The sequence below is a fragment of the Heloderma suspectum genome, chromosome 10, assembly GCF_057233095.1.
Source record: "Heloderma suspectum isolate Gila_16-S chromosome 10, 16-S_ref, whole genome shotgun sequence".
Classification (NCBI taxonomy): Eukaryota; Metazoa; Chordata; class Lepidosauria; order Squamata; family Helodermatidae; genus Heloderma; species Heloderma suspectum.
The window spans coordinates 4,783,311-4,844,258 of record NC_139467.1 but is presented as its reverse complement, the minus strand read 5'-3'; the positions used below and the strand labels follow the sequence as shown (position 1 = coordinate 4,844,258).

Sequence of the window (60,948 nt, the reverse complement as noted above, 5' to 3'; positions counted from 1 at the left end):
CCTCAGATGAATCCTCCTCCAGGTAGGGCATCAAACCCAAGTCCTGAGCTATTTAGGGCTTTAAATGTTAAAACCAACACCTTGAATTGACCCCAGAAAGCAAATGGCCACCAGGAGTTCACTTCCCCATGATGTAGTGTTGGCCACTAGCCTAGATGGGTCTTGGTTGTTGGGTGGCCAGGTGCCTGTTTTTTTACAGAAGACAGTTCTCTTTTGAAGGGCTGCCAGAGGACTGTCCTCTCTTTGAAAGGTGTCCTCTATTTGCAGGGTGTCCTCTATTTGCAGGGCCATCCTGGCCAATTCCGGTTTAAAAATAATGGGAGGGGAAATGCACAACAGCTGGGAAGCCACCAAGCAATCGGGGTGGAGGCATAGCCATCACGGAGGACCAGATTTGGACCAGTGGCCGAAAGCTCAACACCCCTGGTTTACGGTATGCAATAACACTTTCTTGCTTTAAAAGTCAAGCTGTGCATTCTTTAGCTAATACATATCTAGGGAAAATGCTTTAAAAAATATGAGCCTCACCCACATTTGAAACAGCAGGCAGGGCACCACATGGAGTCCGAGTGAGTGTTTACCTGTGTACATATTAGAGGCAGGGGGCTCTTTCACACGGAGCTTCGATCCTGCGATTGAGATTGCTCTTTCATAGAAGTTTGCGGGCTCTTTACATGATGTCGTTGTTGCAGAACCCAGAGTCAGAGAGACCACGGAGTGAAGGAAAAAGATTATTTAATGCGCGGGCTTAAGGCTGGAATCATTTCCAAAGAGCCAGAAGCCCCAAAATACATCAGCACATTGTTTTTATAGACATTGTGACACATATGAAACGGCTCCTCCCCCCCCTCCCGCGTGGGGTTGCAGTCCTCAACATTTCTTTTCCCAGCACCATTGTTTATAATACAAGAACTGGGTTATAGGGTAGCCATGATAAGGAGAGAACAGAAGAGAACAGCAGAGAACAAGATATACAATTGTATGACCTTTGACAAGATAAGGAATTCCTGTGTCTCGTCAGCTTACAACAATATATTCAAGGGAGAAAGAGCTCAGCAAGAACATGAAGCATGAGACTGCATGAGGCTACTTAGTCTGACCCCCGATATGGCTGCTACATTCCCCCCTTAAATGCATAATTTCATTACAATTATAGCATTTCTGATAACCATACAAAGCTTTTTGTGACATACATATTACTTAGCCTCTTGTTGGGCTATTAGAGCGTAGAGGGCAGCAGTTTTACTAGCTGAGACATAAAACAGATTGGTTAAACAGTTCATAAGACAAGGAACGCAGAGACATAACAGAACTTTTATGAACAACACTGGTAGAATTAGGATGAACAATGCTTCAAGCCAGCTAAGATCTGGAAGCCAAGGGGTTAACTAATTGAGCTAATTGTTTTGTCTTATTGTTTTGTTAGCTACTAAATTGTGCAGCTTGTTGATCTGTTCATCTACAGCATTGCCATTATCAGTTAAGTTAAAACAACAGAGCTTTTGGTGTGTCTCACAACTTAAATGATGAAGAAGGAAGAGGTAACCTATACCAGCTCTATTTTCTAGAACCGCACCTCTTAGATCACGCAACTCTTTATTTAACAATGACAATGCTCCTGAGGTGGCATTTATGCTTTTGGCTAAGCTGCAAGCTAACCGGTTGATCTCCAGACCATCAGCCAAGGCTAAACCTGGAACCCCAACCAGTGACATTGCTAAGGCCAATTTTTCTGAGTCAGAATATAACTGCATATGACTATTACAATTTTTAGTTAGTTGGAGTGCTCGAGGCTGCCGTCAACGGATTTTCTCGGGCCACAGGGGAAGAATTGGCACCAGTTCAATTGGCGGCTGAGGCAACATGGGTGGTTATTAGACAAGTTGGCAGGAATGAATGACCAAGTGCGGGAACCACATGTCTAAAACCATCCATGAGGCAAAAGTATGTGGGCATCATTAAAAGATATGTTTTGAATTTTATGACAGTGGAAGGGGGCCAGGGATAGCTTTATATTTTCTGGAAAATTTTTGACAATTAAGCATTGGTGCACACGTAGCATTTGTTTCAGCAACGATGGGGGTGCGTACAGTGAACTCTGTAGGGGGTAGGATCTTTGCAACCACGCCCCAATTAGCATTTTGGGAATAAGTTAAACTTACACCATAAACTCTTAACATGGTATCTTTTTTAATTTTCCTAGGATGTCTACAGACAGGTATTAGGCAAGAGCTAATAAGCCTGTTTACAGGTATATCTCTTGGCAAACAAAAATGTTTTACTCTCGTGATGTTAGCCAGGTGGAGCCAGTAATTATCAGCAAATCACTGGGACAAACTTCTCCTTCCAGGCGCAGACCCCCCTTTTTGCACCTTATTAAGGAAACACAATGCAACACTACTAACACTACAACACGCATGTTTGATCTTCTTTGGGATCTGACCGTACGCCGGGCAGCTATTCACCTGGCAAGCTGCAGTAGGGTCTAGTCCCCTTCTTCAATTCTCCAGTTGCAGGTCTGACCATACGCAGGGGGACAGTCTCCCGGTGTGTCCACAGTAAGGTCTAGCCTGAGTCTTCTTACTGCTTTTTCAGAATGATTTTTAAAGGATTTTCAGGATTTCTGTTTACAGTCTACTCTCCCCCTCTCGCTCTCTTGACTCGTGTCCAATGTATCCAGGGTTTAACTCCAGCTGCTTTCATAGCTGCGGGGGTGGAAAGTATGACAGTTCTCAGTCTTCTCCATTTGGGAGTCAAAGGGTTATTTTTCCCTCTTTAACTCATACTTTAACTCTTGGTTGGAAAGGATGAACTTCTGTGATGGGAATGGCTTATTTTCTAAGACAAAGCAACGCTGGGCTTGAAGAACTTTGCTCAGTGTTTGGACTTCTTGTTTAAGGCTAAGGTTTGCTTGCTCTTGATGCCGCTCCAGTGTCAATCATGAAGTCAATGTCACGGCCCCTCTCAAGCTGTCTCCCTCTTCGCCCATTCTGGCCCCTTTGGTTTTCTCCTTTGTGTATTTGATTTATTTTATTTGGGCATTCATGCCACTAATGTCTATCTTGTCCACACTGGGCACACTGGTTCTTTTTTATGAATCTTCTGCCTCTGCCGGGTCTTCTTCTTTTCTTCTTTCGTCCACGTCTTCTTGGGCCCCTGGGTTGAGGGAGGGGGGTGTACTGGCGATAGGCATCTGAAAGACGCTCCAAGTACGCTCTGGGGCCTCGGTGGCACCTTGCAGCACTTTAGACACTTTGGTCATATTAATTGACTTCTTCATACCTGCTTTCATGGCTTCTAACAGCAGGGTTTGATACTGGGTGAGGCGCTCTAGCCCCACTTGTGTTTTGGGATTCCAGTGGGGGGGGGGGTTACTTACAAGGAGACTTTATTGGGTAACTTACAGCACACAGGCGTACTTAATGGTTGGATCAGACAGCTTCTCTGAACCACGAGCTATTGGGCTAAATGGGTTTTATACCATACATGTTACCCATGAGGCAGCACAACACTAGCAAGCATTTTCAGCATAGGCTAGAAGTGTTTGGTTCTCAGGCACAGCTTCCTGTAAACAACTTCGCTTCCCAAAGTGCTTGATAACACTTTTATTCATTAGTATGGGAAGAGAATTTTTTCCTCTTTCTTTTGCTTTCTTTTTCTTTGCTGATCTGCCTGTATTGCAGATCATGTTTCAAACTTTTTACATAAAACTTTCTGCTCCATGCACCAGCCTTGTCTCTTTATTTGTCTTTTTCAAGTTAAACTCACTTACTTAAACCTTTCTGCCTTACACTAGTCCCAATGACACACATTTGGGATAAGCTCTTCTTCTCCTTCTAGTTACATTTTCTTCATCTTAAAGAACTATTACATTATTGTGGCTACTTTACCCCAGGTAATAAGCTCCAGGCACAATCAGCTGCTTTTAATTTACTCTGGGGGCAACTATGGCCACGCTTCTTTTCTACAAATGTTTTTTCTCTTTTTTTTCCTCTTGCCTCTTCTTTCTTCTTTTTTTCCCCTTCTCTATCTGTCTTCTACTTTCTCTATTCCTTCTTTTCTACTTGCTTCTGTCTTTCTCTACTTGACTTTGTCTTTTCTCCTTGTCATCCATTGGGAACCACACTTAGTATTATTTGGAGTTGCAACTAACGCTAATCTGCAAATATCACATATATTTTATGATACTTAAGAAATCATAAAATATACACAACAAACTTTTTCTGCAATTTAACACAATGAATGGAAAGCACTTTTAGCACAGTAAGGCATGATGGAGCAGATCCAGCAATCATACTGCTCTTCTGGCTGAAAGCTCAGTGCCCATCAAAATTAAGGGATGGGCATACTCACGCAAGCAAAGAGTTCTAGGTCACCATTTTTGCATCGGCAACTCTATGCTGCATAAGTTCTGGCAGAAGGAAATCTAAAAGTCATAGATCAAGCTCAGCCTGCTGTACACTGAGCTGACTACAAACACAGACACACGGTCCACAGCGATGAGAGTTCAAGTTTATCCAAAGCTTCACAGCACTGTCCATGGCAAGTCTTTGACAATTTAAAATTTTAGTCCATGTGCAGAGTGTCTCTAAAAAGCCCAGATGATGATGGAGGCAAACAGGGAAGGCTCTGGGCAATGAAGATGCGATGTTTCCAGCAAAGGCTCTCCACTTTTGCGTCAGTTTAAAAAGTGAAAGTGTGGCCCTACACCCCTCCTGACAGACAAGGGACTTTAACTTTTTAGCAAGGCCTCTGTCTAAACAGAGCGGCACAGCTCAGCTCTCTAGCCGTGACGCTTTAACCTGGGCAACTCTGTAAATTTTATTTTACTTCTGTCAGGTTCTCACAAACATTTAAAAAAAAAAATTTTTTTTCCCTCTTCTAACCTGGTACACGAAAGCACTGAAACACTGAGTGCCGAAACTCAGGACGCTGGGGGGTGATGGGCATCGCCTTATACTTGCATTTTTCAGGCAGCCATTAATCTTCGGGGAGGCGGTGGGGTGATTTGCAGGACTTCAAAGGCAAGCTTCTCAGTGTGTTTGTATTTGTAAATCCCAAGCTCAAAACAGGACAGGATGAGGTACAGGGCAGCCAAATTCTTGCTTTGGCACGGGCAACAAATAACTCGGGTCAGCTTTCTTCGCTGGGGTCTCAAACAGGAAAACAGTCTTAATTTAAAGTTGTAACATCACTGACAGCGTCAGCCAGCCAGCTACACAGATCTCATTGTTTTTTAAGACAGTTGCTCCAGTATCTTCTTTTCTTCTCAATCAGGTTGGGTCTCCCAGCTTACACAGTTTATTGCAGCTTCCAGGAGCATGGTAGTAGCGCGATTTTGGCTTGGCCAGGAACATGCTGTCTGGTTTCTCGGTCTCTTCAGCACACACACTTAGGCAGTGTAACACTGGACACTCAAATCAGTGAGATTTCTTCATTGCAGGGAATCCCACGGCAAAAGCTGAATGGTTACGCTCTTCAGAAATCATATAGCCGATGGTCAGTAGCTACAGGCTCTATGCAATTCTAACACAGTTCAAAGCTAAACACGGCTACCTTGACAGAGATCTTCATCATGGTCTCTCCGCTTCATTCTGCTTTGGGACAGTCTTATGGCACACTTTTCACTCGAAGAGGGGTCTAGCCTGTGCTCTGGGGGCTGATTCTTCACCTTTATTTTCTATTTTGCCTTCATCTTCTGGGTCTTCATTTTCAGTTTCCATTTCTTAGGGATTTCATCTCAATTAGGCGAGGTGATGATGTTGCACAACTCAGAACGTTGTGGGCAATTTTCCTGCCCCCCCCCCCCCTCTCGGCGTGCTAGGCTAACAGCTACTTCTTCGGCCTTACACTCTCACGCTCCCACGCTTTGTTAAAAGCCAGACTGTCCTGCAACATTTTTCTAATTAACAGCCTCAGATCTTGTTCTTTTTTTCCCTCTCAGCTCGACCTTGAGCTTTTTGCTGTTTTCTCTCTCTATTCTGAATCTTTAAAAAAAAAAAAAACCTTTTTCCTTCTTTGTTTGACATACATCTCAAGGGGGTGCAAGTCTTGAGCAGTAGACGAGCTCGCCTCCCCTTTTTTGTGAGAACACATCTTTTTAAGGGTCACCGCCGATTTTATTAACTCTTTGGGCCAACACTTCAATTTTTCAGTTTCTTTTATTAATGCTGATTGAGGTGTAAGAGGGGAACCTCCCGATCCCGTAGAGATGAAAGTCTCGGCAGACAATATCTGGGAGTTGAGGACCGTAGCTGAAATCGGCGAATTACTGCCGGTGGGGCTTGAAACTGATGGCGACAGTTCTAAGTCAAAGCGAGGGGCAATGCTTCTGCAGGGGGGATGGCAGGGGCTCAGGAGCCACAGGATCTGGATCTCGACGGGGCGGTCTTACAGTAACATGGGCCCGTGGTGGAAGCAGGGCATAAGCAGGTGGAAACGCCGTTAGCTCTGCCAGATCTTCACACGGGGCTTCTAACACTGGTTGTAATTTCTTTTTGGACAATTTTTCTTTTCTGAGCACCAAAACTTTTGCCTGGGATTCTAGGCATTTCTTTAGCCATGGAGGAGAAGCGCGGACTATGGAATCTCATGAGTTTATGTAGGGAAATTGGTCAGGGTGCCCAGGTCTCCCAACCACAATGGCATATACACGGCTGATTTTGCTGGGCTCTAAAGAGCCTTTAGTAGGCCATCCTACACCAAAAGACGGCCACTCTATTTCACACAAAGTCTGCAACCGTTGAGGATTCATGGGGGGGTCCCCATAATCTCCACTAAAACCTTTCTTAAAATTTGCTAGCATACATCCCAAGGGGGTGCAAGGTTTGCTTCCCCCACCACCCATAGCCTCCCTCCTAAATTGAAGACAGACACAATTAGGGAATGGGAATTGGTCAGTGAGTAAGGGGTCTCACTGGCCGACACAAGAGGATTTTACACACCTCGCACTTTGCTACTGGCCTGGGCACCAGGACGGTCAACGGTATGTGTCAGAAACTGCAGTAGCCACTCGCACAATCATCAATCTCTCCACTGCATCCATATGTCCCTGCCACCCACTTTTCCCACTTTTTACCAGAGCGGAAAGCGGCTTCCCCAGCTTCCTACTGAGTACTGGCGTGCTGGGTACTGGCGCCCACTCGGGGGTGTGATCAGGCCCCCCTTCTACCCGCAAGGAGTAGGTTCTTTTGTATACGTATACCACCAACACTGACCTTCATAAGGCGGGGCCCTCTTTTTTTCTGCCCAGTGGCCTTTCTCCCTAAAGGCGGGGCCCTCTTTTTCCCATATACTTGCCTTTCTCCTGAAGGCTTCCAATGTGGGTTTCAACTCAATTGCAGCTGCGATACAGGCAGGGCTCAAGTTCCTTCCTCCGCTTCCCAAGGTTCTCTTGCTGCTCGCTGCCGTTTGGGCGGTCCCGGTGCAGGCTTTCTCCCATTCACTCGACAAAAAGGTCGGTGGCGCCAAGAAAGGGAGGCATGCGCCGAGCTCGTCTTCCCGGTGCGGCGATCAAGAGCAGGCAAATGCCACCTGTCTGGCTCAGAGCCTGCCACATCCGAGTCACGGCACCATTTATGTTGCAGAACCCAGAGTCAGAGAGACCACGGAGTGAAGGAAAAAGAGATTCTTTATTTAACGCGCGGGCTTAAGGCTGGAATCATTTCCAAAGAGCCAGAAGCCCCAAAATACATCAGCACATTGTTTTTATAGACATTGTGACACATATGAAATGGCTCCTCCTCCCCCACCCGCGTGGGGTTGCAGTCCTCAACATTTCTTTTCCCCCCACCATTGTTTATAATACAAGAACTGGGTTATAGGGTAGCCATGATAAGGAGAGAACAGAAGAGAACAAGATATACAATTGTATGACCTTTGACAAGATAAGGAATTCCTGTGTCTCGTCAGCTTACAACAATATATTCAAGGGAGAAAGAGCTCAGCAAGAACATGAAGCATGAGACTGCATGAGGCTACTTAGTCTGACCCCCGATATGGCTGCTACAGAAGCCCCGAAATACATTAGCACATTGTTTTTATAGACATTGTGACACATATGAAACTGCTCCTCCTCCCCCTCCTGCGTGGGGTTGCAGTCCTCAACATTTCTTCTCCTAGCACCATTGTTTATAATACAAGAACTGGGTTATAGGGTAGCCATGATAAGGAGAGAACAGAAGAGAACAGCAGAGAACAAGATATACAATTGTATGACTTTTGACAAGATAAGGAATTCCTGTGTCTCGTCAGCTTACAACAATATATTCAAGGGAGAAAGAGCTCAGCAAGAACATGAAGCATGAGACTGCATGAGGCTACTTAGTCTGACCCCCGAGTATGGCTGCTACATTCCCCCCTTAAATGCATAATTTCATTACAATTATAGCATTTCTGATAACCATACAAAGCTTTTTGTGACATACATATTACTTAGCCTCTTGTTGGGCTATTAGAGCGTAGAGGGCAGCAGTTTTACAATCTCCTGCAGTAAATGCCCTTTGTTCTATTTTTAAATAGATCGCAGATAATGAGCTATCAAATTGCCCTGTTGTGTTCTGCTTCAGTTTCTTCCATGAAAAGAGTAAAAGTGGCAAGAAGAGGAGCAAGATCAATAAAAGATAATGGAAGACTGAGACACGGGGGGAAGGGAGCAGGTGAAAAAGGAAGTTGTGATCCTGCATTTAAAGTGGAAGCAGAAAGCCCCATTTTAAATGCTGGATCTTAGGCTGGTGTAGAGATGCCCAGGATACACATGGAAATGCACACACATAAAGGCCCCTGTGTAGCGCACACCCTGACATAGCGCGGGTTGGAACCTGGCAGTCCTCTCATTTCCTCCTCAGCATCTCTGGATCTTCACTCTCCGGATGCAGACCATATTCTAACACCCTTGAAGATTTAAATTCCAGAGATGCTGGGGAGAGATATGCAGAAGTTTTATCAACCTACTGTCCCCCAGATGTGTCCATCTGGCCATGACTGTGCTGGCTGGGCATGCCAGCTGTGCTGGCTAGCAATGATGGGTTTGTAGTCCAACATTTGGAGGAAGCCAGATTGGGGAAGGCTGCTTTAATTTCAGACTGATAAAATTGTAACAAAGCATTCCTCAGAGAACAAAGATAGTGACAACATCAGTTCCAGAAAATACAAATTGTCCCTGATAAATAGGCCCTCCTTGGCCCCTTTTATTAGCTATGTAATTAGATGGAATTCACATCTGTGCTTCATGTTATAGCTTAAATGTTAAAGTCATGGAAGAATGTTGGGGTGGTTGTTTCCACTGAGAAAGAGAATGTTTTTTTTGGTTATATGACTAATGCTCCAATCAGTCCTTTTAATCACAGCCCTATGAAATAAGGGCTATGAAAGACAGAAGGCTACTAATGAAAGGAACACACCGCACCCACCGTTGAAGTTCTCAGACTGACATGCCATTATCAAGTCAAACTATTATTTGCTTTTTGTCTGAAGTAAAGGAATGAGAGAGAGACAGAAAGAGTGAGAGAGAACGGAAACAGTCAACGAAGTATCGCTCTGCCAATTCGTATCTTTCTTTCTTTTTAAAACTCTGATAACATTCTGATATCAGATTTGCATCCATACATTCTTTTGCAGAAAGATTGACCTGTTTGTCCTATGTAGAATGCAGTAGGGTATTGCTGACCCAGGACACTCTGTTAGTGACCATAAGGTGGCCATTCTTGAACAAAGGAACTTCTAAGACAGATTTCAGCATGAAACAGCAGAGCAACAATTCATCAAGTGGTTCAACTCTCCTTCCTGTGGCTTAAATTGGGACAAAGGCTGTTTTTTTAAAATCATACTATTACCTTGTTCACACATAATGGCAACCCAGAGTACGGCTTGAGTATGGGTTGTTGTTGAATCATGGGTTGTTGTTGAATTGTGGGTTGTTGTGACGTGTGAACCATGAACTATGGTTTAACTATAGGTTGTTAACCACGAACAACCAAGAGTTCCCAGCCCAACAACAAACCATGGGTTCTCTTCCTGGGTTGTTCATGGTTAACAACCCATAGTTAAACCATAGTGTAGGGTTCGCACATAATGACAATGCACAATTCAACAACAACCCATACTCAATTCATACTCTGGGTTTTTGTTACATGCGAACCAGGCACTTGTGTTAATTAGCTCACTAATACAAAGACTGTGTTATTACCCAACAACTTGTGAACTATTAATAAGGTAATTATTACTGTCTGTACTTTCTGCATTTCATCTCTAATTGCACTGCTTGAAATTCCCTCCCCTCCCAACACAGATACACCATGGCCTGAGAGTTCACATGCTGACAGCTGCACTGCACTGCCTTCAATATAATATCTGGTAGGACTATGCAAAAAATCCGTCTTCCTTGGAACTCACTTTCTTGGCTTGGATAGCAAGTTGCCTCAGTTCAGACTGGCAACGTGCTTTGGCCCATTTGTACTTCCTGAGTTGTATGCACAAACATCCTGAGATTAGTAAACTAATTGAAACATGTTGTATCATCACAATTCATAATCCTGATTCAAGCTGCAGTTGATCAAATTTGCCTTCCTGATGTATAGTTGCTTACCAATGCCAGAATGGGGGTGACATCACTAACAACTATTTTGTGAATAGCCACCATTAGTAATTGTCATTGTCTGTGCTTTCTGCATTTCAGTTCCCTCTGACCTCAATGTTTATAACTGTCCTCCCCACACACCCTCTCAAACTATCTGTGTGTATACACACTTGTAATTCAGAATAACAGTTCGTGCATCTGATGAAGTGGACTGAAGTCTGCAAAAGCCTATGCTATAATAAATGTACCGCAAGCCTCTTTGTTGGTCTTGCTGCAACAGGCAGCAAAAACAACTGTAACATGGCTATCCCTCTGGAAATAGGTTACAGAGCAACTCTATGGACCATTTCCTGCTGATGACATTTTTAGTTATTTCAAAAAATGTCTATAGCGCTTTTTGTTTTGTTTTTAATCCCAAAGTGGTTTACAATATCAAATACAATAAATAATAAAATACAATAAAACAATGATAAAATCAATAAAATCTCAACATGCAACCAACACAAGTCTTCCCTGTGCAGATAAGATGTGGAAGAATGGTACTTAAACAATCTAATCAGAGTTTTATCACCTCTCAAAGGGCTTTCCTACATGAGGCTTTTAACCCGCCGCTTTACTGAGGCTTCTGTTTCTGGATTCTTTGTGGGATTAAGATCGACTCCTTTACATGTATTTTTTCCATGGTTTTTCTTTCTCTGCCTTTCTGTATGTTCCATTACACAACCACTAGGTGGTGCTGTGGTATAGCAGAATTGCAGAAAGACAAGGAGGGTTTCATGCTGCTATTCAGGATATACCAGACTTTCCTAGTTAGAAAAAAAAACACCCCACTAAAATGGTTGCGAAGCACAGGAGAGGCCCTGGAGGATGATACCATGTAAAGCAGCGGTTCCCAACCTTTTTGGCGCCAGGGACCGGTCCAATTTTTCCGCAGACCGGGGGGGGTTTTTCCCGCTGGCAGACTTCCAGCCGCTGGAACGCAAATTTTCCCTATTCTTTGCAGTAATTGGCTACGTAAAGATTTACGTAGCCTATTACTTGTAGAACAGGGACGCAAATGGCGTCCACGTAGTGGACACCATTTGTGTCCCAGTGGCCGGAAGTCCGCCAGCAGCCGGAGCTGGCTGGCAGCTCCGCGTACTTGCCGCGGAACGGAGCCGACCAGGATTCCGGGGGGGGGGGGGGAGGGACGGATCGCCTCCCCCCCCCCCCCGCAGACCCAAGGTGAGGGGGTTTCACACACCCCTGCGGCCCAGTTGCTGACAGCCCACGGACCGGTACTGGTCCGTGGCCCAGGGGTTGGGGACCCCTGATGTAAAGGACCCGGAAACTACCGTAAGTGAGGAATCACAAGCGCACAAGAAATGCCTCATGTGGAAAGGCTCATAGACTATTTGTAATCTACCAATGAACTGGTGTATATTCAGTTTCTCCTGTAAGCTAAGCTTACAGTATTTCTGTTTATTATATGAATAAAAGAACTTGATCGATTGTAAGGCAGCTTGTCTCCAGTCCATTATTTTAATTACAGTATCAGGTCAATAGCAAAACCTCTTTTGCTGGAACAAAACCCAAAATGGTAACAAGAAAAATGTAGAAGACACATGTTCCCATTTATAACAGGGAAACATCAGCCAGTCCTTGCCCGATCATTCAGAGTATGAAGACTAGGATCCACCCCTAGTCCCATTTACAGCAGAGAAACACTAAGGCTGGAGGACAATGTGCAGTATGCAGACTTTGGAGTTTCATAGGATGCTTCATCAGGAGGCATGGAAATGCGGCAAAATGTCTTGAATGTTCCGAGGTAAGCTGGGTTACAACCTGACAAAATTATAGCCCGTTATCCACAACACAAGCCCGGTTTTGTGCTGCTCGGACTGAAGACACAATCTGTTTTTCCTAGGGATTTGTAGAGCCTGGGGATCTAATAAACCATCACTTCCACTCAACTGGTCTGGCTAAAGCTGCTGAGCAGGTATGGCTGGTTCTTGCGACAGCTCAGGAAATGGTGGCGCACCTGTTGCAAAAGCACCCACTGCCTGAGCCCATCCACATTTGAAGGGGCTGGTCAGCAGTGTGTCAGTGAAAAGGGGCGGCGCATGCCCCGATGGGTGGGCATCTTGTGGCCCTCCGGATATTTTGGCCTACAACTCCTATCAGCCCAAGACAGCACAGCGAGTGGTGAGGGTTCATGGGAGTGGTAGGCTAAAACATCTGGAGGGCCACAAGTTGCCCACCCTGAACACTTAGGGAACCCTTAATGGGCTGTGGCAGCCCTGTGCATGTGAATGGCATGTTTAAGAAAACATATTTGCTCTTTACACCATGCGTGTTTACCATGAGAAATGCTGATCTCTTCCATTTCACTTGCAATGCCCCTAACCTTGCAATAAGGCAGTCTTTCCCCATCCTGGTCCCCTCCAGATGTGCTGGCTGGGGATGATAGGAGTTGTAGTCCACATTCATTCATTCCATTTCTGGAGGGCACCAGGTTGGGAGAAGCTGTTACTGTCTGAACCCTGCCTCCCTCCCTTCATTTATATCTTGCTGAAGGGTACTGCCTTTTGTCTGGCGTATATTTGTTAGCTTGTCCCACACTTTTAAAAAAGTGAATTTGCTGCTGATTTTCTTACTGTTTGTGCTTTCTTATGGTTTTTCTTATGGCTTTGATATTTTTCATCAATTCTGTACTGATTTTACTGTTTATTTTCAGTTATATAAATTTTGTATACATACAAAAATGGGGAAGAATCAATAAGACAATAATAAAGAAATTCACACTTTAATTCTGCCTTACAATGACAAGCAAGGTTCATAATGGTCCAATAGGAAAATAAGAGCCTAGAATAGAAGCAGCCTCTTACAATGCAAGCCTATACATGCCTACTTAGAAGTAATCTTATTGAGTTCAATGGGGCTTATTCCCAGGTAGGTGGATATAGGACTGCAGCCTTAGAGGGCCCACCACTACAACTCTGTCACCATCAAGCATTTGAGAATGACATCAAAACCACAAGATATTCCTTGTAACCATTTGTTTCAGCATTATTGTTAACTTTTAATTTGATTCTGTTAGCTGCTTTGCATGTCATTAATGAGAGAAAGGCAGAATGTAAGCCTTTTAAGTATAAGTAAAGGCACAACCCCATGCTGGCTGGGGAATGCTGGGAGTTGTGGTCCAACACATCTGGAGGGCATCAGGTTGGGTACTACAAGATAGTAGTAACCTTAGGTTCCTGCATTGAGCAGGGGCTTGGCCTCGATGGTCTTATAGGCCCCTTCCAACCCTACTATTCTATGATTCTAGGATGTGGCAGAAGCCATCACAACCATGCAACATGAGATAGGTCTCCTCCTCCAGGGGTAGTATCCAACATTAATCCAAACAGAGTAGACCCATTTAAATAAATGGGACTTAGGTTAGCTATGACTAACCTAAGTCCCATTAATTTCAATTGGTCTACTCTATGTAGGACTAAAATTGGATACTATCCCAGGTCACCCCTTCATGGATGACTGCCTTGTTGTGGCAAAGGGGCTTGTGTAACTCAGTGAAGCCATAAGCTATGTCGTGCAGGGCCACCCAAGACGGACAGGTCATGGCAGAGAGTTCGGACAAAATGTGGTCCACTGGAGAAGGAAATGGCAACCCACTCCAGTATTCTTGCCAAGAAAACCCCATGGAACGTATCACAAGGCTAAAAGAGGTGACGCCAGAAGATGAGCCCCTCAGGTCAGAAGGTGTCCAATATACTACTGGGGAAGAGCAGAGGGAATTTCCAAGTAGCGCCAGAAAGAGTGAAGCGGCTGGGCCAAAGCCGAAAGGACACTCAGCTGTGGACGTGTCTGGTGGTGAAAAGAAAGTCCGATGCTGTAAAGAACAATATTGTTTAGGAACCTGGAATGTCAGATCAATGAATCCAGGTAAGCTGGAGGTGGTCAAACATGAGATGGCAAGATTGAACATTGACATCTTGGGAATCAGCAAACTAAAATGGACAAGCATGGGCGAATTTAATTCAGGTGACCATTATATATACTACTGTGGGCAAGAATTCCTTAGAAGAAATGGAGTAGCACTCATAGTCAACAAAAGGGTGGGAAAAGCAGTACTGGGGTACAATCTCAAAAACGATAGAATGATCTCAGTACGAATCCAAGGCAAACCATTCAAAATCACAGTAATTCAAGTCTATGCCCCAACCACTGATGCTGAAGAAGCTGAGGTTGATCGGTTCTATGAAGACCTACAACACCTTCTAGAACTAACACCAAAAAAAGATGTCCACTTCATCATAGGGGATTGGAATGCCAAAGTAGGAAGTCAAGAAATCACTGGGATAACAGGCAAGCATGGCCTTGGTGTACAAAATGAAGCAGGACAAAGGCTAATAGAGTTTTGCCAAGAGAACACGCTGATCATAGCAAACGCTCTTTTCCAACAGCACAAGAGGCGACTCTACACATGGACATAACCAGATGGTCAATATCGAAACCAGATTGATTATGTCCTTTGCAGCCAAAGATGGAGAAGTTCTATACAGTCCGTCAAAACAAGACCTGGAGCTGACTGTGGCTCAGATCAAGAGCTGCTTCTTGCAAAGTTTCAGCTTAAATTGAAGAACATAGGGAAAACCACTAAACCATTCAGGTATGACCTCAATCATATCCCTTATGAATATACAGTGGAGGTGAGGAATAGATTTAAGGGATTAGACCTGACAGACAGAGTGCCTGAGGAACTATGGATGGAGGTCCGTCACATTGTTCAGGAGGCAGCAACTCAATCCATCCCAAAGAAAAAGAAATGCAAGAAAGCCAAGTGGCTGTCTGATGAGGCTTTACAAGTAGCTGAGGAAAGAAGGGAAGCGAAAAGCAAGGGAGAAAGGGGAAGATATACCCAACTGAACACAGATTTCCAGAGAATAGCAAGGAGAGACAAGAAGACCTTCTTAAATGAACAATGCAGAGAAATGGAGGAAAACAACAGAATGGGAAAGACTAGAGATCTCTTCAAGAAAATCAGAGATCTCAAGGGAGCGTTTTGTGCAAAGACGGGCATGATAAAGGACAAAGAAGGCAGGGACCTAACAGAAGCAGATGAGATTAAGAAGAGGTGGAAAGAATACACAGAAGAACTGTACAGGAAATATCTGAATGTCCCTGATAGCCATGATAGTGCGGTCACTGAACTTGAGCCGGACATCCTAGAGAGTGAAGTCAAGTGCGCCTTAGGAAGCATTACTAACAACAAAGCTAGTGGAGGTGACAGTCTTCCAGCTGAGCTATTTAAAATCCTAAAAGATGATGCTGTTAAAGTGCTGCACTCAATATGTCAACAAATTTGGAACACTCAGCAGTGGCCACAAGACTGGAAAAGGTCAGTTTACATTCCAGTTCCAAATAAGGGCAACACCAAAGAGTGTTCAAACGACCGTACAATTGCGTTCATTTCACATGCCAGCAAGGTGATGCTCAAAATCCTACAAGCTAGGCTTCAGCAGTATGCGAACCGAGAACTACCGGAAGTACAAGCTGGGTTTCAAAGAGGCAGAGGAACTAGAGATCAAATCGCCAACATTCGCTGCATCATGGAGAAAGCAAGAGAATTCCAGAAAAACGTCTATTTCTGCTTCATTGACTACGCCAAAGCCTTGGATTGTGTGGATCACAACAAACTCTGGCAAATTCTGAAAGAGATGGGAGTCCCAGACCACCTTACCTGTCTCCTGAGAAAACTGTACGGGGGTCAAGAAGCAACAGTAAGAACCAGACATGGAACAACTGATTGGTTCCAAACTGGGAAAGGAGTACAACAAGGCTGCATATTGTCACCCTGCTTATTTAACTTATATCCAGAGTACATCATGAGAAACGCCGGGTTGGATGAATCACAGGCCGGAATTAAGATTGCCGGGAGAATTACCAACAACCTCCGATATGCAGATGATACCACCCTAATGGTAGAAAGCGAAGAAGATCTAAAGAGCCTCTTGTTGAGGGTGAAAGAGGAGAGTGCAAAAGCTGGTTTGAAACTCAACATTAAAAAAACGAAGATCGTGGCATCTGGCCCCATCACTTCCTGGCATATAGAAGGGGAAGAAATGGAAGCAGTGACAGATTTTTTTTTTCTTGGGCTCCAAGATCACAGCAGACGGTGACTGTAGCCATGAGGAGAAGGGGACGGCAGAGGATGAGATGGCTAGATAGCATCAGCGATGCAATGAATATGAACTTGAGCACGCTCCGGGAGAGAGCGCAGGGCAAGAAGGCCTGGCGTGCTCTGGTCCATGGGGCACGAAGAGTCGGACACGACTGAACGGCTGAACAACCACCACCCCAGGTGAAGGGGGAAAAAATCACCTGCTGAACAAGCCAAACACTATTTCCATGAGGACTAGCGGCTTGCAGCCATTGTTAAAGATACAAGGTCCCTAAAGCGTGTCAACGCCAAATCGCAACAAAAGCTGCAAAGGACTAATACAAAATAAACCGAAATACAAGGCATGACGCGCCCAGTGATGACGTCACGGGAGGCTCCTGGGGCAATGATGTCATAGTCATAACAATACTGGCCTCGTGACGTCATCAATCCGTTTCTGTGGCGGCAAGTGACCTGAAGAAGGGGCCACACGTCATCGCCCCCATTAATCTCCCCCTGCCGCCGCCTCACCCAGCGGCAGGAGGCGAGAATGGAGTTTTGCGGGAGTCCCGGGGCGGCCGCATTCGGATCTATCATGGCGCCCGACGGCTTCCGTAGCGGAGGCGATGAGGGAACCAGAGACGCCAGCATGCGCCTCCACGCTTGCGCCTGCGCACTCTGAGACCGCGAAGCCAAGCCTGAGACCGGAAAGCGCACCGCCCGGTTCGCGCTTGCGCACTTCTGCCGCGGGTGGTTGCCATGGAGTCGGAAGGGGCCTACGAGCCGGGCTTCGTGGGGATCCGCTTCTGCCAAGAATGGTGGGGAAGCGGGCGAGGCCGGGAGGGCGGCGGGCAGCGGGGCGACAGCGGGGCGCACTCGCCGCTCTCCCTCCGTCGCCCAGCGGCCCTTGCCTCTAGCCTTCCCCAGCCGGGCGCGCCGAGAGGGGTTGGGTTACAACCCCCATCATCCCCAGCCGCCGAGGGGGTTGTAGTTCAACCTCTCGGCGGCGCCCGACTGGGGAAGGCCACGCGAGCTATAAACGCATGATATTCAACAAGGGCGTTTGTTCTATGAGGGGAAAGTCAGGACTGTCGGGGGATCCGAGCCGTTGTACTTGCTGAACTCGTGTCTTCTGTCCACACGACTCCGTTGCACGTGTGTCATCTTTGGATGCCTTCAGACGACCTTGAAGTGCAATCCTACGCATTGCCTACCCTGAAGTAAGTTCCAGTGAGTTCAGTGGGATTTACTCCCGGGCAAGCGCATCTTTAGGAGGCAGGGTTGTATCCAGCGTTAGGCTTAGTTATAGCGGAGGCATTGAAATGAATGGGACTTAAGTTAGACTCACATTGGATACAAGCGCCTGTCTTTGAATTCTCCATGGTGTCATCGCATCCCTTCTCGTACAGCCAGCCTTGCATTTATGCACTGAGAATAAATATTGGAAAAGCAATATGCAGCTTCGCAGTAGAGGAAGACATTTCTTTTGCTTATTGCCTGTTTGCAAAATAGTATCCTAAGGCCCGATGCCCTAAATCCACCCCCTTTCCTGGTCTCTGTGTCTGCATTGGGAAAGCCACGTGCATCAAAAGCCAGCCGCTGCTACAGGAGAAATATAATAACTTGGGGCACAGTCCTATGTATGTTTAGACAGAAAAAGCAAAGCCCTACACCTCCCAGCATTCCCCAGCCAGCAACCCCTGCAAAAGGCGGGGGAGAAGCCTTCGTTCCTAAGATTTTACAAGTGCCTTATTGCTTGTGTCATACCCCTGAAATGTGGAAAACTCACACCTTATTTCTTGGTCTCTTTTTAACAGCAACAACATGTTGTACCCCAAGGAAGACAAAGAGAACAGGATCCTTCTCTACGCAGTGAGTATATAGGAGTTGAGATCCCAGTGTGTCTAGGGCTGCTTCCAGACAAGGCCTTTATTGTGCAGTCTCCCAACCTCATTCATGGAACTTTTTGGGGACTCCAGACAACATCTGCCATTTAAACTCCTCCCGTGCCTTCCCACTGTTTCTTCTGTCTTTTTTTTTTTATCGGAGAAAGTACATTAAAGAAGGAAAGGCAGAATACCTGCATGCTGGGGCTGTTCGCATGTAACTAAGCCATCGTGGGTTAATTTCCTTGCAAGGCTTAGCAGAGTGCATCGGCCACCATTTTGAATATCCAAGCAGTGGTGCTCTTGTAGTTCGCTACGTCATGTGAACCCAGCATTATCGGTTGTTTGAGGGGGTAGACAACCCTCAAATAACCCATAGCTTATTTTAGGATTACTTGAGGGTTGTCTACCCCCTCATTAAAACCATGATGCCAGGTTCAAACAGCACAGCAAACCACAGAAAGCAGGGACACCCAGCACAACAGCCCCCATGGCTAAATTAAGCCATGGTGGGTTGTCATGCTGTGCCAACCAGGTAAGTGTCATTTGATTGGTATCTGTGGAAACACCCTAGCTCAGCCTGTCATGTGGTGCCAACCAGGTAAATGTCTTGATTGGTATCTCCAGAAACATTCTAGCTCAGCCTGTCTGCCACCGTGGCCACCCCACAAGCCAGGGAGCCTCTCAAGCAAAGGTACATGGTGACCTCCATTTCTTGCTAATACTCATCTCAGGTAAACTCCCTGGATGAGGAGCTTCACTTCAGGCTGTTACAGTTCATAGCCATAGATGGACCTCTGTCTCTCCCATCTATTCCTTTTAAAAGCAATATTAGCAACACAGATAATTATATGATGATGAATCTCATGGGTATGATCAGTGGAGGATGAAGGTTTTGCAGTAGTTGGTGTATGATTCTTGGGACTGCTCTTGCAAAATAATACATTTTAAAAACAGGAGCAAAGTATTGATAGTGATGCCCAACGGAGCATTCCACTGAAGCAAGGAGAAAGCAGTTTTCTGCATTGTGATAAAAAGCAGAGACAAGATCCATACCCTGCTTGACTGGTTCAGACCAAGATACACATAACGCTGGAGTAGATGGACCCTTTGTCTGAACCAGCAGGGCTCTTCTTATGTCTTGTGCCTGCCCCCCGCCCCCACCAGGATGTAATAATGGGTTGCCTTTTAAACTAGCAGCCACCTGCCTATTGTGGCAGTTCTCCAGGGTCACAAGCAGAGGTCTTTCCCAAGTCTCTGAGATGCCTTCCCTAGAAATTGAAGCAGGCACATGCGACATTCAGAAGATGAGCGCCATCATTTTGCTACGGTGTTTGCGAGTTTGGAGCTGTGGAGGCCGTGGGAGGCAGGCAGATTGCTGGGCATGGATAACTGACGTTCAGGCAGATTCCCCATCCTGACAGCAGTCTTCGCATATTATGTTGGTCTACCCTTCATAGAAGTTTGAATGTGCAGTTATTTATTTTCTTTATCTTCTCTCCCCCACCCCAAGTGCCGGAACTGTGACTACCAGCAGGAAGCTGACAACAGCTGCATCTATGTCAATAAGATCACACACGAAGTTGAGTAGGTATTGACAGTTGTCTCAAGTAGCACAGGAGGCACTGCCATGCTCTAGCAAAATCCCACGGAAACTTAGGTTTTCTTAATACTAAGATGCGGTTGGGAATTAAAACAAGGAAATGGAAGTGCCAGGTCAAGAGAGGGAAAATGTTTACTAAGCACGCAGTCTTATGCATGTTTAGACAGAAAAAGTCCTACGGTTCGCAGCATTCCCCAGCTAGCTTTTTTCTGTCTAAACATGCATAAGATTGCGCCCTAAGAAGAGCAAGAGGTGCTTAAGGGTCTCTTTGGAAAGCCTGTAAAAAAGCAGCCAGTTAGATATTGGCTGGGGGGAAGAGGCCAGTGTCGAAGGAGGATAAGTACAAGCGAACAGAGAGGAAGCGAAGGCTGGCTTTTGATGGCAAGGGGTTTGCATGATCAGATAATGATGTGTAAAGCTGGGCCATTGCATGTGTGCTGCAAGGTGCCCCAGTCTTTAGGGGGTGAGCAGGCGAAACGTTGAAAGAATAAATACAGAAACAACTTTTTGATTTTAGTGAATTAACCCAGATCATCGCCGACGTTTCTCAAGATCCAACTCTGCCCCGAACAGAGGACCATCCCTGTCAGAAGTGAGTACTAAGCCCTTGCCGCTTTAGTTTTAAAACTTTGACAAATACACTTAGCATAGAATAGCCTTGGGCAAAATGCTGAAGGTTTTAACCATCGGTGCAAACCACTTCCTGACTCCTCCCAGGACCTGTCTTGGCCCTGTGGTAATCAGGCCTTTTCACTCTGCCTTCCAGGTGTGGCCACAAGGAAGCCGTGTTTTTCCAGTCTCACAGCGCAAGGGCTGAGGTGAGGTGATGTGTTTCTTGCTTGAAGGAACTGGCAGTTTGTAATTACTAGGGAGGTCCCACTTGAAATACCGTGAGAGGTAACATCCCATCCCCTTTAACCTATGCATGTAGGTGTACCTATATCAACTGTTTAGAAGTGGAGTTTCAGTAGCAACATCTCAGCCAGTTCAGCTCCTTTGTCTCTCAGCTAGTTTGCATGCCTTTTGTCCATTGGCTTCAGCATTCACCATCCAAATGTCTCAGCTCAAGATCACTTAACACCAGGAAAGCAAGTGACATTCAGTTTGGGATCAAAATCCTAGGTGCCTTTCCACTGTGAGCCTAACAAATTCTTTAAAGGAAGATGGTCAAGCTAACTAAAACCAAAATCCTTTCAGGATTCCTCTCTCAAAGGAAGAATATTATGCAAGGCCTAGTATTCTCAGGGCCAAAATGGTGTGGTTCTGTGTCAATGAAAGCGCAAACATCACAGCAGTAAATATGCTGCAAACAAAATAGAGATCTCGCCAGACCTCTCAAATGTATGGATTAAAGCAGGGGTGTTGAATCTCCTTCAGCCTGAGGGCCAAATGCCATTTTGGAAAACTCTCGGGGACTGCATTCTGGTGGCGGGTGGGGGAAAAGAGATGGGGCCAAAAAAAGAAAAAGACCAGCATATTTTAGTTTAAGGCTTTTACTGCCAGACACTAAGCCTTAGGGGAGGCATTTCAATCCTTTAGAATGGGGAAAAGATAGGAAACCACCAAACGATTGGTGGTGAGGGGGAAAGGGGGTGGGCCAGATTTGGCCCCTAGGTCTGAGGTTCTGCACCCCTGGATTAGGTTCTGGAGATGGGGAGGGTCCCTGGTTCTATTGGGTTCCAGGTCTTCCCATTTCTTGAATGTCTTCTGTGGCTACCAGGGCAAGAAGCATTCTCTGGAAATACACATAGCATATCAACCTCATCCCCTCCCCCCTTTGTCTTCTAGGATGCCATGAGGCTGTATTATGTCTGCACAGCCCCACACTGTGGTCACCGGTGGACGGAGTGAAGCGCTTTGAGATACTGGCTCCCACCCACCCCATCATCGGCTGTCTTCAGTGCTTATCCCTGTTCTCGGGAACTGCCAGATAATTTATCTGCTGCTTTTCTCTGGGTAACCACCCTGTTTGAATTGGGCTTTGTTTTTTGCTCTGTTAATAAATTTTTTTTATTTTTTACAGAAGTCTCCATCTTGTGCTTCCCCAGACCTTCAGCATGGGGTGAGGCTTGGCCTACTTCTACAGAAGTAACCTAGCTGAGCTATAGACTTTCCAGGCTGCTCAGATTTTTATTAATTTAATACAGTTGCATTCTTCTTCTCCACCAACATCCCCCCTCCCCCCTGAGGTGGCTTACAACAAATAGATAATGCAATAATGATGATGAAAAACTAGACACAGCAATCTGCCAAAACCCCAGCAGATCAATTATTAACTAAACAAAACGTCAGAAATTAAATGCTGCCAAAAGACTGGGCAAATTAAAAAGGGGTTCCTTGATGCATAGAAGATAGTAACGTAGGCCCAATGTGCCTAGGAAGAGTGTTCCATAGCTTGGATGCCACCACAAAAGTGCTCATCCGTGGTGGTCACCCATCTTGGCTCTGAAGCTGAGGGCCTTTGGAGTGGGACTTCAAGAGAAGGTCTTGACACAAGGGCAAGTTCATGTGAGAGCAAGCGCTGGACCCCAGACCTTGGATGATGAAGGTGTATGGGTGTGAAATTTCAATATCCTGAGAATCTGCTTTAATTTTTAAAAATATATTTCTAGCCTGAAGGCTGCCAAAATGATTTCAACAACAGGTAAGTTACCTGAGGAAATCTTGGCGGAAGATGAAACGGGAGTTCCTGCCCCTGGAAGCAGCGCAGGTTCAGTGTTACTAGTTGCCAGCAGAATAACCTGTGCCAAAAAAGTCTGCGTAGAAGTGCTTGTTTGCATGATCTAGCCAGTTTCTAGGCTCTGGTTTTCTTACACGGGATTTGGATCTTGGTGTTTTAAGCAGAGGGCTTACTCAGCCCTGCTCCTGGGCCCCGATCTCAATATGCTGAAGGGTAGAGAATGTTGAACCTGGTGTGAAAGCCAGCGGGCGCCAGCTTCGGAAAGCCCTTCCCGAGGAGGCCATTGGTGGGGTGGAGCTGGTGCACGTGGCCGTGGTACTCGTCACTGCCGCTGCAGGTGAAGCCACAGTCCTCGCACACGAAGAGCTTGGAGCGGCGCTCACGGTGGGCATAGTGCTGCTGGATGCTGTGGATCTTCTTGAGGTGGGATTCCAGGGAGCAGCGCTGGGTGAAGGCTTTGTCACAGACACAGCAGCGATAAGGGCGGATGCCTGCAGAGGAACCGAGAAGGCAGGGTTTCTTTCATTCAGGGCAGAAGGAACGTGAAGTTACCTGGCCCTGGTAACTGGCATCCACTGGCTGGCTGAGCATAAGCGCAAGAGCCCTGCTGGGCCAGACTAAAAGTCCCTGTAGTCAGGCATTCTGCTGCCCAAACTGGCCAACCAGATGCCTCCCAGAAGTCCCCAGGCAGGGCCTGAAGGCAACTGCTCTCATGCCTGCCTCTTCCCTCCCCCTGCCTGCCCCCTCCCCCCCAGCATCCAGTAGGGACTACAGTTCAATAGCAGAGCACCTGCAAAGACCCAGATCCAGTTAAAAGGCCCGGATAGCAGATGATGGGAAAGTCCCCAACTGAGACCCCGCTCCATCTGATTATACATGTGACTCAAATGAAACAACAGTGTGGATGGCTGCATCCAAAGTTGCACTGGAACGGCGGAAAGAAATATGTCTGATCTGAAATTGGCAGCTTAGAAGGCCTTACTGATAAACATACAGACAAGTAAGCTGAAGACTGCATCAGAAAGTTAGAAAACAACACTTATTAGCCATGATAAAACACAGAAGGAAGGATCTGGAAGAGCAACAAAAGGAACTGGATAAAATTTGCTAATTTAAATTTTGCAAGGTGATGACTTGAAAGACAAAGCCAGGAGAAAGCATTTGACAGTGATCTGGTTCTCATGGCCTTGTAGGCCCCTCCCAACCCTACTGTTCTATGGTTCATGACGCAACAAGCCACGGTGGGTTGGCAGCCTTGTTTGCTTCAGGCTGGCTTGTCGTGACATCCAAATCCAGCATGGTTTCCTCAGCGTGGTTTGTTAACCATGCACAAGCCACCCTGAGAACCCAAGGCTTCTTGTTGGGTTGTTTGGGGTGGCTTGTTTTCAGAGAGGCTTGTTGCGACATGCGAACTCAGCATGATGGCTTGTGGGTGGCTTGTTGGGAAGGGCTATAGAGCCGCCTAGCAAGAGTGGCAAAAAGTCAGATTGCTCCTTGTGAGCTAGCTAATGATATCCCCTCGCTATTTCCTCTTGAGAAGAGACTGGCCACTTCACTCCTCCACTTGTCACCTCCCTAGACAGCAGCACCAGAAACACGGAGAGCAAGACTGCAGGTTCAAGCCCTCCTCCTCCTGATCCTGCCCAGGGGTAGATGTGTTGTGCTTGCACAGATGGGCACTCTAGGGCTTGAAAGTGAGCGTGGTGCAGTGGTTAGCGTACTGGCCAGTGGCCAGGAAGTGCCGGGTTCAAATCTTCACTCAACCAGGGAGCTCACTAAGGTCAGGAAGTGCCTCATCTATTTCACTGGGTTGTTGTGATGATCAAAGTGGAGGACAGAACCTTGCGTGTTGCCCTTGGCTCCTTGGAGAAAAGACATGATAAAAATATTACAAATACTCGTACGTTTCCCTCCCTGAGTTGAGAAGAAAGTCAAGGCCTTTTAGGGGCCAGGCCCACCTGTGTGCGTCCTCAGGTGCCTCTTGAGGTCGAAGGTGTCATTGAAGCCCTTGGCGCAGTACTTGCAGATGTGCTTCTTGACGGAGCTGTGGCACTTGAGATGCCGGTTCAACATGCGCTGCAGCAGGAAGCGCTTGCTGCACACGTTGCACTGGAACTCTGCCTGCTCTGGAGGACTCCTGCCCTGGGTGAAGCAGAAAGAACAGGGATGTGGAGTATGCTTTATATCAGGCACGTGGAACCTCTGGCTCACCAAGTTTCCACATCTTGCCCACAGAGCCTCCTTGGGTTCCTCCAGCGGGCAGGGCTTGGCCAGCAGGGGACCTGGAGATAAGGGCAGGGATGAGGGCTGTGGGGGACTTGGAGATAAGAGCAGGGAATACGGGCTGTTGGGGATAAGAGCAGGGATGCGGGCCACTGGGGACTTGGAAATAAGAGCCAGGATGAGGGCTGTTGGGGACTTGGAGATAAGAGTGGGGATGCGGGCCGCTGGGGACTTGGAGATAAGAGCCGGGGTGCAGGCCGCTGGGGACTTGGCTGGCGCTGGGAGGAGTGGCTGCTCTTCCCAGAGCTGGCTGAGTGGATTTGGGCCTTGTGAAGCAAGGGACTCAGACAGCACTGGGGGAGCAGCCACTTCCCCAGAGCTGGCAGAGCCCTTTCGTGTAGCATGTGCCGCACCGAGTCAGGGACTCGGCCAGCACTGAGAAGTCCGGCTGCTCCTCCCAGGCCGCCATGAGGCACGGCACCCCATGCCTCCCTCTCAGCACGGAGAACGGCAAAGCGGGCAGACAGGCGCAAGTGTGGAGGTGGGGGTGGCCACGCCCACTGACATCATCCGGCCCACGCAGGGCCAAGCGAGGGGCAGTTCTGCCCCTCACCCAGTTACGATTGGGACCCCCGGTTCATACAACACTAAGGGTGAGCCGGGGGGAGGTTCACAACAGCTGTTCCCAACCTGGTGGCCTCCAGACAGGTTGACCCCAACTCCCACGTTCCCAGTCAGCATGGGCCAATGGCCACGCTCCATGAGGGATGATGGGAGTTGTTAGAAATGGGCAGCAGTGCTTGCTAATTGGCTGGGCCAGTGGGAGGTGATAGTTACAATTATTCTGTCCTTGCTGACTAATCCTCTCTGGTAAAAAGGGGGCTAAGGGCGCCATCCTCTGCATGTTTAGTCAGGGAAAAGGCCCACAACTCTCAGCATTCCTCTCTGGCTGGGGAATGCCGAGAGATGTGGGGCTTTTCTCTGCCTAAACACGCAGAGGATGGCGCCCTAACTTGCTTAAGCTGTCTTTCATTGCCCTTTTCCCACTCCCACCATTCCCCTTCTCATCTCCCCACCTCCCTTTTTTCTCCTCCGTCTGCAGTGAGCTGCTGTTCTATTTTCTGGCAGCCGAGGTGATTATGTTTGTTCCTTTCTTTACCTTGAATAAAGTTTTTTTTTTATCCTTTCTCACCTTGACTATAAGTCTTAACAGACTGTTTATTGCAACAGCTATCTGCAAACTTGCCAAACTGCTTCCCAGGATTCCCACAGTAGTTTACTCGATTACTCACAACACTGGCCTGGCAGGGAACCCAGCGGGTCCTAAACGTTCCTGTATTCCAACCAGACACCCAGCCTGGCTTACCTTGTTGCTCTGAGGATATGCTCCCGCGGTCCTTGGCGGAGAACGAAATGGGCTTTGGATGAGGCCTCTGCGGTCTCCTCGGTGCGTCCTTCCCCACAGGCTCATGCTGCAGCCTCCAAGAGGCCTGGCCTCTGCCGGGGCTTGGGCGACGCTGCCGTCTGAAAGATCAAAACCACCACCTCACCGGCATCGTGCCTGCGCGGCACTGCTCGTACAACAGCTCCCGGGCCGGGTGTGATCAGGGAAAGGGTGTGTGTGTGTTAAGCCACGTTTTGTGGCAGGGGCAGCCTGATCAGTGGGCAGCCGCCGGACTCTGAAGCCCCATTCCGCTGCTGCAGCAGCTCTTTGCAGCCCTGTGATTTGGGGAAAGGGGCAGGGGAGGGAGAGGAGCGTTTTCAGGAGAAAAGCTTTGGTGTGCTGGATCTATATAGTTTCTTTGTGCTTTATGCGCTCCAGACACGGTTGCCCAGGGAAAACCACATCCTGTCAAATACTTCTTTGTTTACTGAAATGTTCCCAGAGCGGCCTATGTAAGATCGGTAAGAACAAGACAGTGCCTGCCTGCACCGGGACAGTCTAATATACACGACACAGAAAGAAAAGGGCATGAGGCAGTCAGAGGAAAAATGAGCTGCCACGGAAACAGAGTCTTAAAGTCACAAAGTAGCTGTTATCATGGAAAGAGTAGAGCAGGGACTGGGAACCTTTTTCAGTCAGCAGGGCAAATGCCACTCCTGGAAAGACTGGAAGGCTGCGTTCTGCCTGTGGCTGGGCAAAAGGCAAGGTAGCTGTGGCCAAAGGGTGGAGCCACGTGGGATACTTACCTATTTTAAGCCTGCTCATAAGTAAGCAGGATAAGCCCCCGTGTCTACTCATAAGTAAGCAGGATCAAATCAGCAGTGCTTTCAAATAGCATCCCACATACCAAGCCTCTGCTCAGACACATGCACGAGTATGTCTACTCGCAAGTAAGCAGAGCAAGCCTCAGACATAACCAAGACTGACGCACTCAGCAGCTTCCTCCCCGGGGCCTGCCCTCTGTCACCTGCAGGGAGAAGCTCTTCTCTCCAGGCAGCAGCTGGTTGGGGATCAGGGCTTTTCTCTGCTGAGTAATGAGAAAGGGTGTCCCTTGCAGTGCTCAGCACATAAAAGTTCTTATCTTAGATCAGCTGCTGATCAGAAATAAGAACCTCTTTCTGCAGTGGAGGGGTGGAAGGAGCAGGAGCCTTGGGAAGAAGGCTAGGGATTCCTCAAATCTGCAGGAGAGCGACAGGAGGCACCCGATGGAGCTGGTCTTTTAGCAGTGCCAATGGAGTGGGCCTGCTGCCCTGCATGCACTCCCTCTGCTGCAGCCTGATGGCTGCTGCCAGGTGCAAGAGGGCATGAGGCCAGCCGGCCCTCCCTCCCTCATATGGCTCATGTTAGAGCCATTTTCCCACCCGTCCTGGGCCAAAGATGAAATGCAGAGTAGTCTGCATATATCTTGACAAAATAAAATGCTTGCTCTGTGCTTCACCTGTTTTAAATCAGTATCTTGCAATTCCGAAGGAAGTGTGGGGGCAGCCTGGATTTGTCTGTAGTAAATCTCCATTTCACAGAAGCCTCCTCAGTCATTGCTCTAACACCCCCCCAAATATGCCCGACACCTCATTTATGTCGCTTGCGAAGTGCCTAAGTAAATGTAGAAATACCTATTTCCAGTCAGTCAGTTTAGGGTAGCCTTTCCCAATCTGGGGCCCTCCAGATCTGTTGTGCTACAACTCCCATCAGCACAGGCCACGCTGTCTGGGGATGATGGGAGTTGTAGTCCAACCTGTCTGGAGAGCACCAGGTCAGGGAAAGCTGATTGAGGGTCATGAGAATAAATCTAATCCTGGTTAAAGACAGTGCAAAAACAAAACAAAGCAGTGTTGGGTAAGTATGCCTACCTGGGATGTACAAGTCCCCTCGGAGCTGGTCAGAGATCTCTCCCCAGTTTGGGGATCTTGAGCTGCGTCGTTTCACCAGGAAAGATTTAGGCATGGCTGATGTGATGGCACACTTGGGATTCCCTGGACCTAACTCCACTTTGACATGTCAGTTTGAGCAAAGACATCAAGGCCAAAGAGAAGGGAACATTTCTTATTAAACTGATTTGGAATCTAGGAATCCCAGTTCCTAACCCTTGCCACTAATGTACAGACTTAGCAGAATCTAGGAAGTCCATAACCCCCCTAGACCAACCACCCTATTAGATTCTACACCCTGGTTCCACACAGACCTCATTGTCAACTCAGGGTATGGCCATGTGCTGTAAGACGGAGCCAATCTGACTTTTAACCTTCCTGATAGAAGGCAAAAGGACGTTTTAAACAGCAACGTGGAGCGAAGTGCCTAAGATATTTTTAAGAACCACCCACCCCACCCCAGTTTTCCAGATCAGAAGCTACAATCCCAGTTCCTCCCTCTAACACCCATCCACCCACCTTCCAGCAAAAGCAGGAAGAACACTCAAAAAGTTCTGACAACTTCTGGTCTGCCACCGAGCAAAATCCGAAATCTCCGCAGACGTCCAATAAACAGGAATTATTCTGGGGAAGAGCACGAGACGGTATATGCCATTTAAAATAGCAACACTGGGTGTCCTAGCAATTTGAATGAGCAGTGTGTGTGTTTTGAATGAGAGACCTCCACCTCCTTTGCATATGCTGTGCTCCTAACTGCAAAGACAACAAAAGCTCTCCCTCCGCTCTATGCAAATCCCACACTTGACTATGGAGAGAAGAGACAAGGACGGTTACCCTCTCGGTCTCTTTGGCGGGACAGCTGCAGGAACTGGAAAATTCACCTGGTCTTCAACAAACCGGGATATGAAATCAAAATCAGTTGCTGTAGCAAGAACATGCCAACCCCACCACCACCACCACCACCACCACCACACATCGCCAGGTAGCCTAGAAGTGGAATAAACAGGTTATGAGGCATGTTTTGCAGAAATCACATTTGTGAGCTAACACAACATTCCACTGTTAGATTTCACTGGCTCTCAATTTGTTTTCTGGTTTAATTCAATGTGCTGGTTTGGGCCTTTGAAGGCCTAAATGGCCAGCACCCCAGGGCAGTGGAAGGCCTGTGTTCTCTTCCCATGAATTGTTCATCCATTAAGATCTTCAGAAGTCCTCTTCTGAATGCCCCTGCCCTTCATTGGGTGACTAACAGAGAGAGCACCTTTTTTCTCATGGCACTCAAAATGATGGAGCGGCCAGAGATGTTTGCCCGCTACCAGCTGCATTACCCTTAGGCTCCTGGGGGGAAAAACCCGTTCATCAGCTTTTAGATGTTTATCTTTTTAGCTGTTGTATTGTCTTTTTGGTTGAATTATATCTACATATTTTGTATTCCTGTAAACTGTTCTGAGGCTGATTTGTGGCAAAAGGTGAGGTAGACATTTTAGAGATTAAAAAAACCCCACACATTCCTAAGAGCTTCGGCTATTGGGCGGTATAGAAATGAAATGAAATTAACTAACTAACTAACTAACTTGTGCCAGTTTCTACTGGACCAACTTCCCAGCTGTAAGAATATGCAAGGTTCCAAGTAAAACAGCACTCCTTGATAGGTACAGGGTGAACTGAGTAGCCTTTGGCAGCTCAGGTAGAACGTGGGGTTTGGTTTACAGTTTTAGGTGTTTCGCAATGCCTCATTGAGGCGCATGATGTGGGCATATCCTGTAGCGGCTCTTTTTTGGTTGGAAGTCACGGCTTGTATATGTTTTGTTCTTGAAAAATCTGTGAACAGTGGATATCCGCACACTTTTAAATTACATCCCTGTGATGCAGAGATTAACAGATGGACAGCAAAAGGGGACACTGAGAGCCCTTACAGTTGCAAAAAGATTTATACTTCGAGCTTGGAAGGGTCAGCACCCACTCCCACTCATTCAGTGGACTGGAGGCCTTACTGCTCTTGCTATGTACCTCCTTCAGCCATCAATTTCATATGGATGCTTATTTAGATGTATGGTCTGCTTATATGATTGTGTATATTTGAAATGGAAATATTACATCCCCCCTTTCTATTTTCTTTTTCTATATCACGGGCGACGTAAATGGTTACTGTGTATAGATATGTTTTGTGTTATGGTCTGTCTTACTTTCACTCTTTCTCTTTCTTTCTTTCTTTCTTTCTTTCTTTCTTTCTTTCTTTCTCACTCTCTCTCTCTTCCTTCCTTCCCCCCACATTTTTTGTTGCTTTTTTTGTTGCTGCTGTGATTGTGGTTATTGCTGTATTTGCAAATAAAAGATATTTTAAAAAATCAGTTGGTGTTTTTATGTATTTTAAATAGCTTTGCTACATGCAACATAGGAAAGGGGGATGTAAAATTGTGAATATTGCCCCCTTACGGCTGCGATAGCCATAGCAATGCTTCTGCCTCGTGTCCCAAGAATTCATACTTTGGGAGGGCTTCTGCCCTGAAAGGTGGCCAAGAATTTTGTTTAAATAAATAAAATTAATCCAGGTGCTGTGCCCTCTTTTCGCAACAGAGAAAAAGCTTCTCCTGCTGCAGCAGGCCCTTCTTTCCCACCACCCAAGAGCCGCAGAAGGCAGCAGCTTCCAAACAGCAGTAAGCCATCTTAGGTCAGAACCGTGCCCGTGGGGCTACCCTTGGGAGAGGAAAGCCAAAGGGAGGCTCTGCCATCGCTTCCACTCTGGGCAGCAAGACCAGCTGCGCAGGAAGGCAGATGCAAGGAGATCTACACAAGACGTAAAGGGACGAGAATTTCAGCAGGCCTATCCCCCTTCCCTGCTGTCTGACTAGCTCAGCCTTGTCCCACCTGGTGGCCTCCCCATGTGTTGGACTACGACCCCCAGCATCAACACTGGCTGGGGGATTTTGGGAGTTGTAGTCATGAGATCAGAAGAGCCCTGCCAGATCAGACCAAAGGTCCATCTAGTCCAGCATTCTGTTCACACAGTGCCCAACCAGCTGCCCACAGGAAACCCAGAAAAAGGGCATGAGTGCAAAAGCACCCCCCCCATGTTCCACAGCAACGTCTGGAGGGCACCAGGTTGGGGAAAGACTGGACCAGCTGCACCTACTCACACCCCTCTTCTGCATAACCATTAACACTGCCTTCCCCAATCTGGTACCCTCCAGGTGTGTTGAACTGCAACTCCCATCATTCTCAGCCAGCATCGCCATGCTGGCTGGAAATGATGGGAGTTGCAGTCCAGCACATCTGGAGGGCACCTGGCTAGGGAAGACTGTATTAAAGGGGACAAGAGGCGTAGTTCACAGCCTCCTATGCAGCTGTTTGGTGCAGCCATCATAGCAAAATAAGACCATCAACTCCGTTCACAAGCCCAGTGTCGGGGCTGTTGCTCCGGCAGACTTGGCTCTGCCATTTTTCCTGGTGCTCGGCCCAGACGCTCGTCATAGCTGTGGCGCCTAAAAGCAAACAAATCTCTCCTTCCAAACAAAAGCCGCCGCATTTCCATGCCTTTCTTGGTGCTCAGATTTGAATAGACCTGTTTCCATGGACAGCTTTCTGAGCAGTTTGATTTTATGCAGGTGCTTTGCTCTCTTGCAGTTGTTTTGATTAACAAAGCATGCCGGAGAGTTCAGCCAAGGTTGACCTTACTGTCTCTCAACTGGAGCCTGCAAGAAAATGTTGTGGCGTGGCGTGCTCCTGTTCAGGGTTCCAGCCAGCCCTGCCCTCTCACAGGATAACGTGCTCCTTTCCCCCTAAAAACAGCCCTGCCCTGTTTCTCCCCTCGCCCCCACCTCTGAACTGTCATTCAACATCCCATGGCCACCAAGCACACTCAGTCGTAAGACCGTAAGAGCAGCCCTGCTGGAAGAGACCAAAGGACTATATCCAGTCCAGCTTCCTGTTTCGCAGAGACACCAACCACACGTGGTCTTCGAGAACACACAGAGTCAACCTTTTCATCAAGCTTTCTAACACAACACCGAGATCCCTTTCTTGGTCAGTCACTACCAGCTCAGTCCCCTTCAGTGTAATATGTGAAGTTAGGAAAAAATGTTTTGTCCCAATGTGCATCACATACACTTGCTTACACCAAACCGTTATCACGCATTTTGGAGAAAAGCTTTCAGAGCTCTTCACAATCCGTTTTTGGTATTATTTATTTAAAACATTTGTATCCTGCCCTATATCATTAAGATCTCAGGGCAGTGTACAGATAAAATCAATTTAATCAGTATAAAACAATAAATAATTTAAACAGCTAAACCATATTAAACCATTAAACAAGCTACATGCCAATTAAAATCCAAAACAATAAAACAGTTAAACAGTGTGCTACTTTAGGGAATGCGTTTAGCCCTCAAAGGCTTTGCTCAAAAGCCATGTTTTACCACCCAAAATAATTTGGGCAGGTTTTCTGCCTCACCCCCGGCCCCTTAATATTATTTTTCTCAAGTTTTCTGTACTTCTGCAAACCTCAGCTTGGGGTTGCCCTAATCTGCCGATACCTCCCTCTTGTGTGTGAATGGCGCTATTTTGGCAACATAAGGAGAGGTACTGTAAGGATGAATTTTCTGTTTTTATGTATGATGACAGAAAAGCCTAAGAAGCTGTCAAGCTTAGACTTAAGTCTATTGTCCTATTTCCAACCCCGGCCAGTGACCGGATGGAGAATCACATCAGCAGTGTAGAGGCTGCTGGACTGGTTCAAGTGGACTAGAATCCTTCAGCTCCACAAAGAGAGCGTGACTGATGCACTACAGAATGTTGGCCTGGCCTGAACTTAAACTGTGTTGTTGTTGTTGCTCAGTCGTGTCCGACTCTTCGTGCCCCATGGACCAGAGCACGCCAGGCCTTCCTGTCCTCCGCTCTCTCCTGGAGCGTGCTCAAGTCCATATTCATTGCATCGGTGATGCTATCTAACCATCTCATCCTCTGCCGTCCCCTTCTCCTTTTGCCTTCAGTCTTTCCCAGCATCAGGGTCTTTTCCAGAGAGTTTTCTCTTTGCATTAGGTGGCCAAAATATTTGAGCTTCAGCTTCAGTATCTGTCCTTCCAATGAGCAGTCAGGGTTGATTTCCTTTAGGAGAACTTAAACTGTAGTTGTGTGCTAATTTTTAAACATTTCGCTAAAAACAAACCCAGCAAAATATTTCTGTTTTAGTGGCCTCAGACAAATGACTGCTCTCACTGCTTCAGCCATCTACCTTTCCCTCCCCTAAAGTGCAATATAGGAATAATACTGCCTACCTTTCAGGGCCGCTGTAAGAATTATATAATGTATGTAAAGTGCCATAAACTCTTAAAATGTGTCAAACACATGACAAATTTATTATTAGATACCCATGATTATACCACTCTTCTCTCACAAACCCCAGGTTTTGAGAGGAGGAGTATGAATGTCCACTCCCTTTGAGAGCAAATGCTTTTCCATGGAATAAGATAACCCTTTTATCTGGAACCAGGGTTGGGGTAGGAGGAAGAAGACAATCTAAGTAGCAATTTTAGTCCTTTATGAAATAGTGTAAGAACATACCGTGCAACTATTGCTAGGCTGTGCCATTTCAGCCTACAGGTCAAGTTAGACTAGTTAGAATCTTTCTCACTGCTGTCTAATTCGGTTTGTATAGGGATCCTTCAAACAATCCACACATCTAAGTTTTATCATAACCAGAAGGGCTAGAAACTCTGGCTTCGTGTGGTGGTTGTAGAAACATGGAATATGTGTAGTTCTGCTTCAAACTGAGATGAAACACCTTTAAAATATAACAAAGACTGTGCACCTTAAAGACAAAAGAAATTATAGCATAGGCTTTAAGTGGACTAGAGTTTATGTCATAATAATTTCATTAATTTTTAAGGTGGTACAAGACTCTGGTCCCTCTGCTGAAACCAACTCACACAGCTAGCCCTCTGGAAGTTCTTAAAACATTACTCCGTCCTCTATAACTGAGGTTCCTATGCAGTAAAAATACAGATATGCACAGACCCCTTTTAAAGTTCAATGACCAAATTTTATTGTTTTCAGAACCTAGAAAAAACAGTAAACATTTAAAAACAACGGTCATAAAGCAGTGTGTTTCCAACACAAACACAAAAAAGCACCATGGGAAAATTTCTGAACACCTATATGGCTTTCATCTGCTCCTCTCCCTTAACTCATTCTTATAAAGAATGCTTTTCATAAGAGGCTACTTGAAAATGCCAAAAAACAAACCCCGAACTTGTCAGTATTTGTGTGTAAAATTTCGAACTTTCCCCCTGGAAGCAAAAAAAAAATGCTACAGGTAAAACACTAATCTATTATTTCTAAGAACAGCCAACTCCTCAGGAGTTACACAGAAATTAATGTCCATGTTTTCTCACGTGCAGCAGTGCAATAAAATTTGGGCGGGGGAGGGGGTGACGAGACAGTCACGGCCCAAGGCAGTTCAGGCAATGTCCACTTTGTTAGTTTCCTCCAGCTTCTTTTGGACCATATTCAGCAGCGAGTCGGAGTAATGTTTCAGGAGAGAGCAGGTCTCACTGTCCTGAAGATGCTTGAGCCAGGGGGATGGACCGTCTGTGCTTGTAGCCACATCCATGTTATTCTTTATGCCTCTGGAATCGAGTTCATTTTTCATCCAACAGAAAGTACTAACCAGCTTGTTCTTTATATGGAGGCGCTCCTCCTCAGTTGAGTAACTGCAGGATGTCACCTGTGTAGCAAAGTATGAACCCTTTCATAACCACAAATCTATGGAAATGCTAGTACTCATGACCACCACTGTGCTGTGCAGGGCAGCCAAGGATCACCCTCACTCCAGGAGAACCAAGAAGGAAAAAGCATTTGCACAGCCATGGGGACAGCAGCATCCAACAACCCAACATTAAAGCTCCTCCTGGAGACATGGCAGGCCAATCACAGCAACAACAACAACAAAAAGGATCGAGGATGTATTTGGATTGAAAAACCCAGACTTAGTCTTTTTCCCCCATTTAGTAATTATATGTTGCTGCTTGCCTTACATCTTACCTTGTCGTAAAGTTGCAAAGTCTCTTGAAATTTGGTGCACAAAGGTTGCAGGTTCATTTCAAAGTTTTTGACAAGAACCTGTGCTTCTGAGAACAGAAAGGGGAAAAAAGATGTCCACATTTGGAGTCTTACCAGAGGTGGAGAAAGGAGACAAAGCAAACAAAGCAGAAATGCAAACTACTGCATTATTTCAGACTCAAAAGGGCACTGAAAGAGTTACAACTTGCATTTCTGTTACTGGGATGATTAGAAAGTCAAATCCATCCCTTGCAGCACTAGATTTTTATCCGAATAAAAGAATTGGATAGCAGCCACAAATCCAACATTCTAATCAAGTTTCTTACCTGACACACTGCATGTTTTAGCATCAAGCTTTTCCTTCAAATCTGAGTGAGCTTCTGCTGAGGGTTTCTACAAGCAGTTATTTTACAGACAGTTAGAAATCAAATTGCAGGCTTTCTAAGTGTTCGTTTTAAATGTACTGAAGGTGTCAAAGAACACTCTCTCAGTCCCTTTCAGGTTCACAAAATGCATATCCCACCACTGGATGTGTACTAGTTCCCTGAGTTGGGTATTCAGGCATTTCAGCAGGGAGATGTAATACAAGATGTCTCAGGACTTTAAAAAAAAAAAGGTAACTCCCACAGATTTTGGGGGAAAGCCATGAGAGTTAAACTGGTATGAAATAATTTAAAAAGGAACATTGGATATTTATCATGATACGTTCATTTTCTGCAGTAGATGGAGGATACCCTTCATCCACTGTAGGAAAACTGGTAATGCAGAGGCGTCTCTCCCACCCTGAAATGTTATGGGAGCGCCGCACTAACAACTCTGAGATGACATCTGCATACAAAGCTGCCTCACACCAAGTCAGATCATTCGTCTACCCAGCCCAGTTTTGTCTATTCTGATTTACAGTTGCTCGCCAGGGTCTCAGGCTGAGAGGTGTCACTCACTGCCAGTGCTGCTGCTGTCAGAGATCCTTCATTGCAGACTCCAGGAAATGACCCTGGGGCCTTCTGCATGTGAAGCACGTGCTCTGCCACTGAGTTATGGCCCCAGCCTATCTTTGCAGAATGAGTTCCAGGCTTGGAGTTAAAACACTTAACTTCCAGGATGCAAAATAAAACAGCTGAACCCAAGAGCTCATTCGCGACTCAGTAGGGTCAACTTGCCTCTGGTTTCTTGGGCTCGCTGGATAACAGACTCTCCTCCTTGCCCTGCTCAGCTGCAGCAGTAGCCTGTGCAGCCTGACAGACCCTTGGAAGAAAGGCGGCAGCAAACCTGTGCAAAAGGAGCATAACCTCAGTGCAGGTTTTCAGATTACATTTCTTTATTCATGGATGGAAAGTTATTTTTATAAATCTTGCCCAACCTGCTGTTTTTTTGGCAGCGAGAGAGAAATCTAGCAGAAATGCTCAGGCGAGGGTGCAGGAACAATGTGCCCTCTTCATCCTCATCTTCTGGTGGCTTCAGGTCCTTTATGCAACTATCAAACTTTTCTGCATTCAAAAAGGGGGGGGAGAGGGAGAAGGAGAGAGCACTTTGCTGAGTTCTCAGCAGCTTTGTTCTTGAAAAGGCTCAGCCAGGCGTGGAGAAACTGGAACAGTGATCTTGACATGGGCAGGGCGCATGTTGCCCTTTCATTCGTAGGTGAGTTGAGGCCTATTCACAATGGCAAACTACCAGGCGGCAGTAGCTGGAAAGTGAATGCCGTCCCCTCCAGGGCAAATGACATCGAATCAGCCACTCGAGTAGCAATGGCCTTAGCAGGAGTCCAAACGCAATGAATAAAAAGAGCCACTGGACAGCTCCTTCACAAATTGCCACTATTTGCCTTGTGATGTGCTCATGTGTTACCTTCAGCATGGGCACTGGCCAGTGTCTCAAAGTGATGCTTGAGGTATTTCTCTTGCTCAGGGGTCTGGGGCAAAGAGTTGCTTTGCTGGAAGTTCTCATTTAGGTCAGTCATTTCTGCTTCTGCCTCTGAAAGAAGAAACGCTTGGTCTAACGGCAGATTGCACAAAGCCGGGGGGCGGGGCGGGGGGGAGAGAGTCTCAGAGGTCAACTCAGGCTATAGACTACAAACTAATTTTGGGTGCTGGGCCAGCTTCTGAGTTCTGTTCCCACCGCTCTTACCCAACCTCCCAAATGACAGGTTCTAAATGTCTTGCCTTCTGCCTTCCTTTCCTTCTGGCCACTGCGTGCCTGTTCTGTCAAAACTGGCTGGGCAAACTGCCACATCCCAGTCCTGTAAAAATCCATTCTTCACCTTCATCCTTCAGGGTCATCATTAGAATTAAACTAAGACAATTCTGCCAACAGACTCCCTTCCTCCTGCCCCCCACCCCACTGCCCAGTTTGGGGCTTGAGGAAAGGGAGGGGCCAAGAGAGACAAGCTGCAGCCAGCACGCACATCATCCTCTCTCTGGTGCAGAAGGCCAGTCGCCCTCGCGCACACGCTGCAGGGGATCAGGGGTCAGGTCTGACCCTTATGCTTCACTGACCACTGATGAAACCTGCAGGAATCCTCGGGGAAATGGCCAACGGAGGGGTGCAAGCTTTTCTGCAGCTTCAGCACCAAAGAAACCAAAGGGCCCTGGGTACATGCGAGAGGGACTGGGGGGATTAGCGAGACATCTTTCAGAAGCTTACCTTCCTGCTGGTGACCAAAAGCAGAAGCCTCAGAACCCAGGGAAGTCACAGAGTATATTTTATCTGGCGACTTCTCTCTTGTATTATCGGCGTCCTTCTGAAAAACTGGCTGAAGGGGCAACTCCTTCATGTAGTTCCTTTAAAAACAGATGAAAGTGCTTCTTGAAAAAGTGTTTGTTCATCAGTTCAGCCTTATTTCAAATGTTGAGGTGTGAGGATTCAGCTGGTCAAGACAATTAAGAGGTTCACCCTTAGGACTGCTACAGTCAAATCTAAACCAGATCAATCGCAACAAGCAACAAGGCTTCTATAGAACAGCTCCTCTGTGGTCTGGGCCCACCAGTCACTCTTGCAGCTCAACCCTAAACATGTTTACTCAGCATTAAGTCCACAGAGTTCAGCGGAACATCCTTCCAGGCAAATATGTGCCGGGCTGCAGCCCTGAGCATTCAGCAGGGACTAACCTCTCTCCCACAGATGGGCTGTGGCCAGTCTGCGTGTCCTGCAGGCTGCTACCGCTGGCTTCGAGCTCTTGAGCCGCCTCATCTTCAGAAAACAAATCTGGCTGTCTGAAGTCTTCAAGGATGTTGCCAGGGGAGCTCTCAGACTGCAAGAGAAACAAAAGATCCAACTACTTTCTTCACAAAATGAAATTCATTCTCATTTTTTGCCCTCAGATATTAAGGCAACTGAAGGAGAGACTGCAAAAAAGATGGAAAGTACAGATACCCCAGAGCCAGAACTCAAGGGATACAAAATAGGTTCCAGAACAGATTGACAGATTGTAACTGGCACGTCACAAGCTCTGATCTTTTTTATTTTGCCAGCATTTCGGTCCTTCAGTTCTATTGCTTTAAATCTGGTATTGCATTTTAAATCTCTGCATTGCTGCTGGGTTTTATTTTGGTTTGTACTTTTAAACTGTAGTTTTAACCTTTACATTTTATATTGTATTTTATGAGTATTTTCTGGTTTGAATTGTTGTGAACTGCCCAGAGACCTTCAGCTATTGGGCAGTATAGAAATGGAGTAAATAAATGAATAAAAATAAAATAATCCAAGGGCACAGAACTATAGTCAGGTAGGAGCCAAACTGCCCCCCTGCCGGCCCTCTGCAGGCCAGATGACTTCAGTGGGCATGGCCGCGCCCAATGATGCCACACACACCCCACTTGCCTTTCTCGGTGCTGAGAGAGGGAAGGAGTGCCAGCTGAGTCCGTGGCCTAGGGTGCTGCACGCTGCGCAAAGTCATTCAGCTTGCGCAGGGACAAGTGGCTGCCCCCGCCCCCAGCATCAGCCAAGTCCCCCGCATCCCTGCTGCTACCTCAGATTGGAGATAACGAGGGTGGGTGGTGTCCCCCCAGTGGGCAGGTCTCGGCGGCTGAGCCCTGCTCCCTTGGGGTACCCAAGGAGGTCCCACATGCCTGACACAAACTGCACCCGCCTTCTCTGCACCAAGCACTGCGTAAAAGGACTCGGCCAGCACTGGGAGGAGTGCCCCTCCCCCCGGCATGGGCTCAATCCTCGGCTGGGGCGAACATGCGCTGCGCAAAGACTTGTTACGCGCCGGGAAGAGGGGCTGCTTCTCCCAGCACCGGCCAACGCCCCTGCTGCCCGCATCCCCACCATTACCCCCGATTTGAGATCAAAGATAGCAGCAGGGATGTGGGCAGCAGGGGAGGCCAAGCCTTCCCACCAGAGGAATCCAGGGAAGCTCCTGCATCCCTGCTCCCATCAGTTCATCTCTCCAGTGCGAATCGTACGCTTGGAAATCGTGCCAGCTGCCTGGGGAACTGTCTCGCCACCTTGAGGAAAACCAGGCAACCAGTTCCTCACATGCCAAAGTCTCCGAGGTCAGGCAGGGCGGCTTCCTCGGTGGCCCGGTTTGGGTGCTATTAGAAGCTGCGGAGTGGAAGAGAGGCCGTTCTGCTCCAGCGGGCCACCAGAAGGCCTTCCTGTGTAAGCCCCGCTGAAATGAACCAGAGCCCCACAAGCTGATCTGGAAGTCCCACCCTCCACAACCAAAAAGGAACTCTATATGTGCTCAAAGACACCAGTTCATATGCTCCAGAGATAAATCCCACCACTAAAAACGAGTCCTTAGGCGATTCCCTGAGCTTCTGTCCCTGGCCAGAGAACATGAGGTCTGTTTCTTGGGGGGGGGGGGGGGGCGGGGAGCGGGGAGCAGCGATTGCTCTCTGCAATGGAGTTAGCAGCTTCGCTTAAGCCCCTTGTAGCAAGCAAGCATTTCTCACCTCCAGCAGCAGTTGTTCCAGATTCTGCGGCTCCAACTCAACATCATTCACGCTGCTGTTTTTCATTGGGGTGAAGTAATTAAGGTCTGCATCCAATATGGTTTTGATTGGCTCTTTGTCAGCACGTTCTGCCCATCGTCCTTGTGGCTGATAACTCACCCTTGAGTTAAAGGCAGCACTGTCTGAATTATCTGCCTCTCCAAGCTAATTGGGGGGGGGGGGGGAGAGAAAAATTTAGTGGACATTTATTTTTCATACCACTCATGTGTAGGGGTTAAAAAACACCAGTAAAGAGAAATAATCATGAAGCGTTGATTGTGGGTCAGTTTTCTGGAAAGCAACCAGCCAAGACTTCCGCTACATTTGTATGGCTTCTGCATAGATTGACATTCAAATATACTCACATACACTTGGAACACAGACCACAGTTGTAGGCATCCAGTGGTATTATTATGGATAGCCTAAGGAGGAAAACTTGCCTTTCTTCAGGACCAGGTGTATCAGCTCTCACTCCCACCTGTGCAGACCTACACTTTGTCGTCCCCAATATCCATGCACCCATACTCTAGGGACTGGCGCACCCATAATGCACTTAACTGTTAACTGTGGGATTAGCGCTCCTTCCCTCATCCTCTTGCTTTTGGGGCGCCAATTCCTGCCCCCTGCCTGAACTGTGGTAAAACACCAAAGTTAACTACAGTTAACACTGACTGGAATTCAGAGGGAACCCTTAATCTTAGCCGTGGTTTAAGTTGATGCCAATGTGATACTTGATTTCAATTACGGTCAACAGAGGACAGAGTGCGCGTGCACAGGGGTGGCTTCACTTCCCGGGACTTTGCACCTCAGCCATATATTTGAGAACTCTGTTATAACATATTACTCACCAGTCTCTTTGCCCACATTGGTAGTTTGCCATTGGTGAGGACACAAGCAGGAGCTGGATAACAGCAGGAGAAACACACATACACACACACACACACACACACACACACTAAAATGAGCAGCTGATAGCACATGGTTAAACATTTCATACAGGAAGGTAACAAAAACAAGAAATCCCCCCTTTAACACATTTAATAATTAAAGCAGCAGAGAAATAGTTTTAAGCAGAATTGGGTCATGGAAGCTTTGCCTACTAAGTTCCAGAAACCACAACAGAGAGCTTGGGCTATTTTGCAGTACAGAAATGTAATAAATAAATAAATAATGACTAGAAAGGAGATCTTTTTAAAAAAGTAAAGCAAAGGAGAGATTCTGGGCATTTCTGATTCATATGATGCAACTACTTTTCTTTCAACAAAATTTTAGAAGGAATGTTATGGGTGCGAGGGGGCAAGAGTAAAAAGACCTTTACAAAAACGTAAGATAGATGCTATAGCAGGGGCAGGCAATGTGGTTCCAGTGGGCACCAATGCACTGCTGAACACCTTTCCTGGTGCCCACCGAGGTGCCCTTCCCCTCTCACTTAATTTTTTTTTAAAAACACTAATAGGTTTCTCTTGGTGCTGAAAACTGTGGGCTCAGAGGAGTTGTTTAGTGTGTTGGGGCTCAGACCCCACCTCTGCCTTGTACGTCGTCCTTTGCGCAGGTTACTTGTCCTTTGCAACGCCTCCCATGGCAGCCATTTTGTGCTGGTGCTCAGGACAGTTTCTCAAACTTCCAAATGTGCCCACAACCCAAAAAGGTTGCCTAACCATGTGCTACAGAGGCCACACCTACGAGCATTTAAGCAGGGTGGAGATTTGGGATGTTCCAGATTCGTTGTGGTTTCTGTCCAAACCACGCTCACCTCCAGCCCTGGTCCCACTCCCTCCATGTTTACAGTTCCTTGGGAAGTGCGGAGTGTCTCCATACCTATATCGAGGTCATCTTTAGTGGGTGTCTGAAGAGAGGTTTCTTCCTCTTCTCTCTCCTCTTCCTCCTCCTCCTCTGTGTCATAACCAGGCAGGGGTTCAGAATCACAGGGGGGCTTTCCGCTTGGCACAGCAATGTAGGTCTGCCGCCTGAAGAAGATTATAGTTAGAGGGGTCCTTTTTCCAGCAGGAGTGAAAAATATCATTCCAAGACCACGAGGCTAAGATTGTTTCAGTACCTGACCTGATGAGACCAAGTGCATTCCCTGGCTTTCTTCTGCTCTTGGACCTGATCAAGTTCCCTCACGTGCTGTTTCATGCAGGTGGTAATTTCAGGGCTAAGATGCCATATAAAGATACAACTGAAGAGAGGGAAGGGTGCCATTAAAATGCAGTCCTTGCCATGTCTCTGGTGTGTTTGCTGCTCTTACCTGCCTGTTGCTGAAAATGCCACACATGCTTGGAAGTCCTATCAGAACGCCCTTCCCTTAAGGTGGCTGACTGCCATATGGACAACAAATTATCTCATTTTCGTGCCATTTTGTAAGGGGTTGACATCTCAGAAATTTTGAAGTTACATAAGCATCTTTTACAGTTCAAGTTGCTCACCTGTCTCCCGAGACAGTGATCAAGTGTTTGCAGTCAAAGGTGAATTTCATTCCTGTAACAACTTCTGCAATAAGAAGATGAATCGGTCGTTGCGTTGCTCTGCTTGATTAGTTTTAATCAATTACTATTTTGTATTAGTTTTATTACTCCTATTTATATAATGGATCTTTGCACAGGCTCAAAGTATCTTTCCTTCAGTGCCAACTGAAACCAGCCTGCACATGTCTCTCTCATTCTAGAGAAGGGATGGGCAACTTCTGAAGGTCCAGGGGCCAATTTACAACCCCAGGAACTAACCGAGGGTCATGCTCTGCCGCCACTGAAATTGCCACTGCCTAAATTGGCAGCAGCAAGATGTCTTTTTCCCCCTTTAAATCAGGTGCACAGGGAACATACATCATGTTTTAATGTATAACTGCGCTCCTGGAAGTCACTGGGGAGTTTGAATGTGCAGTAAAACAAGGCGCGCGATTTCTGTGCACTTTTTAAAAAGTGAAAATGTGCCTTTTTTTCTTGCCACCAAAATTCAGCAGCAATTCGGAGGTGGCAGCTTGGGGGGCTGCAGAGAAGGCCCAAGGGTCCTGCGTTACCCTACCCCCTATCCTAGGGCTTTTATTAGATACTAGCACTTGGGATCATCCAGTGAAATCAATTCCTAGTACGTTCACGGCAGAGAAAAGTCCTTCACACAATGTTACTGAATTTGCTGCCACAAGGTGTAGTGATGGCTGCTAACATGGATGGCTTTAAAAAGCGATTAGACAAATTCATGGAAGAGGAGGACTATCAGATGGCTATTAGCCATAAAGGCTAAATGGAACCTCCCTTTTCAGAAGCAGCAGGCTGCAATAATTCGGTAACCTAAGTATTTAAACTCTGACCACCACTTCAAATTAAAATCTAAACATTTAAGAAGTGCCTACTCACAAGAAGGCACACTCACACTCGTGGTCAGCAGCTGCAAAGCGGTTTCAACCTCACTCATCTGCTGGGGAACAGAAGCAGGCCGAAGTGTTCCCTCATTAAAGCACATGGGAGGAAAATGGACGTTGCTGGCCTTCTTGTCAAGACCGACAGGAGAAGGGGTGAGGGGAATCTAAACGTGAGGAAGATTCCTGCTATAAGCCAACCATAGCATGACAAAATAAAGGTGTTAGGAAGAAACTGGTAGAAGGGGGAAAAAACAGAAATTGAGATTAAAAAGCTCTCAGGTTTTGGATGGTGAACAAGCTCCTGCCAGAGGCTGGATAAGTCTGAACTGTGGGTAAGCAAGTCCTTCCCTTGGATACTCAGAGGCTCTGATCCGATCGTGCCTCCCATCCCAAGTAGGTGAAACAACTCAGCAGCAGAGACTAATGACTGCAGTAGGAAGGGGAAAGCCAAGATCCCAACAGCCTGATAGTCTAGTTCCCTCAGCAGCCGCCCACAAGCGCGCTACGTGACAAGGGGGCAGAGACTTCCATGCACCTGTTTGTGGCAGTAGAACCGCCCAGCTGAACCAGCACAACTAGATGCCAGTAGGGTGACTCTCTTCCAGCCTTAACTGTCCACTAATAAGAACACTGAGCCCTGCTGGATCCGACCGAGGATCCATCTCGTCCAGCGTTCTCTTCACACAGTGGCCCATCAGTTGTCAATGGGAAACCCACAGCGGGACAGGAGTGCATCAGCACCCTCTTGCCCATGTTCCCCAGCCACTGGTGTACATAGGCAGACTGCCTCTGATACTGGAGGTAGCACAGAGGCATCAGGACTAGTAGCCCTAGATAGCCTCTTCTTCCATGGATTTGTCTAGTCCTTTTTTACAGCCTTCCAAATTGGTGGACATTGCTACATCTTGTGGTAGCAAATTCATAGTTCGACTCTGCGCTGTGTGAAGGACTTCCTTTTATCTGTCCTGAATCTCCCGCCAATCAGCTTCATGGGAGGACCCCAATGGCTTCTAGTATTATGAGGGAGAAAAATGTCTCCCTGTCCACTTTCTCCACACTATACATAATTTTGTATACCTCTATCATGTGTTAGAGACCGAGAGCTGCAAAACGTTGCACCTCAGAACCAAAATGTCAATGAGTCACATACATGACATGGCCACATAAACTTACTAGACATTCTTTGCACACGAAGCCAATCTCACGGGGAGATGAATGGGCCTTCCAGAATTTTGGCCTTTTTCTTGCTCTTCAAGGAAATATTTCCTGGAATTTGCCTCATAATTAGCATGCAAGTTTATAGTGAGAGTAAGTGAGAGGAGGCAAAGGGAGACAAGAGATATGCTCTTGGAGATTAACTGAACTGAAAGATAGCAACACTGCCAAACAAACCTGAATGTCCAAACATTTTGGCAACACACTCTCCAGAGTGGAAGTCAATAATGGAAATGCTCTTGTCAGAGCAACTGGTGGCCAGGAATGTTCCAGAAGGATCCAACTGGACCTATTAGAGATTAGGGATTAGAGACAGGAGGCGTCACTCCCTCAAACATACTTTGCGTTTGGTTAAACAATGGTTCTCAGAGAAATGAAAGAGGCGCTTGGCATTTCCCCCAAGCCATTTTGTAGGAACCAAAAGCTCTTCCAGACATGAAGCCATGCTCCAGGGCACGTGTGTCCAATCCTGGGCAGCAACCAATCACTGGTTTCGCACGGGGAAAGCCATGTTTCCACATGCAGTTTTTCAATGTTACTCGTTTACCTTCAGGAGAGATCCATCTTCACCTTGTGAGCCTTTGTAGCACCACTTCTGCTTCCCAGTGACAGTGTTGTATACCCTGGAGGAAGGTCGTGAAGTTACGTTTCATGTGTGCAATGGCTTGTTAGCTGAAGAGGAGCCCTTTGGTACTGGGCTTTTACGGTGTGCATACAAGTCTTTGAGCTGTGGAAAGCAGTTTCATTGTGCAAGCAGCAGAGCTATATTTGCTCTGGGAAATATATGCACTTTAAATGCACAGTGCTCGTGCCATGTGCTTAATTTGCATAAATGTGTTAAATCTGTGGGCACAATCTCTGAGGAGGCCTTCTACATAAGCATCATCCTATTGTCAATTTACACCAGCAACAGGATTTGTGGAAGCCCCACTACATGGGTGGAACATAGCATACGCTGCCGCCGTGATAGATATGCTGGTGCAATGGCTAAAACGGGGCGGAATTTTAATGGCGCAGGGGGCAGCACAAGGACTAATGTCATGTGCTACATTCCTCCAGACTGTGTCCACTCCCCTACTAACAGAACAGCTTTACACCATCCCTGGAGCTAGGGCAAGAAACTCCCCTCCCATCATTGCAGATAAGCAATGGAAGAGGGAAACCATGATACAAAACAGAACTGCAGCTGTCTCCCGTCTCTCTCCCCGCCCCGCCCCCCGCCATCCCCTTTGCCGTATGCGAGCACTGTTTCTTGTCTGAACTGTATTGCTTCAACACTCTTCCTTGCCCCTGCCCCCAACAGCAGGAAGAGGTCTCCCCAAACACAGGGGAAGCACTTGCCCCCACATGCAGGTAAATTTTGCTGGTGAAGGCCAGGCGCTCTGCTCCAACCATTGCCACTGGTGGCCAAATACTCATGAGCACCTTTGCCTGGCAGGGTCACAGCCTGGATGCATGACAGGGAACACACTGTCGCCACATGTACAGGATCGCACAATGCCCCACAAGAAAAGATGAGGAGAGAATATGCACAATCAGTGCAATTCCCCCAACCCCTCCCCAGGACGAGATGGGGCGGGGGGTTACACCCAGGTGGCACTGCTCCCTCTTCTCTCAAACACCCACAGTGCATCCAGGTTGAGAGACCATGTCCTCCAACTGCTCATTACTCCGGGCCTCTCCTCTCACTCTCCCCAGGCCACTCTCTCCCAGGAGAAGGATCCATCCCCCTCTCACTTCTATGCAAGCCAAGGGGGAAGCCCACCCCAGGACCAGCAGCAGTGAATAAGATGCCCTCAGCTGTTCCTTTGTAGGGTTGACAACCTACTTATGTCAGGCAGGACCCTGCACCCTCGCATGGCCCAGACAGTGACCAGGCAGCTGGATGTGTTCCTACCACAGACGTGTGTCATAAGGCACACTGGACCTGCTACCCTGCTATCTGTCAACCCACTGTCCAAGGCAGGGGAGCCCTGCTGGGGTGATGGCTGGCAACCACACATGCCTGTCTCTTTCAGGGGAGTCAAATGCCCCTGTATGTATCAGATTCCTCCCTGCTGCTGTGGCTGAGGGGTTAGGGAACTGCTCTGGCTGTTCGTAGCCTGGGCTCAAGTCCCCGAAGCTCCCCCCTTTTCCCTAATGTGGTTTCTAGGGGACCAGGCCTGTTCTCCCCTCTCCCCCTTGTGGGGCTCAAACTCCCACCTGCTGCTTCCTGACCCCATGCCCTATGCACTGAGCCTCCGGAGGTTGATGCATTCAGTGCGAGCCTGGGAGCCCCTCTATTGCCTGTCCTGGACCCTCCCTTCCCTCAGATGCTCAGTGCAAGCGTCTTCCCTGCCGTGGGTGGGCCTTGAACCCTTGTCCTGCAAGGGCTACACATGCTCCCTGCAGGCATCCTGACCAGAGAGCTATGTGAGTGCTGGAGGAGTAGGCTCCCCTTCCTTCTCTTGGCATGTTGTGCTCCAAGCCAGTGATTGTGAGGAGCAGAAGGGGATCCGAACTCCTGACTGTAGGGAGGCCTGGGGACCAGCAATAGCTGGTTATGCTGCTGGGGCTGAGGGCCTGGGGGCGGGCTCTGGGGCTGGAGCGCAGGGATGTGTGCTGGGGATGTGTCCCTGACGCCGTGAGTCCACTGGCTTCCTTTGCATGGGGGGGACATGCGGGCATCCCTGCCAGCACCGTTCGTGATGGGTGGACCTTGATGGCGTCGCCAGAGGTGCTGGGAGCACGTCTGCCATGGTGTAGACAGGCTGGGGGCACAGCTACACCATTTTCGTATTTTCCGTGTAGGATACAGAGGCAGTGCTTCTCTCCACTCTGGCATAATTGGTGTACAGGATTGCTTGGTGCATCTGATTACTGAGAAAATAGGATTGACATGTAGATCCTGCAGAACAGCACTGATGTGGATTAAGCCAGAAAGAATGAAGGTTGTGGGGAGGAATATGTCAGGCAAAGGGCTGTTCTTTTCTTTCAATTCTCAAGATGTGGAAAACCTAGAATTCTGCACTTCCAAGGTGCAAACTGGGTACTTGCAAATGCTGTGCACTGTCAGGAAATTATAGAATGGTTTACCTGACATTTCTGTCCTGACAGGCCACAGCGACATACTTCTGGGTTATATCAATGTCCATGTCGTACAAGGTTGTTTTCTCAGCGACATGGTGCGTTCTGATGAAGTTAATTCCGTCTGCAACCTGGAGGGGGAACCAATCCAACAAGGCTCTGAAATGGTGGGGGAATTTTGTCCCCGCAGCATTTAAGCCAGCTGCAGCAAGTTCCTACAGCATATGGGTAGATGAATGTGTAAAGCGCTATCATCTGGATACAAAAGGGGAAGGGACCCTTGTGTCGGTTAGCAAAACAGACCTTTGGATGGAGGAAGACAAGCTCTTCAAGTTTCCCTAAGAACACGCAAGCTGTCCTGCAGGATCAGATCAGCAGAGCATGAAGATAACAGCACCCCCACCCCCACCTCACCCCCAGCAATTGGCATTCCATAGCCTGAACATGGAGGTTAGGTCTCATTATAACGGCTAATAGCTGTTTGACAGAACTATCCTCCCTGAATTCGTCCAATCCCCTTTTAAAATCAGCCTAATGCTAGTGGCCATCACCACATCCTGTGATGGAAAATTCTGCAAACTGATTATAAGAACCTTTTGCGCGCTGCGAAAATAGATGCTTTTGTCAGCTCCACAGCTAATCATCTGAATGTCTCCATTTCCTGCAGAAAAGAATGACAGTGGGGAAATGAAGTCTGATAGAAGAACACTGTAATATTTATCTTTTATTTATTATTTAGATTTATACCCTGCCCTTCAAATATATTATCCAAGTGGCTCCCAATAAAATATTAAGAACACCATAAAGAAAAATCCCCGTGGAAACCAACTGAAACAACTGGAGTTATGCAGAAGCACAGAAACGGAACACAAATTTTAATTCTCCAACTGAAGCAGGCAAGACTTTAAAGGGGCTCAAAATAATGTCTGACACTATTTCTGTTAAGCATCATCAATCATTCAACTGCATTCACAATCTAAGGAGAGAAACTGTCTTCCCCAACAGCCAAGACTTTTAAAATGGCGGGATGTTTCCCAGAAATATGAATAGTTAATGCAGACTTACCGGTGAACTTCACAGCTGTTATGGCCGAGGAATGGTCATCCAATGTCTGCTCTAGTTTATAATTTTGCCCCACATTTAGCACGTGAATCAGCCTGTCGCGGCTTGCTGAAGCTAGCAGAGCCACCCCTACAGACAGCAGAAAGGACACTGAACTGTGAATTGGTTTCAAAGGGGTTTACAGCGATTCAACTACAGAACAGTCCTCAATATCCCCCCTCAATACTTAAGAGATGGGATTGTGAGAGAGGGTGTATAAGTATATGTGTATAATTACATAGACACACACCCTGGCGTATAATGTCAACTATAAAATCTTCAGATTATTTGAAAATTTACCAGTTTCTGGCTTAGAATATTCTAAGCAGAGAACTTCTGCATCATGGGCTTCAACTTTCATCACCTCGTCCATAAACTTTAGCTCATGTATCCTGTAAGAGAAAAACACATTTTTATAACTTTCTGCTCTAGAAGACATACGCTTGCAAAGGTTGGTAAGCAAGCTAGCAGATTACAGGCCCAATGCCTGTGATGCTACAAATCCATAGCTACGCTAGCGAGAGTTTAACAGCATTCCCAAATGTTGAGCTGCTTCTGGGATGGGTTGTTGCATTGATCAGCTGTGGGTATTGAACACACACACAGCCTTTGCTAAATTGATGCTATGATGATACAAAAATGTACAATCTGGTACTGGGTACAGAATTTAGCATCCTGACAAACAAGTGGGACTTACAACTAAGGTTGCAATGTATCCCCTACTCCCAAAAGGCAATGCTCCTGTTCAGAGCTCCAGCCAGCCTGGAACAGAAGCCTTGTTCAGGCCTCACCAGGGCAGGAGAAGAGGTAGGACACTTTTCTTTCTCAACCTTTTGAGGCTTTCCCCTGCTATCCTATACAGCAGCAGAGAATTCAGGTTTGGGGCTGGAAATGGGGGAAAAGGTGTCCTTTTTTGTTTTCCTTCCCCTTGCAACATCTCTACATAGTGCAATGAGAAGAGCTTAACCTTATGGCACTAATCCCTCCATAACCCTCCAGGATGTTTATTAAAAGCTGTCAAGGTTTTGAGCAAACTAATACCCATTTCTTCTCCCCTCCAGTTTTTTTCTCTCTCCACTTCTCAATGGACACCCCAACATTCGTTCTGTAAACTGCCCAGAGAGCTTTGGCTATGGGACAGTAGAGAAATGTAATAAATAAATAAACTCCATACGTGCTGGAAGCTTGCAGGCTGTTTTTTATTCTCTCTCTTAATTTACAAACTTAATATATTTCTGCATAGCTAGTGGGCTGTTTGTACAACATGACAGCCCCACCATGGGTTATTTAATCCACAGTGAGGCTGTGGTGCATGTAGCCACCATTTTGAACCCTCACATAACCCATGATCTATTTTAGGGTTATGTGAGAGTTGATTAACCCTTGCATAACCCACACTCGCCAGGTTCGCATGATACGACAATCCCCGAGCCAGGGCTGCATATGCAAAGTGACACCCATGCGTGCTGCAGCTCATCTAAACCCAGTCAGTGAGTTCCCAGAGTATATAGAATCCACTACCATGTTTTTGGGTGGCCCTATTTCCCTAACAAATGGATAGTCACTCGACCACTTGAATTCATGATTTTAAAGAATTCTGAATACAATTGCTACATTATTTCATCCTGCCCTTCATCCAAGGACAGCACACACACACACACCACCCCCAGAACGCAGAATGAAGGTCAAAGGGAGGCTCTTTTCCCAGTCCATGTGTTGAAAGAGACATCTGAATCACAAACAAAGGCAGAATTGCATCTGAAGATCTCCTTCCTCCTTACTAAAATGTTTGGGAATAAGCAGGGGAGAGACTGTTCTCAAACTACCAGAGTGAATTATTTATTTATGCCCAATGCATTTCAGAATAAAATTCCTTCTTCAGGGACAATGTTCTTACCAGCAGCCTGCAAAGAAGAGCTCTCATGGCTTTTTTTGATTCAATAAAGGAGAAAGCCACAACAGGTAACATTTCCAGGTTGCTGTGAGAACCATAAATTGTCCCCAAAGAAGGAATTTTGTTTCGAAATGCATTCGGCATAAATAAATTTAAGAACAGTTTCTCCCCTGCTTGTACGTGCGTCAGTGACTCTCCCCTTTTTAGTTTTGAAATGTTTGGGAGCCACTTGAAGAAGGCGGAATTAGATCGACCGCTGACTGAAACACCATGGAAGTAGAGGGACATGCCCAAGACCCACCTCAAATTTCCAGCTCTGTCACCAGAGGCCAAATGCTGCCCGTCAGGGCTAACTTGCATCACACGGACACCAGATTTCACATCAAGGTAACTGGCATTTTCAACTCTATCTGGCAAATTGGCTGAATCTTGCAAATGCTGGGTGTTTTTTTCCACATACACAACCTTCAGCAAGTTCTTTAAAGAGTAAGGAAAAATATACGTGCATTATACTAAAAGAAAACCCATAAAATGGATAATAATGGGGCCAATTTGTAACGGATCAGGAGGGAATTGCTTCAGCAAAGGCTTCCGGACCTTGAAGTAGACTCAACATACCCCCCACCCCACCCCCACAGGTGTAAATCAACTGTGGGGGCTAATCTGGCATCATAACATAAAGCCTTGAAGCTTACATCACTGTAGACATTCTTCTGAAAATCCACTTGCATGCTATCTTCCAAGTTCCAGAAACGTATAGTGTTGTCCGATGAACACGTTAGAAATGATCCTGGAGGCAAACAGCCTTGATTGTCTTCGAACTCAGGATAAACCTAAGACATATATACACAGAACAGGAGAGGAAATAGAAAAAAAATCAAGACACATAATCCAAAGAGGTATGACAGACCTAGTTTCTTTTGTCCCCATGCTGGGGGTGTTCCACTCTCTTGACAACACAATCAAAAGGAACCTCAAGGCATCAGCTTTCAAGAGCAAGGGGCAACTAATACCAGGAACGGGGAACTCCAAGACAGAGCCTTGCTGGTGAAAGACACCCAGGTCCAGGCCAGTCCATTTATAGAAAAGCAGGTTGAGCTTTCACGCCATTTCCAAACAGAGGCATCTCCTCACCTCGACATTCCACACAAACGAGCTGTGGAAGAGGTCAGACCACACTTTCCAAGCTTGGCCGGTGTTCTTTACATCCCAGATGTACATACTGTGGTCCTTGTATACGCAGGAGAGCCAGTGATGGCAGGGATCAAAAGCCAAGGCAATTGTGTCTGGGTAGGGGGCATCTGGCCGCCTTGAAAACACCAAAGGGGAAAAAGAAGTATTCTTCTGGTTACCCAGCCCCAAAAGCCAAAACACTGAGCTTCTTTTTACAAGCCTATGCTAAAAAAAACTGCAGAGGACTCAAGTAAGTACTTAAGATGCAAATACAAAAACAAAATAAAGAGCCACATACAGATATATTTGTTATGGAATGATGACCAAAGTGTCTACCTGTCCCCAAGCATCGCAGCTGGCCCTGCCCCTGTCACCTTGCCACACAGCCCTGATTCATGAGCTGGTCTGCATGTAGCTGTGACAGTCGGTACTCCAGCCATGAAGCCCCCCAATCTTGCTGCAGGAGGCAGAGCAACAGCCTGCTTACAAGTGATGCCTTCCAACAACATTAAGCGGGCAACCCTATACATGTCTAAACAGAAAAAAGCCTAGGGAATGTCTTTTTCTAGACAGAAAAAAGCCTAGGGAATCACTCTGGGGAATGATCAGAGTTGTAGGACTTTTTTCTGTCTAAACATGCTTAGGATTGCACTGTTATTGCTTGTTTTAGCAAACACACACATGCTCCAAAGCCCAGGGTCACCCCAAACGTGAGAGAAGAGCACAGGAAAAATTAAACGCCACAGGAACGTAGCCTTGTGCTGAAACTGTTCTTCAAGGACCACCCATTCCAGCACAGCTGGTAACCAATGGCCTAAACAGAACGATGTTTCCTTTTTGCAGAGTTTATTGGTTTGATTTATACCCTTCCTTTCTATCAAGGGAATAGTGCTCAAGCTGGTTAAGAATAAAATCCAACGTTTAAAATAAAAACTTAATTAAAACAACCAGTAAAACATAATTATTAAAAACACAACCATAAACAGCACCCAACCCAACAGACCAGCTTTCATGCCAAAGGTTCACAGGCAGGCTAGGAAAACTGGACATTCCCATGCGCCAGCACCAAAGCATTAGGCTCTGCCCAACAGGGTGCCTGGGCATTTTCTAGCCAAACTCCCCAGCCTGTTGTCTCTCAGAGCTTTGTACCTCAGCATTTCTTCACCAGCAATGTCGATGCCCAAGTAGTGAGGCTTTGGCAAGTCTGTGAGGTAATGCAAGTTATGTGTGTTGAAGATCCGCACAGTTCCATTAGCACAACCACAGAAAATAAATTCTTCACTGACGCAAATGCAGTTGGCAAGAGATACCTAAAGGGAAGAGCATGTGTATGTGTCCAGTTAGATCTCAAAGAAGCAGGAGTCACTTCTTCAGCAGCTCTACCAGGAACAAAAGCGGCTCATGGAGAGGCACTCTTACCTTCAGGTCAATCCATTTTTCCAGCACTCGCCTCTCATTAAATTGGCAGAGGAGCCCAGAATAAGAAATGCAGAAGGTGCTGCCTGACATTTTGCCCCGCCCACAGGCTACCCCACAGAAGATATTGTTGTGAAGCTCTCCAAGGAGTCCAGAGCGACCGACCAGAGGAACTGTCTCTTTAATCTGTAATGAGCATACGATCTAGGTTTAAGACGGCCTCTGTTTTGCATGAAAAAATAGTGCAGGCTAACAACGATTTCTCTTGAGGACTTCAGAAAATGCAAAGAAACTGCTCAATATCCTCAGGATTCTTGTTTTACTTTTTCCAACAGAAGGAAAACCTGATGGGATGATGCATTTACTTCTTAAAGTCTTACAATAGTCCGTGAGACAACTGTGGCCATAGTCACAATAGCGAGGGTGCAAAGAGATGTTTAAATATGGAATCTGAGAGCTTTGTTTGAACTCTGAGAATATTAGGCCGGGAGGCGTTGGGTTGGTCTGTACAGTTGCGTAAAAAAAAACAAAACCTTTAATGGGCTGAGAAGGGCTTCTGGTAGATAAAAGAAAAATTAATGACTAAGGAAAAGGACAAGAATCACCATGGAGCCAGTTCACTTAATATACCCCGGAAGCTACTTTGAAAAGTTCCTTTTCTTTTGTCCTCTCTGACCCGAATTACTGAGATTTACCTTTACTTCCCTCGATACATCCAAGAACCAGAACTTTACATGGCGGTGGCCAACGGTAACAAAGTAGCTGTCCTCTGAAAAGGAGATGGTCATGACCTTGCAAGACACTTTGTTGGATGCAATTAGTGTGTCCTTCTGCAAGACCGAAAATAAACACTCACCAATTATTATCATTTATTATTATTTATTACATTTCTATACCGCCCCATAGCTGAAGCTCTCTGGGTGGTTTACAAAAGTTAAAACATTAAAATACAATATACAAAGTTAAAAAACCATTCAAATAAAAGCATACAGACAGTATATACAAACAACATATAACTAAAAACAACTTTGAACTAAAAACATTTTTTTTAAAATCCAACAATAAAACAACGCAGTTTAAAAACAGTATGCAAGAGTCAGCAAAGGAACAAGAGTTCTCAGCAGGGAGGGCCTGCTGGACTAATAGTTTTTAATGGCTGCTTAAAAACCTTCAAGGTCAGCAGGCGCCTTTCAACTGGCAGGTCATCCCGCCACTGAGGGGCGGCAAAGGAAAAGGTCCTCTGGCGTGCAGCTGCCAGTCTCACATTAGGCAGCCGCAGCAGAGAGCCCCCCAAGGACCTTAGGTGGCGGACTAGGATGCAGGGGAGAAGGCGCTCCCTAATTTTACAAAATAATTTTTGTAAAGTGTACAAAGGGCATGAGTAATCTTGAACAGAACCCATAAAAATGTCTCATTTCAATCTTCTCCTGTTGGAATAGCATAAATATAAGCACACACAGCTGTGAAAGTCATCCTGTGCTTCATATTTGGAGATGAAAGTCTCCCACTGCAGAGTTTGTACTTTCCGGGTCCTTGCACATCTCCTGCCAGTAAGACATGTTCCAGACAACACTTCTGCCCTCAGATGTGGCAGTAGTTATTTGCCTATGGAACCTGCAGTGCACTTTCTTACCTTCCAGTCCCATACGTTAACAACCATGTCATGAGGATACCCCACTGAAACAAGGTACTTCATATTGGGAGAGAATGCCACGCAGGCCACACCATGGTTGTGGCCATGGAGCTCCGACACTTGTGCCTTCTCTTCGACATCCCAGACTCGAACTGCTGGCCTGTGCCCGTTCTGTAGGAGGAAAACCCAGAACGGTGCTTGGTGCAGGGTTTTGTCTGAGCCACAGTAACCAGTGCTGAGCTAACAGCAGCCTTAAAGGGTGGGCAAACCACTTTTCGCTCACTATAGCTAGCAATGCGGGGAGAGAACTTTCAGATCAGAGGGCATGACTTCCAGGCCAGCTTAAGCGTTGGCACTCTTTTTAAAAGCTGAGACTGGAAATCAACCACGCCTCAAATCTTTTGCATTTAATCCATGCCTCTTTACAGTGGACTCTGAGAAGAGGAGATAAACCATTGGGAACATGAAAGGAGGCACACTGGAAATACTCAGCACAAGGATAACAGGGTTTTTTTTTCAAAACATAAAACAGAGTAAGACTATGAATCTACATCTTAAACTGGTGTCCCATTACTAATCTTTTATTTCAATGGTTTGTGACAGTATGTGGCTGCCAGGTTTAGGACCACATGGCCACCTTCTTACGTGGCTTTTGCTGCAATCTGAAAGAAGTTACTGGCTGGTGGTCCGAACTGATATGGTTGTGATGTAGATCCTCTCACTAAAGGGTTATTAGGCATTGCAATAAGCTACAAGTGATAAACATAGACTTGAAAAATGTATTAGAATATTGCATCTTTAGACTAGTAAAATTTACATTTTTTGTACTGTTTGCATGATTTATAACAAAACCTGTAAGAACTCACCTCACCAGTTACAATATATTTCCCATCAGGGGAGAATGACAAAGCACTCAGTGTTTTCCTAAAAGAAAAAAAGGAGTTTCTCTCTCCATAAAAATGAATTCAAGAGGAATAGCCGTGCTAGTCTGCTGTAGCAAAACCACGCGAGTGACACCTTAATTACTAACAGGTTTAAGGCGCAATCCTATGCAGTGCTGGCTGGGGAATGCTGAGGTGTAGGACTTTTTTTCTGTCTGAACACGCACATCATTGCGCCCTTATTGTGGCAAAATCTGGTGTAGACCAGAGCCCACTTCTTCCAATGCATAAAGCAATATCGCTTCACACCTCTGACAAAGCGGGCAAGAAAGTGTTGGCCACAATTAAGTTGTTAGCCTTTACAGAAAGGAAACTACAAAGAGTCCTCTTGTGGCACTTAAAAGTCATTTCCCACCACATGCACTTGCTTATGTTATTTTTCCAATTAAGACTTAATTTCTTTAAACCACTAAACTGAGTGATTACACACTACATACAACGTGCTGCTGTCTGAAAAATCATTCTCAATGCGCCACACACATACTTTGTCAAGAACCTACATCCAAGTAGCAACATTACGAATAAAAAACCCTCAAACTATCAAAAGTGATAAGGACATTAAAATATACATTACCTAGAAGTATTAAAGATATGCCTTTGTTTATTCTTCTGAGGATTGAAAATCACAACCACACACCTGGAAAGAAAGATCAAGATATTTACAGGAGGAAGATTCCCCCTGACTGAAAAGGTGGGGAGGGGAGAGAGGTTAACATTTAGAGCCTGAAAAAAGGTTGGCAGATGAGGGGAATATTCATATATGAAAAGCTGTTCAACGTTGCTGCTCTGCTTGTCCTATGATGGCTGTGTTCGAACACAACACTAAACTATAGTTTAGCACTACTACATAAATGAGACTGAATGAGCATCCAGCATGGTCACAAGGAGGAGATTAGAAGCATTTGCTTCTTGTTTTAAAATAACTGTGGTTTGTGGTGGCTGAACCAGGACAAACTGTGGTTAGTTTTAACAATGGTTTGTCCAAACAAGCCAATTTCAAATTGGTTGACAATCCTGTCTTGTTCAAATAAAATCATAGTGAACATGAACCACAGTACCTGGCTTAGACAACAAGAAACTGATAAATTGAAATAAAGCGACAAATTGAAAATGGGAGCAAATCGTTCCAAATGCAGCTTGCAGCTGTACCAGAATAAGAAAGGGGAGGGGGAAGAGGCAAGCCTGAGGCCCGCCCAAGCTTGCTTCTGTGGCACTGAACTATGGTATGATGTTAAGTCCAAACAAGGCCAATATGAACAGGCCACAAGGTCCTCTGCTCTGAGACAACACAACTGGAAATGGGATACTGGATGGCTAGGCATGCCGATAGTGGTGACTGCTGTGATGCGTGTTAAGAACTTCTGCTTAAAGGTCTAATTAGCTGCCGTATTTTTGCTTTATTTATTTATTTATTTATTTATTTAATGTGTTGCTTCCCACTGCAAAAAACAGTCTCAAAGAGACTTTCACACAAAATACAGAAATCCACGATTAATAAAACAGGAGGGGAATCTTTATAGACCATAATCAGCACAATAATACAAATACAAATATAATCTAAAAACAATACAATATGAAAAGTGCTCATCCACAAATACACAAGATCTACCCCCGCTCACAGCCTAGAATGAACATCACAAAGGCAGCCCACAACAACTGGGCCATAACTAATGCCTGGGAAAATAATACATCTGTGCCTGGTGCCGAAAAGATGACAGTGAGAGTGTTGCATAAACATGGGGTTATCACAGAAAAGGCCCATTCCTGAACTGACACCCCCCAAAGTTCTCTTGTGGGGGGAGGGGCACAGAGAAGAGGGTCTCTGAAGGTGACCTCAGGAACTGGGTAGGTTCATACGGGTTGAAGCGGTGCTGAAGGTATTGGGGTCCCAAGCCATGTAGGACTTTATAGTTCAAAACTAGCATTTTGAATTGGTCTGGAAGCAAATTGGCAACAACAGCAGGTGACCGAGAACTGGCCTTATATCTTCACATCACCTAGTCACAGTCAACAACTGCTGAATTCTGCACTAGTTGCAGTTTCCGAACCGTCTTCAAGGGCAGTCCAACGTTCATCATATTGCAGTAGTCTAACCTAGAGGATACCAGAGCATAGACCACTGATGCTTGGCTGTCCCCATCTAGGTAGGGTCACAACTGAGCTGCCAACCGAGGCTGGTAGAAAGCACTCCATGCCACAGAGACCACCTGAACTTCCAGTGACAATGATGTACCCAGGAGTACCCCCAAGCTGTATACCTGCTCCTTCAGGGGGAGTGTGACCCCATCCAGAGCTGGTTGCACTTCTCCCACCTGGCCAGAGGAACCACCCACCAGCAGAGTCTCAGTCTTGTCTGGACTGAGCCCCAGTTTATTAGCTCTCATCTAGTCCATTACTGAAGCCAGATAATGATTCAGCAAATCCACTGCCACATCTGCCTGAGATCAAAAGAAGCAGAGCTGCGCGTCATCAGCAGACCAATGACAACACACCCCAAAACTCTGGATAGCCCCACACAGTGGTTTCATGTAGATGTTAAACAAGAGAGGATTGAATTGTCCCCTGCAGAACACCACACCGGAGGATCCGTGGAGCCGAGCAATACCCCCCAAGCACCACCCTCTGGAAATGACCATCCAGGTAGGAGCATAACCACTGCAAAGCAGTGCCCCCAACTTGGAAAGCCACTCTAGAATGATACCATTATCGATGGTTTGGAACACTGCTGAAAGATCAAGGATTATCAACAGGGACACACTCCCCGTCTCTCTCCTGACACAGGTCATCATACAGGGCAACCAAGGCAATCTCAGTACCAAAACTGGGCCTGAACCCTGATTGAGATGAATCTAGAAAATCAGTCTTATCCAAGCGTGCTTGGATCTGGTCAGCAAGGATCTTCCCCAGAAAAGGGATCTGTGCAACCAGCCTGTAATTTTTCAGATCTTCTGGATCCAAGGAGGGCTCCTGAAGGAGCGGTCTCACCGCCAGCTCTATTTAAGACCACAAAGCCATTCCCCCCGTCCCAAGATTGGCAAACATCCATATTTCTTCTCCTTCTGCATTTCCCTTGTAACGAATGGCACAACTCCTTTGCTTGAATCATCTGTTTTACTGAGCATGGTTTCACTGGTTTTCTAACCATGCCCACTACAGCAAAGCACTTACCCTGTTGGATATGCTATCCGCCCCGTGTTTGGGTCACAAGCTAAGCCACTGCTGGTCTGAGCAGTTATTCCCAACACTTTCTCAAGCATAACCTGCCCAGATAGGAAAAAAGGAGAAAGATCTGTTAGTATATATAAACCAGGTTTTCTCAGTGTAATGTGGACTTTCAAAGAGAGATCTCAAGTAGTTACCAAGCATGAAATCAGCTTTCACTTGACTGCTGGCCCAGTCAGCATTCTGACTGGGCCAGCAGGCAGATCACCAAAGGACATTGCCCTCAACATGGTATCCAAATACACTCACCACGAGAGCAAGAGAAGTGGTAGTGTCTGCATCCCACCCAGTGGTCAATGGAGCATCTCTCTCTCTCTCGCTCCTCTAGTATGTTGCCAATTATTTTTCATGCCCGCATCTTTAACAGCTACATAACAAGCAGAAATTCCGCCTGAAGCTTTCCCTGGTATTCAAGCATAGATGCCATTAGCCATGATGGCTATCTGCAACCTCCATGTTCAAAATCAGTATACCACCAGTTACTGGAGAACATTTGCAGGGCTATTCTTATGTCATCTTGGGACTGTGGAGCTGAAAGGAAGAGTTCTTTGGTCTCTTCCATGGGCCAGTAGACCAAGGGCCTGGTGAAAGCCTTTGCACCCCCTGCCTCCCAGGAAGAACAGCATGGCAATTAGCCAAAGACAGACCTGCTGAAAAGATCTTGCTTATCCCTTCTCTACCAGGAAGAAAACTCTACTCCAACTGTTGGATGCCTAGGAATCATAGCTCAGTGGTAGAGCACCTGCTTTGCATGCCAAAGGCCCCAAGTTCAATCCCCAGCATCTCCGGGTAGGACTTGGAAGGAATCTTGCCTGAAGCCCTGGAGAGCCACTGCCAGTCAGTGTTGACAGTACTGAGCTCGGAACATAAGAGCTATGCTGGATCAGACCAAGGGCCCATCCAATCCAGCATTCTGTTCACACAGTGGCTGACTAGCCACCTGTAGGAAACCCACAAATATTACACGGGTGCAATTTATTTGTACCCCGCCTCTCTACCAAAAATGGCAAAGTGTGAGCTAGCGCCCCCCTGCTCGTGTTCCCCAGCAAATGGTGCACATAGGCATACCGCCTCTGATGGACCAACGGTCTGATTCGGTATAATTCCTATGTCCCAAAGCTGAAGGGGGGCATGCTCTGGCCCCATGCACTGGCCAGGGGGCTAAGGGCTACTGAGTTATGGGGGGGTGGATACGTGCGGATGTGCATTGCTATAAATCTACTGCAGGTCGCTTTGAAGATAATACGACTGGAAGGCAGGGTATTCCTCTGACTGAAGGCGGGCCTCCCGAACCTCCGCTTACCACGCCGCTGCTAAAAGAGCGCAACGCACGCGCCCGCGCACTGAAGCAGGGCGCCAGCCCCGGGAATTCTTTTAACCACGCCCCCTTACTCGCTCTCCCTTCCTCCGCATTCTGACCACGCCCCCGGCGCCCTATCGCCTCGCCCACCTTCGTGACGCGCCCCTCCCGCTGGCTGGCCACGCCCCTCACCGCCTCCTCCGGCCCCTGGTGC

General features: G+C 46.7%; 3 protein-coding genes across 7 annotated transcripts in view; 1 reads left to right on the top strand and 2 right to left on the bottom strand.

Moving 5' to 3' along the window:
- The first annotated feature begins 17,464 nt into the window (after positions 1–17,464).
- POLR2I (RNA polymerase II subunit I) lies at positions 17,465–22,233 on the top strand. 2 transcript variants are annotated; one of them, XM_084814746.1, is made up of 6 exons: positions 17,465–17,539; positions 18,539–18,593; positions 20,121–20,194; positions 20,728–20,802; positions 20,977–21,028; positions 21,999–22,233. In XM_084814746.1, exons 1-6 carry the CDS (start codon positions 17,481–17,483, stop codon positions 22,059–22,061), a joined length of 378 nt encoding a protein of 125 aa, XP_084670872.1. In that variant the 5' UTR covers positions 17,465–17,480; the 3' UTR covers positions 22,062–22,233. The 2 variants fall into 2 exon arrangements, with proteins under 2 accessions (XP_084670872.1, XP_084670873.1); XM_084814747.1 differs by having other exon boundaries at positions 17,465–17,941.
- Positions 22,230–26,898, bottom strand: OVOL3 (ovo like zinc finger 3). The gene is made up of 3 exons (XM_084814745.1): positions 26,480–26,898; positions 24,849–25,032; positions 22,230–23,381 (listed from the first exon to the last, which is right to left on the bottom strand). The coding sequence occupies exons 1-3, from the start codon at positions 26,582–26,584 to the stop codon at positions 23,089–23,091; spliced, it is 582 nt and encodes a 193-aa protein (XP_084670871.1). The 5' UTR covers positions 26,585–26,898; the 3' UTR covers positions 22,230–23,088.
- A 7,537-nt stretch (positions 26,899–34,435) lies between these two features.
- WDR62 (WD repeat domain 62) overlaps positions 34,436–60,948 on the bottom strand; it is a 27,779-nt gene continuing 1,266 nt past the window's right edge. For 2 of the 4 annotated variants that reach the window (XM_084814736.1, XM_084814737.1), the window contains exons 2-30: positions 59,381–59,472; positions 56,787–56,849; positions 56,138–56,195; positions 55,272–55,442; positions 54,334–54,468; positions 53,642–53,824; positions 53,372–53,532; positions 52,184–52,358; positions 51,745–51,882; positions 51,351–51,526; positions 49,456–49,547; positions 49,120–49,245; positions 48,648–48,715; positions 48,064–48,185; positions 45,536–45,611; positions 45,166–45,277; positions 42,842–42,905; positions 42,472–42,594; positions 42,234–42,382; positions 41,264–41,316; positions 40,377–40,580; positions 38,586–38,728; positions 38,122–38,258; positions 37,327–37,452; positions 36,842–36,968; positions 36,642–36,750; positions 35,808–35,874; positions 35,464–35,549; positions 34,436–35,146 (exon numbers count right to left, since the gene is read on the bottom strand). In XM_084814736.1, coding sequence (XP_084670862.1) covers positions 34,880–35,146; positions 35,464–35,549; positions 35,808–35,874; positions 36,642–36,750; positions 36,842–36,968; positions 37,327–37,452; positions 38,122–38,258; positions 38,586–38,728; positions 40,377–40,580; positions 41,264–41,316; positions 42,234–42,382; positions 42,472–42,594; positions 42,842–42,905; positions 45,166–45,277; positions 45,536–45,611; positions 48,064–48,185; positions 48,648–48,715; positions 49,120–49,245; positions 49,456–49,547; positions 51,351–51,526; positions 51,745–51,882; positions 52,184–52,358; positions 53,372–53,532; positions 53,642–53,824; positions 54,334–54,468; positions 55,272–55,442; positions 56,138–56,195; positions 56,787–56,849; positions 59,381–59,472 — 3,603 coding nt within the window. In that variant the 3' untranslated portion in view covers positions 34,436–34,879. Of the gene's footprint in view, positions 35,147–35,463; positions 35,550–35,807; positions 35,875–36,641; positions 36,751–36,841; positions 36,969–37,326; positions 37,453–38,121; positions 38,259–38,585; positions 38,729–40,376; positions 40,581–41,263; positions 41,317–42,233; positions 42,383–42,471; positions 42,595–42,841; positions 42,906–45,165; positions 45,278–45,535; positions 45,612–48,063; positions 48,186–48,647; positions 48,716–49,119; positions 49,246–49,455; positions 49,548–51,350; positions 51,527–51,744; positions 51,883–52,183; positions 52,359–53,371; positions 53,533–53,641; positions 53,825–54,333; positions 54,469–55,271; positions 55,443–56,137; positions 56,196–56,786; positions 56,850–59,380; positions 59,473–60,884 lie in introns of all 4 variants that reach the window. The other 2 variants (XM_084814734.1, XM_084814735.1) reach the window with 2 other exon arrangements.

What these genes read in the sequence shown, in the direction of transcription:
- POLR2I (XM_084814746.1), top strand. Translation starts at nt 17,481, where the DNA reads ATGGAGTCGGAAGGGGCCTACGAGCCGGGCTTCGTGGGGATCCGCTTC. An exon ending in AAGATCACACACGAAGTTGA is followed by an intron (nt 20,195 to 20,727) that starts GTAGGTATTGAC and finishes TTTTGATTTTAG; the next exon opens with TGAATTAACCCAGATCATCG. An exon ending in GAGGACCATCCCTGTCAGAA is followed by an intron (nt 20,803 to 20,976) that starts GTGAGTACTAAG and finishes TCTGCCTTCCAG; the next exon opens with GTGTGGCCACAAGGAAGCCG.
- OVOL3 (XM_084814745.1), bottom strand. Translation starts at nt 26,584, where the DNA reads ATGAGCCTGTGGGGAAGGACGCACCGAGGAGACCGCAGAGGCCTCATC. An exon ending in CATATCCTCAGAGCAACAAG is followed by an intron (nt 25,033 to 26,479) that starts GTAAGCCAGGCT and finishes TGCTTCACCCAG; the next exon opens with GGCAGGAGTCCTCCAGAGCA. An exon ending in GCACCTGAGGACGCACACAG is followed by an intron (nt 23,382 to 24,848) that starts GTGGGCCTGGCC and finishes GTTCCTCTGCAG; the next exon opens with GCATCCGCCCTTATCGCTGC.